The sequence below is a fragment of the Mya arenaria genome, chromosome 3 (genome assembly GCF_026914265.1).
Source record: "Mya arenaria isolate MELC-2E11 chromosome 3, ASM2691426v1".
Classification (NCBI taxonomy): domain Eukaryota; kingdom Metazoa; phylum Mollusca; class Bivalvia; order Myida; family Myidae; genus Mya; species Mya arenaria.
In genome coordinates this window covers 85,027,337-85,099,425 of record NC_069124.1, presented here as the reverse complement: position 1 = coordinate 85,099,425, position 72,089 = coordinate 85,027,337, and the positions used below count along the sequence as shown (strand labels likewise).

Genomic DNA, 72,089 nt, shown 5'->3' with positions numbered 1-72,089 from the left:
CGGCGCCTAACACTAACAACCGCCCTTAACACTGACTACGGCGCCTAACACTAACAACGGCGTCTAACACTGACAACGGCACCTAACACTAACAACAGTTCCTTACATTGACAACGGCGCCTAACACTGACAACGGCACCTTACACTGACAACGGCACCTCACACTGACATCGGCGCCTCACACTGACAACGGCGCCTCACATTGACAACGGCGCCTCACACTGACAATGGCGCCTCACACTGACAACGGCACCTTACACTGACAACGGCGCCTCACACTGACAATGGCACCTCACACTGACAACGGGGCCTCACACTGACAACGGCTACTTACACTAACAACGGCGCCTCACACTGACAACGGCGCCTCACACTGACAACGGCACCTAGCACAGACAACGGTTCCTTACATTGACAACGGCGCCTAACACTGACAACGGCGCCTAATTTACAACGGCCCTTAACACTGACAACGGCTTCTAAGACTCACAGGGGCCCCTAACATTGACAACGGCTCCTAGAACTGACAACGGCGCCTAACACTGACAACGGCACCTAGCACAGACATCGGTTCCTTACACTGACAACGGCGCCTAACACTGACAACGGCGCCTAACTTACAACGGCCCTTAACACTGACAACGGCTTCTAAAACTGACAACGGCGCCTCACACTGACAACGGCTCTTACACTGACAACGGCTCCTAACACTGACAACGGACCCTAACACTGACAACTCTTAGACTCACAGCGGCCCCTCACAATGACAACGGCTGCTTCCACTGACAACGGACCCTAACACTGACAACTCTTAGACTCACAGCGGCCCCTCACAATGACAACGGCTTCTAAAACTGACAACGGCGCCTCACACTGACAACGGCTCCTAACACTGACAACGGACCCTAACACTGACAACTCTTAGACTCACAGCGGCCCCTCACAATGACAACGGCTGCTACCACTGACAACGGACCCTAACACTGACAACTCTAAGACTCACAGCGGCCCGTCACAATGACAACGGCTTCTAAAACTGACAACGGCGCCTCACACTGACAACGGCGCCTAACACTGACAACGGCGCCTAACTTACAACGGCCCTTAACACTGACAACGGTTTCTAAAACTTACAACGGTGCCTCACACTGACAACGGCTCCTTACACTGACAACGGCTCCTAACACTGACAACGGACCCTAACACTGACAACTCTTATACTCACAGCGGCCCCTCACAATGACAACGGCTCGTAACACTGACAACGGACCCTAACACTGACAACTCTAAGACTCACAGCGGCCCGTCACAATGACAACGGCTTCTAAAACTGACAACGGCGCCTCACACTGACAACGGCTCCTAACACTGACAACGGCGCCTAACTTACAACGGCCCTTAACACTGACAACGGCTTCTAAAACTGACAACGGTGCCTCACGCTGACAACGGCTCCTTACACTGACAACGGCTCCTAACACTGACAACGGACCCTAACACTGACAACTCTTATACTCACAGCGGCCCCTCACGATGACAACGGCTGCTAACACTGACAACGGACCCTAATACTGACAACTCTTAGACTCACAGCGGCCCCTCACAATGACAACGGCTCGTAACACTGACAACGGACACTAACACTGACAACTCTTAGACTCACAGCGGCCCCTCACAATGACAACGGCTCGTTACACTGACAACGGACCCTAACACTGACAACTCTAAGACTCACAGCGGCCCGTCACAATGACAACGGCTTCTAAAACTGACAACGGCGCCTCACACTGACAACGGCGCCTAACACTGACAACGGCACCTAAAACTGACAACGGACCCTAACACTGACAACTCTTAGACTCACAGCGGCCCCTCACAATGACAACGGCTCGTAACACTGACAACGGACCCTAACACTGACAACTCTAAGACTCACAGCGGCCCGTCACAATGACAACGGCTTCTAAAACTGACAACGGCGCCTCACACTGACAACGGCGCCTAACACTGACAAAGGCACCTAAAACTGACAACGGACCCTAACACTGACAACTCTTAGACTCACAGCGGCCCCTCACAATCACAACGGCTGCTAACACTGACAACGGACCCTAACACTGATAACGGCACCTAACACTGACAACGGCTCGGTACACTGACAACGGACCCTTACACTGGCCACAACTCCTAAAACTGACAACGGACCCTAACACTGGCCACAGCTTCGAACACTGACAACGGGCCCTTACACTGACCACAGCTTCTAACACTGACAACGGACCCTTTCACTGATAACGACTCCTAACACCTGACAATAGCCTCTAACACTGGCCATAGCTTCTAACCAAACACTGACCATGGCTTTTAACAGACAGACAGACAGACAGACAGAAAGACAGACAGACAGTCAGACAGACAGACAGTTTATTTTGACTTGTACAGTGTACATCACCATCAACACATGTTTATTATGATCAATGTCAACGTGTATGCATAATAACAAACAATGTAATTACAAACGAGTATATATATATACATGTAATTACAAATTTAGTTCTAACATTAATACGTGTGGATCTTACTTTAAACGACTTTTTAACAAACAGTCTGATAATATCTGTTCTATCATTTGATTGCAATAGTTGTTATTATTTAAATACAGACGGTCTTGTATTATAGTATTTTTAAATATATTTCTTTCTAAAATTATGAAAAGATTGACACACAAAGACAAAGTGAAATTCATCTTCATTGGAATTACAACAAAGTACTGACAACGGCTTCTTTAGGCACACCGTAGACATACTGCTGGTTGCGTACATGATCTGTAAGAGATTTTCTTCACTTAATGATATTAATCAAATATCCTTGCTTTTCTTGCCAATGATCTAATTATTTTAATAGACAAATAATATTAATTCACACATTGTGAATATTATTTTATTAATACTGTATTAAGAGCTTTTTTGAATCCCAGAAACTTTAAATTGTAACCTCGGCGCATCTCAGAACAGTAATACTTGAATGTTTGTGTGTGGAGTTCATTGCGTAGGAGATTCGCTTCATACTGATGGAACCTCGGCCGTATTAACTAACGTCTTGAGTCTAAATTTGAGACTCGGGCTAAGACAATTGAAATCTTAATTGTTTCAAAATATATTTATTATAACATTTCTTTACAAAAGATGTCTGTTTGACTGTAGAAGATATTATTTGTAACAGAGATTTAACAATGTGTGCATCTTTGCCTATATAATACCATTTTACAACAAAATGAATGTTTTGCTTTTCTGAGTCTAATTACTCAAACTCAAGACGTAAATGAATGCGGACCCTGATCGTTGTTGCTTATAAAGGTGCAGTTGTGAAAGTGAGGTAGGTGCTATCAAATGGAAACTGTGGTCTAGGTAGGAGGAACAATTTCAAAATTCATTCTATTTTTAAGATAGAACTTGTTTTACCATACTGACAGAAACTCGACCCATTCACTTAATCGATGTACCAAGTCATAAGAATCATTATTCAAACTGAAACACAACCTGACATAGCTGGACATGCGGGCTTGTGTAACAATGTGTGCTGCATTGCCGTGCAATTATCAGGAGATGCTATCTTAACGATGTTTGCCATGTTGGGAGGTTTTTCCTGGAGACCCAATACCGGTTAGAGAAGCGATGTGACGCCGCACGGATCCAGAGACTGTGTTACTGTCCAACTAACATACACCGATCATTGCTCACCGTAATAGATATATGAGAATAATACATTTTCTTTGTAAGACGAGTTCTTTTTCTATATCCAGAATCTCTATAACCAGGAATATACCGGGACGTATCATTTGCTGTGTACGGATTTTGATATACCAGCTCTGTGACATGCGGAAGAAACTGTGATAGGTGAGTATGACGTAGAGGTTAAAATAGTTGACTGATGGTAGTTTTGTTTACTTACGCGAACAGCTAACTACAGTAATCATTTTAATTTATTAAGAGTGTAATGACGAGTTTTATGGTGATATCATCAAACATTATTTTCACTTATACAGAAGTTATCAGAAAGACGCTTAATTCAGCCTGGTTTCTTCATTCCTTTAGTAAATATATAAACCACACTTAAAAGGGTATATTATCTCAAATATTTATATACCGCACATCCGTACAGTAACTCTTTTTACATTTTTCTTCATATATCATAACAACACGTTATCTAAAGAGGTTTAAGAGTATACAGAGTATTTTTTTCATGTACTATCATCGAATATATTACTTTTTTATCATTCCTGTATATAAATGTAACACGCGTATATACTCATTTGACAATTGTTTACCGTTTTAATTCAAATGGATCTACTGGGACCAATAAAGCCTTGTTGCATATCATGGCATTTGGACTGTAGGGCCACCGGAACTACAGTTACATTCTGTGATGTGTTATGACACTGGGACCATATCACCACCGATACTACAGGGACATGTATAACTCGGTAACATTTTATTGAACTGGGACCATATGGTCACCAGAACTACAGGGATAACTACATGTATGTAGCGGTGTGTGGTGCCGGAGCCACATAGCCACCCAAACTACAGGGACAACTATGTAGCGATTTATGGCGCCAGGACCATATGTCCACTAGAACTACAGGGACAACTATGTAGCCATTTATGGCGCCAGGACCATATGTCCACTAGAACTACAGGGATAACTATGTAGCCATTTATGGCGCCAGTACCATATGTCCACTAGAACTACAGGGATAACTATGTAGCGATTTATGGCGCCAGGACCATATGTCCACTAGAACTACAGGGACAACTATGTAGCGATTTATGGCACCAGGACCATATGTCCACTAGAACTACAGGGATAACTATGTAGCGATTTATGGCACCAGGACCATATGTCCACTAGAACTACAGGGACAACTATGTATCGATTTATGGCGCCAGGACCATATGTCCACTAGAACTACAGGGATAACTATGTAGCGATTTATGGCGCCAGGACCATATGTCCACTAGAACTACAGGGATAACTATGTGGCGATTTATGGCGCCAGGACCATATGTCCACTAGAACTACAGGGATAACTATGTGGCGATTTATGGCGCCAGGACCATATGTCCACTAGAACTACAGGGATAACTGTGTGGCGATTTATGGCGCCAGGACCATATGTCCACTAGAACTACAGGGACAACTATGTAGCGATTTATGGCCTTGGGCAGTATGGCCACCGGAGCACATGAACATGTATGCCTCCGTAGCAGTTTATGCCCGTGGATAATATGACACTAGTACCATATGGTCATCGAAAAGACAGGGACACTCTGTGGTATTTTATGGCATTGGGATCATTTGACCACCGGAACTACAGGGACACTTTAAGGTATTGTATGGCATTGAGGCCAAATGACCACCGGAACTACAGGGAAACTCTAAGGCATTGTATGACATCGAGGCCAAATGACCACCGAAACTACAGAGTCACTTTAAGGTATTGTATGGCATTGAGGCCAAATGACCACCGGAACTACAGGGACTCTTTAAGGTATTGTATGGCATCGGGGCCAAATGATCACCTGAGAACTACAGGGACTCTTTTAGGTATTGTATGGCATTGAGGCCAAGTGACCACCGGCACTACAGGGGCATTATAAGGTATTGTATGGCATTGAGGCCAAATGACCACCGGAACTACAGGGACTCTTTTAGGTATTGTATGGCATTGCGACAAATGACCGCCGGAACTACAGGGACACTCTAAGGTATTTATAACATCGAGGTCAAATGACCATCGGAACTACAGGGACACTTTAAGGTATTGTATGGCATTGGGGCCAAATGACCACCTGAGAACTACAGTGACACTCTAAGGTATTGCACGGAATTGAGGCCAAATGACCACCGGCACTACAGGGGCATTTTAAGGTATTGTATGGCATTGGGAGCAAATGACACCGGAACTACAGGGACTCTTTAAGGTATTGTATGGCATTGCGGCAAATGACCACCGGAACCACAGGGACACTCTAAGGTAGTGTATGGCATTGAGGCCAAATGACCACCGGAACCACAGGGACACTCTAAGGTAGTGTATGGCATTGAGGCCAAATGACCTCCGGAACTACAGGGACTCTTTTAGGTATTGCATGGCATTGCGGCAAATGACGACCGGAACTACAGGGACACTCTAAGGTATTGTATGACATCGAGGCCAAATGACCACCGGAACTACAGGGACACTTTAAAGTATTGCACGGCATTGAGGCCAAATGACCACCGGCACTACAGGGGCATTTTAAGGTATTGTATGGCATTGGGGGCAAATGACACCGGAACTACAGGGACTCTTTAAGGTATTGTATGGCATTGCGGCAAATGACCACCGGAACTACAGAGTCACTTTAAGGTATTGTTTGGCATTGGGGCCATATGACCACCGGCATTACAGGGGCATTTTAAGGTATTGTATGGCTTTGGGGGTAAATGGCACCGGAACTATAGAGTCACTTTAAGGTATTGTACTGGTTGAGAAGCAGTTTCCGACGGAAAGTAGTTTACGACAAATCGCTTTTTCGCGTACCTTCCTTAGATCTTCATAAAGAAGGTACTGCAATTCAACTACTAGTATATGGTAACTAGGCAATCAAAAGTTGAATTTCTTACTGAGACACGTAAGAAACTTTTATTATTATTTAATGTTTAATGTTTATTTTTCATTTTGTACACAAACTTGCACGTGGGGGATCTGCACGCGCAGCGTATTGCGCATGCGTGTGAACCTAATTTGCATATCTATGAATAGCTACAAGGTTTTACTTAATTGACTTAAATACAAACGATGGTCATTGTGTACATATTTGTGAACACTGGTGTCATGTTTGTTTCGCATCCACATTCACTTAAATGTATACAAACACAAGTTTCCATCAGAAATGAATAAAAACAATCATTGATATTCAGTCTCTGCCTGATTTCGAGTATGATTTGAATGTCGTAAATTTTAAGGTTTAAATTTTTCGTAAATGCTGAAAAATTAAATAACATTTCTCTAATTACAGTCTTATATTTAGTTTATTAAATAAACGGATAATAAAAACACACAACAGGCACCTTACATATGCCCCGCATTCAAATGGTCGGAAACTGCTTCTCATCACTAGCTAATCAGAACAATGTACATTTTGTAACAACCCTATTAGATACACTATATGTGACGTCACACATGTAAGAAATATATCGACAATAGCAGCTTGAGCTATTGTTATATAAAATGTGAACAATTTTAGTAGATATTTATACACGTATAAATAATTCAATAAAAACGTTTAAAAACTGTCGGAAACTGCTTCTCAACCAGTATGGCATCGGGGCCAAAATGACCACCGGAATTACAGGGACACTTCCAAGGTATTGTATGGCATTGGGGATCATTTGAAAACCGGAACTACAGGGACACTTCAAGGTATTGTTAGGCATGGGGGCCATATGACCACCGGAACTACAGGACATATATAACTACGTGATCCCATATATGGTCACAAAACGGACAAAACGAACAAAACCGATACAGAACTGTCGGACGGACTTGCTGGAAGCAACTTCAAAACCTAGATCTGTCCTTAACTGTGCTTAAGTCAATCCTTGTGTGGCAGGATGGCTTGTTTGGTCACAGTAGATAAGGTATCAGCAGTTGTTTCGGAATGTCGATGAACAAAGTGCTCTTCATAGATGCATGATACCAGAATCATTATATGAGATATAAGAGTAGCTTTATTTCTCACATTCCCATTCTAACTGGAATTAGCTCGGTGTACGGAAATCATTCCAAAGGCAATAACCGAGGCCGTTGATTTCCCGAGGGTCGCTCCATAGTTGTTATATATAATATGAAACTGAACAATGACATGTTCCGCAGGCGAACTCTCATCTTGCACATCAAACATAAATTGCTTTAATCTTTCTAGAATCTCGAGACTCATCATTTTAAAACTTAATATGAACATAAAGGAATGTCTCATGTGTCAAATATAACTTGCAGAACTTATTAAAGCTTATTAAGATAAAAGTTTTGAATTTAAGAAATCTGAAGAAAGACACGACCGGGGGAGTGTTAGCACAGCATATTATATGGGTGGGGCAAAACGAGCTCATTTTATAATTGGCAGTGCTAACACAATCATCAATCATCAATCATAGATATGTGTATATAGTAAAATACGGTAAGTGTTAGAATGCAGTTATATGGTTAGTATTAGCATTATTTTACGGTGGTAGCACGATGGTCTTAGCACATCGGTCATTCATCTATATATTGGTGGTGTTTGAACGTCTATGATTATGATTATGGTGCTTACGCAACTTTATAGCGGTGGCGTAAGCGCATCTATATGTTGGTGGTGTTTAAACATCTATATAAGTGTGGTGTCTACACATCTATATAAGAGTGATGCTAGCACATCTATATTACGGTGATGCTAGCACATCTATATATAATGCTGCTGCTAACACATTTATATTACGGTGCTGCTAGCACATCTATATTACGGTGATGCTCGCACATCTATATAACGGTGATGCTAGCACATATATATAACGGTGCTGCTAGCACATCTAAATAACGGTGCTGCTAGCACATCTATATTACGGTGATGCTAGCACATCTATATAACGGTGCTGCTAGCACATCTATATAACGGTGCTGCTAGCACATCTATATAACGGTGCTGCTAGCACATTTATATCACGGTGATGCTAGCACATCTATATAACGGTGCTGCTAACACATCTATATTACGGTGATGCTAGCACATCTATATAACGGTGCTGCTTGCACATCTATATAATGCTGCTGCTAGCACATCTATATAACGGTGCTGCTAGCACATCTATATAATGCTGCTGCTGCACATCTATATAACGGTGCTGCTAGCACATCTATATAACGGTGCTGCTCGCACATCTATATAACGGTGCTGCTTGCACATCTATATAATGCTGCTGCTACCACATCTATATAACAGTGGTACTAGCACATCTATATAACGGCGATGCCAGCACATCTATTTAACGGTGTTTTGAGCACATCTTTATAAAAAAATGGTGCCTCTGTATAGCGGCGGTGCTAGCTCATTTAAAAAACGGTGATTCTAGCACACCTATATAGGGGTTGTGCTAGTACAACTTTATAAAGGTGGAGCTAGCACATTTATATAACGGTGGTTCTAGCACATCTACATATAGCGGTTGTGTTAGCACATTTATATAACAGTGACACATTTATATAACGGTGGTTCTAGTACACCAATATAGCGGTTGTGTTAGCACATATATATAACGGTGGTTCTAGCACACCATTATAGCGGTTGTGTTAGCACATTTATAAAACGGTGGTTCTAGCACACCAATATAGCGGTTGTGTTAGCACATTTATATAACTGTGGTTCTAGCACATCTATATAGCGGTTGTGTTAGCACATTTATATAACGGTGGTTCTAGCACACCAATATAGCGGTTGTGTTAGCACATTTATATAACGGTGGTTCTAGCACACCAATATAGCGGTTGTGTTAGCACATTTATATAACGGTGGTTCTAGCCCATCTATATAGCGGTTGTGTTAGCACATTTATATAACGGTGGTTCTAGAACACCAATATAGCGGTTGTGTTAGCACATTTATATAACAGTGGCACATTTATATAACGGTGGTTCTAGCACACCAATATAGCGGTTGTGTTAGCACATTTATATAACGGTGATTCTAGCACATCAATATAGCGGTTGTGTTAACACATTCATATAACGGTGGTTCTAGCACATCTACATATAGCGGTTGTGTTAGCACATTTATATAACAGTGGCACATTTATATAACGGTGGTTCTAGCACACCAATATAGCGGTTGTGTTAGCACATTTATATAACGGTGGTTCTAGCACACCAATATAGCGGTTGTGTTAGCACATTTATATAACGGTGGTTCTAGCACACCAATATAGCGGTTGTGTTAGCACATTTATTTAACAGTGGCACATTTATATAACGGTGATTCTAGCACTTTTATATAGCGGTTGTGTTAGCACATTTATATGACGGTGGTTCTAGCACATCTACATATAGCGGTTGTGTTAGCACATTTATATAACAGTGACACATTTATATAACGGCGGTTCTAGTACACAAATATAGCGGTTGTGTTAGCACATTTATATAACGGTGGTTCTAGCACACCAATATAGCGGTTGTGTTAGCACATTCATATAACGGTGGTTCTAGCACACCAATATAGCGGTTGTGTAGCACATTCATATAACGGTGGTTCTAGTACACCAATATAGCGGCTGTGTTATCACATTCATATAACGGTGGTTCTAGCACACCAATATAGCGGTTGTGTTAGCACATTTATATAACGTTGGTTCTAGCACACCAATATAGCGGTTGTGTTAGCACATTCATATAACGGTGGTTCTAGTACACCAATATAGCGGTTGTGTTAGCACATTCATATAACGGTGGTTCTAGCACACCAATATAGCGGTTGTGTTAGCACATTTATATAACAGTGGCACATTTATATAACGGTGGTTCTAGCACATCAATAGAGCGGTTGTGTTAGCACATTTATATAACGTTGGTTCTAGCACATCAATAGAGCGGTTGTGTTAGCACATTCATATAACGGTGGTTCTAGCACACCAATATAGCGGTTGTGTTAGCACATTTATATAACGGTGGTTCTAGCACATCAATAGAGCGGTTGTGTTAGCACATTTATATAACAGTGGTTCTAGCACACCAATATAGCGGTTGTGTTAGCACATTTATATAACGGTGGTTCTAGAACACCAATATAGCGGTTGTGTTAGCACATTTATATAACAGTGGCACATTTATATAACGGTGGTTCTAGCACACCAATATAGCGGTTGTGTTAGCACATTTATATAACGGTGATTCTAGCACATCAATATAGCGGTTGTGTTAACACATTCATATAACGGTGGTTCTAGCACATCTACATATAGCGGTTGTGTTAGCACATTTATATAACAGTGGCACATTTATATAACGGTGGTTCCAGCACATCAATATAGCGGTTGTGTTAGCGCATTTATATAACGGTGGTTCTAGCACATCTTAATATAGCGGTTGTGTTAGCACATTTATATAACAGAGGCACATTTATATAACGGTGGTTCTAGCACACCAATATAGCGGTTGTGTTAGCACATTTATATAACGGTGGTTCTAGCACACCAATATAGCGGTTGTGTTAGCACATTTATTTAACAGTGGCACATTTATATAACGGTGATTCTAGCACTTTTATATAGCGGTTGTGTTAGCACATTTATATGACGGTGGTTCTAGCACATCTACAAATAGCGCGTGTGTTAGCACATTTATATAACGGTGGTTCTAGCACACCAATATAGCGGTTGTGTTAGCACATTCATATAACGGTGGTTCAAGCACACCAATATAGCGGTTTTGTTAGCACATTTATATAACGGTGGTTCTAGCACACCAATATAGCGGTTGTGTTAGCACATTCATATAACGGTGGTTCAAGCACACCAATATAGTGGTTGTGTTAGCACATTCATATAACGGTGGTTCTAGCACACCAATATAGCGGTTGTGTTAGCACATTTATAAAACGGTGATTCTAGCACACCAATATAGCGGTTGTGTTAGCACATTCATATAACGGTGGTTCTAGCACATCTCCATATAGCGGTTGTGTTAGCACATTTATATAACAGTGGTTCTAGCACACCAATATAGCGGTTGTGTTAGCACATTCATATAACAGTGGCACATTTATATAACGATAATTCTAGCACATCTACATATAGCGGTTGTGTTAGCACATTCATATAACGGTGGTTCTAGCACATCGTCATATAGCGGTTGTGTTAGCACATTTATATAACAGTGGTTCTAGCACACCAATATAGCGTTTGTGTTAACACATTCATATAACGGTGGTTCTAACACACCAATATAGCGGTTGTGTTAGCACATTTATATACCGGTGGTTCTAGCACACCAATATAGCGGTTGTGTTAGCACATTTATATAACAGTGGCACATTCATATAACGGTGGTTCTAGCACATATATATAGCGGTTGTGTTAGCACATTTATATAACGGTGGTTCTAGCACACCAATATAGCGGTTGTGTTAGCACATTTATATGACGGTGGTTCTAGCACATCAATATAGCGGTTGTGTTAGCACATTCATATAACGGTGGTTCTAGCACACCAATATAGCGGTTGTGTTAGCACATTTATGTGACGGTGGTTCTAGCACATCAATATAGCGATTGTGTTAGCACGTTCATATAACGGTGATTCTAGCACATCTATATAGCGGTTGTCTTAGCACATTTATATAACGGTGATTCTAGCACATCTATATAGCGGTTGTGTTAGCACATTTATATAACGGTGATTCTAGCACATCTATATAGCAGTTGTGTTAGCACATTTATATAACGGTGAATTTAGCACATCTATATAGCGGTTGTGTTAGCACATTCATATAACGGTGATTCTAGCACATCTATATAGCGGTTGTGTTAGCACATTCATATAACGGTGATTCTAGCACATCTATATAGTGGTTGTGTTAGCACATTCATATAACGGTGATTCTAGCACATCAATATAGCGGTTGTGTTAGCACATTTATATAACGGTGATTCTATCACATCTTTTCAGCGGTTGTGTTAGCACATCACGTCTATATAATGGTAGTGTCGGCACATATATTTACTCGTAGGAGTTTTCATGTACACATATATAATGATCGTGTCTGTTCATCAGATGCTGGTTTAGCTAACCCAACTTCATTAAATATGTTCGGATTGACAAAAGCGTGATGGTTTTACATCACTATTCAGTTTACATACGGTATGGCATGGTAATATGACGAAGTTTAAATTATAGAAGTTTTTTTCTAATTTCAGGGAAACTCAGACATCTGAAGAAGAAAACCCGATCATAGGAGGAAAGCAGGAATTACCTTATTAGAGTTTCATACGATCATATATTCCAACTAATTGAGATCAGTGTCTGGAAATATTATACCCCCCTTTCCGGCATTGCCATTAAATCAAGAAAAGTTATTGAATACAAACATCGCCGGAAATTATACGAACTATAATAAAAGGAAATATGACAAAAACATGAACAGAGCTAAACATTTTCTTAAACTAACTATAGAAATAAAAGAAATACGAGAACATTTAAGAAAAGGGGATATGTTTTTAAACGGAGGCCACCTGTGGCAAGCCGCGTCCTTTGTAATCCACTAAAATTACCATTTCATGGAAAAGAGGCGTTGTGGGCTATCTTGGAAAATAGACCTCGTCGTTCTGTATCATTTATGTGTGAATTCAGTCTTAGTAAACGAAGGCATCACTCCTTGCTCAAAGCCGGATATAGAGCGTTTATAAAAGGCTCACTTCTACTGAAAATTGCACTCAGTGCAACCGACCTTATATAATAAAAGTGTGATTGTGCGTTGTTGACAAGTGTCTACGAGAAGTTGAGTCTCGTCTGAGATGTGGCAGTCCAGTGGCATCCGGAGTCTAGCCCGCGAGCTTATCCAATGACGGCTGCCGGAAATGAAGAGCCACACGTGGACATGGACGTTGTCGTTGCCAAGGTGCTCGCTATTGTCATCATCACCAGCCTCACCGTTCTCGCCGGATTGCTCCCTTGTCGCCTCATGAGGCATTGCCGCCGACCCATGCTCAAGCGCAGACGCATGTTTAACGACATGGTGTCCGGAGGGAAGTGCTTCTCTGGCGGTGTGTATCTTGGTGTTTGCTTTCTCCACCTGATTCCGGAAACGCGACATAAAGTAGACGCGGTCCTGGAGCATGTAGGGTCAAGGTCTCACTACCCGGTGGCCGAGTTACTCACAATGGCCGGATTCTTTGGTGTCATATTTGGGGAACATGTGATAAGGTGTTTGTATTACAAGTTTCAAGAGGATTCGTGTCTTCCAAGGTTTGACCACGACAGTTATAGCTTTGATCAAGATTACATACCGACGACTGAGGACCCGGCCTTTGAAGGGTGTGATTTAATTGAGTGTAGAAGTCTTCATTCTTTATCACAAACAAGTTACAGTAAGGATGACATACAAAATCAAATGAATTCTCCACAAACACTTCAAGACGAAAGCATTATAACGCCAGTGCCTAGAATTCATATCAATGGTTTAACTCCCATTAACCAAACTATAACATCATTTAACGAAGCAAATCTCAACAATGTAAATCGCTCTAACTCATTACCTAGCGAACACGGTGCCCCGATCCCTCCTCCAATCCATTCCGCCCCGTCATCTGTGGAGAGGCACGAGTGGTACGACCTGGAGCCGGTGCCTCCGTTGCCCATGCAAGACCTCGAGGTGCGGACGGTGGTGACGGAATTGAGCCGCCAGGATGAGCAAGGCCGCGGCCACATCCGGTCTGCCTTCCTACTGGCAGCTCTCTCCTTCCACGGCGTGTTCGAAGGCATGGCATTGGGGTTGCAGGCGGCCGTCAGTGATGCCTGGCTGATGTGTGTAGCAGTCCTTGTCCACCGCGCCATCCTCGCATTCGGTATGAGCCTACAGTATGCGCGGGAACAGGAAAAACCCTCCACTATCGTCTTCTCAATTAGCGCGTTCTCAATTATTTGTGTTGTTGGTATAATTATCGGGATTGCAATCTCAGCCGGGGCTCAGTTATATAATGATGTTGACGTCCCTAATGCAATATTGCAAAGTCTGGCCACTGGTACTATCTTCTGTATCGTTTTTCTAAACATTCTGTTTAAAGAGCTTGACGGAAATAAAGACGTTAAGAAGATTTCATGCACCTTTGTAGGATTTGCTTTTATGGCCGTGCTTCTTGCTGTGGCGAAATCATAACTTGTGTTTTACGAGCTATCTAATATCTGCGATTGTAATTGATATTTCATTATAATTGCGAGTGCATTATTTGATTGAGGAGCTGGATTTAATTACAGTATTGCGTGTGTGGGAACAGCGGGAACAGCGTTGTGTTGTTTGCTCCAATAAATGCTATGAAATCTATAATTTTAATCATTCACTTTATGTCGCATGTTTTCCCATTCCTGCTCGCAAAATGAAACCTGGAAACAATGTGGGCAGTATAATCTGTAAATGTAAACGTTGTGGTTACAGAATGATTAGGATAAATCCATATCGTTATAGCGAATAAAAAATGTGTTTATTGTTCTGCATTTCCATATAGATGTTCAAACATTAATTTTCACTCCTAGAAATAAACAGTCGGTTTGGCCGTTGGTGGTGGTGCGTAAGCTTATTTATACTCGCACTCGGGCCTTGCCTATTCGGTGAGTGCTCCGATAAGATTTCTAGTTGTTTTATGTTTTTGGAGCATAGTGCATAGACAGAATGCAACCCTGGTTAGAGCTACCCTGGTTCTTTAACGTGCACCAGTGTATAGTGCATGTGTAGCCATCCCATAACTTGATTTGATATTGTTGTGTCCGAAGACGCCGATTTATATGATACATCTAGATGACCACTGTAGTAACCTTAGTTTACATGTAAGGAAACCTATCACGGTCGGTTATATAATTTCTACGTATTATAACCAATACTTGTTTCTTATATTTCATTTCGGCATATGTTTTCAACAACGGAAACATGGGCGACATGCAGTAAGATAATAGACAAACAGTGAAATACAGACACAAAAAAACAACATGTAAGACGCAATAAACATTAACGAAATCAGGGGCGGATCCAGGATTTGGGGTTGGGGGGGGGGGGGCGTAACTTTTAATCACTCTAAAGGTTGCACTAGCAGATCCAGGGGTATACCTATAGTTCTAATATCATAACGAGGTTTCTATTAGGACGACTAAGTGGCTTATACAATTTGTATATTTTCGTTAAGCGGGAAAAACGAGGGAAGATACATGTATAATTGTGAACCCATGTTCAGATACTTTTACTATTCAACATATTCTAAGTGCATAGCTATCTATGTGTATCTATTCGCACAATGGATCTATCAGTAGCATGCGCCTAGGATATTTCCTGGCGTAGATGTTCACAATTTCCTCAATATCCAGTTTTATGTCCCTATGAATGAAGAGTAGCATGAGAGCGTTGAACCGGCTCTGGCCCATGGTACTCCTGTGCGGGTGCACTCTGTGTTGTGTACGAGTACATCTCAAAAGGCAATGTTGTATAAAGATACGCGAGCGAAGCGAGCGAAGAAAAAATAGGAAAATATAGTATATTTTATTGTTTCCATACCAAAGAACATGTAAGCTCCGGGAATTTTAGGGGGGGGGGCGTGCGCCGGGTGCGCCCCCCCTGGATCCGCTAGTGGAAATTATTTTAAAATAATATTTCCATAATACTTTATATGATATCTTAATTTATATAGATACATACCTTATATCGGCTTTATAATAAAGAAAGCGCATTAAGTTAATGTATCGCAAGACTTATTATCAAACATTGCAACTTTTAATGTGCAGAACATTCATATGCATATACATGTATATAGAAACATTATGTCAAATTCGAAACATGCACTCTGATAAAAATGAATGGGCAGATAAGTGTAAGTCGACAAAGGTCGACAATGAAGACATACGTTCATTGCAATTTTAACACAGTGTGTATGATACAAATGAAGTTTGTCTGGGTGAAAAAAAGCATGGATACATTGTAAAAAAATACATTTCAGTGTAATGGGTTTAACGATTAATTGTTTTCGGTTTCATGGGACGGACCAACCCTAAAAGTGACTGACGATTTCATATCCTTAACCCTTTTTCCTTCTGCCAGACTTCACATACTTCTCTCTCAAAATTGTATGCTTTCTTCTTCAATCACATGTTTTAGCTGACATGATCACACAGTGCTCAAGTTGAGGCATTGTTTTCACTCTGTGTCCGGCGTCCGAAGTCCGTCATGAAAATTTTTGGCTTCAAGTTACATCTTCTCAGAAACCATGCACTGGGCAGATTTGGATCAAACTTATTGTTCAAAGGCTTTCGGTCCATAGGAGTCACAGAGCTAAAAAAATAAAATGAAAGATAATATCCTCTTATCCTGAACCACTATATGGAGGTTATTTTTGCACAAAGCATTGTCTTTCTAGAGGTCCTTTTCAAGTTTGTTCAAGTGGTGACGCGTGTAGTATATAGGAACATTTTTAAAAATCTTAACATATTGTATAAAGCCATGCTCATTAATTCCTTCTCTACCAAGCTTGTTCAAATGGCTACCTTTGGGTCAAAACTGTTCCCGCAGCTGGGTCACTTGTTTTAAATAGTTTTATATAGGATAATCTGATTTTTTCCTCTCGAGAACCTCAGTGTCTGTAACAACTACAACGCTAACTACAGCAACAATTGTGATGTTCTCTTGCACTGTTACGTAGGGTGTGCATACAGTGCTTCAAAAGGGTGTGATTTGTAGTCTTTCATATGCTGGAAAACGCTTTTACGTGTATTCTAAAATAAAACAATTTCCATAGAAACATGCCATCATACCAGTTACAATCTATATGTAGCTACACCACTAGCTGCTCAGAGTGGACGTCACCATTACGTTCTAGTGCAAATGGAATGCTTGACCATATTGCTGTTTTAATAGAGCGCTCTAAACAAATGGCGATGGTTTTAGAATGAATATGATATCCAGGAACAATTTCACCCACTCTGTTGTTTTTTTATAATTCCTATCCCGAAACCGACGTATAAATAAAATGCCCAGTATTGAAAGATGAAAAGACTTTCTGGTTTAAGGAGACTGGGAGTATACTGAATTTGATAGTTTAGTTCCAGGAGGAGAACACTGCGTACATGCCAAGTCCTAACATTCATTCATTGTCTGCTCCCGTTCTTGTAAAAGTGTTGTGTGCCCCTTATTTTCGAGGTATCGTATTTTTTCCATTTTAAAATATCTTCTTTTCAAGTTCTTCATCAGTACAGTACAAATACGTTTCTTATGTAAATTTTGTTTAATTTTGCCAGGCCCTGTTATACATAATTGATTATCTCTTTCATGATGTCATATTTTTTCATTGTCTTTGTCCGGATTGCAGATGAGTCGTAAACAAACTCCAAGTGAATTTCTGAAGAAAATTATAGGAAGGCCAGTGGTGGTGAAGCTTAATTCTGGTGTGGATTACAGAGGTAATATAATTGGTGCTATTTTTTTTCTTAAGAATAAACATAACTTCCTTGACTTTTGAGCTAAATAACATTATAGTAATTGTCAGTCAAATTGGTTTGATAAACGACAACTTTAAGTCAAGTTACATTTTATAGGTCTTCAGTACTTTAGCTTTTGCATTTGGTAAATATTAATTCCAGCTTATCCTGAAAGGATTGTAGAGCAAATCTGTTAGTCTTCTTTTATTCCTGTCTCTTTACTTTTTATGAAGTGTCATTTTTCAATCCAATCCAAAAGACAGTTTCAAGTTTGTTGTCTCCTTTCTGTGTACAGGAGTGCTGGCATGTCTTGATGGGTACATGAATATTGCCCTTGAGCAGACAGAAGAGTATGTGAATGGACAGCTGAAAAACAAATATGGAGATGCCTTCATCCGTGGAAACAACGGTGAGATATGAACTATGTGTAGTGTTTGTTAAACTCAAGAGAATCTCCATTTTGTATATATATAACAGTATGGTTTTCCGGGTATAAAAGCAACGCAATTCAGATTCTGAAGACCTGTAATCTGTAAGATATATACATAAACAATGTAATCAAGACTATACATATTTAAATAGAAGATGGGATAAAGGTAGCTAAAGAACTTCTGCGAACACGTTATAACTTTTTGGATGTGTTCGCTGAAGAGAACGCCATATCCAAACCCTACCAGAATTCGTGACATTTTTATGTCACGCTGTCATTTCACTTGTATGCATTGTACAGACAAAATAACTGTATCCTCAGGTAAATGAAGTAAAATGTAGTTCATAAACACATTTTCAAAACCAAAAAACGCTTTAAAGATAGTTGATTTAGCATTTTAATAAATCCTATTACAAGCATTCCTTAACTAGGTCATAGTTGTGTTTAAATTTAATCACGTGACACCAAGATTTTCAGAAAATACCCATGTGAGCTACATTTGACCTCACAAATGTAGTGTTTATTTTGCTGTTATTTTTTCTATTTCGAATAATTAGTAAATAACTAATAACAAATGTGGAATAAATAAATTGTTTTTACTATCAAAAGGTATTTTCAGCCTTACTGAAATTGTTTTCAACTAAATGAACAATGTGAATCCGATGCTATAAATAGAACCCATCGACGTCATCATGGTCATGTGATTGCATTGCATCATCACACTCAATTGATTCTGGTTGACTTTACTATGGGGGTTACGCCATAACTTTAATGTGTTGTAAACATCAAAAAAATAAATATCAACATTAAAGTTATGGAATCCAGAACTAGGATAAAGGGTGCTAGTGGACTACATGTATCTGATACACAATATATATATATATAAATATATATATATATATGTGTGTGTGTGTGTGTTTACATTTTGTTCATTGGCGATGTTTGGTTTATATTGTTTTACAAACCCAATGGCTCTTTGGGTTTCTTATTTATATTTTCTGTTAAAATGTCTTAAGTTGTGCCTTAAAAATAATTAAAAAGATTAATTAAATAATTTTGTTTTCAATTAAGGTTCTGAACAATACTTACAGCACATCTTAAAAAAATGTACATATATATAATATATTACTTTAGTTTCTAGTTTAATCTAATATTGAAAATTTATAATATTATGGTTTTCTTTTTCAGTGCTGTACATTTCAACAACAAAAAGACGTGGATGACACTCGTTTCTGTACATATTCATCACCACCACCATACATGTATAGAACTGAGTTCTTCTGTGTACATGGGATTCATATCTAGTGTGTTTTTTACATTTTTTAAAAATACTTAAAATGTCATACAGTATACTTTTAATGTCTGACCAAGATACACACAGCAGTTCTGCATCAAGTGTATTTTCTAACAAACTTTTTTGAAATGGTTGTTCATATAAATATATTTTCATGATCAGAACTATACACATTTTTTGACTGTTGACACACAGTGTGGCATAATACCAAAATTATCATTTCCATTATAAGATGTGTTCATTGTGAAATGTCTCCTTTTTTATGATAAATCTTGCTTTTGTTAAGAAATAAATAATGATGGAGAAACATATTTGTTTTTGAAATAATACCCGAGTCCTCGACTTACATGTCCTACTGATGCCTTCATTGAATTTTGTCACAGATCATTGTGCTGTACATAAGATATCAATCTAGGGTTGTTAATGTTTGAAAAACAAATATGAGCTGTTCTGAGAAAACGTTTCTCTTTAATCAGGACTGTTTTATTATTCATATATATTTAAATTTGTATTGGATTATATGTGAAGTTGTTATATACACTATCTAAACCATATAAAAAAAACAACAACAAAGGAATATAAGCAAAGGGAGATGGTCAACATACACATTTTTAAAAGAAGTCAGTTGCATCCACTTAAATCACATGTTCATATTGGATTTGTGGTTTTGAGCTTTCAAATAAGGCTACATTTCCTTTTTATGCCCCCTTTTGAAAAAAGTGGGGTATATTGTTTTGCACATGTCGGTCGGTCTGTCGGTCGGTCGGTCGGAATACCAAATGGTTTCCGATCAATAACTTGAGAACGCTTTGACCGAGGGACCTCATACTTGGTATGTGTATTGGTCATCACCAGCAGATGAACCCTATTGATTTTGAGGTCAGTGGGTCAAAGGTCAAGGTCAGTGTGACCTTTACATGAAAAACGGTTTCCGATCAATAACTTGAGAACGCTTTGACCCAGGAACCTCATACTTGGTAGGTGTATTGGTCATGACCAGCAGATGAACCCTATTGATTTTGAGGTCAGTGGGTCAAAGGTCAAGGTCAGTGTGACCTTAACATGAAAAACGGTTTCCGATCAATAACTTGAGAACGCTTTGACCCAGGGACCTCATACTAGGTAGGCTTATTGGTCATGACCAGCAGATGAACCCTATTGATTTTGAGGTCAGTGGGTCAAAGGTCAAGGTCAGTGTGACTGTAAGCTGAAAAAAGGTTTTCTGATTGTCCATATTTTATTTAAGTGTCCAAATCCTACTAACAATTTGGCTCCCAAGGGGGCATAAATGTTTCACTAACATCTCTTGTCTATATTGATGTTTCAAAACCTCTCAATTCTATTGAAATAAGGTACAAAGTGTCATAAATCTGATGATATGAAAAACTGGAGGTATTTTTTTGACTTGGACCATATTGTTACTGAGAGTAAGTGTATGAAGTTATTTTTTTTGATATCTTCAATAGTTTATAAGTGATTAAGAGACACAAAAAGACATGTGTAATTTTAAAAGTTTCGAAGGGCCATAAATTAATATTGAAATTATAAAACTTGCCTCCAAAGAGCGCAGTGTAACTGTGAGTAAGTTTATGAAGTTTGAAGCGGATATCTTGTAAAGCTAGGGGGAAAGGATAAGTTTTAAAAAAAGTTACAAAGAGCTATAAGTCTTACAATATTAAAGTTGGGAGGGGGGATGTTTGAAGTTGACATCTTCAGTGGTTGTAATGTTATTATGAAAAATGTGGACAGACCGACCGCCAGACAGACAGGATTATTACTTAAGGGCACCCGCATTTTTGCAGGGCCCTATAATTATTTAAATAACTAGTTTCTCGGGCATTGCCAAATTTAGTGTTGTGTCACCTGTAGAGGCAACCTATAGTTATTACTTTTGTGTCGACAACCTTGTCATCAGAACATTGGGCGGACAATAACGTTTAATAAAAAGGTTTGGTTAGAGTTACATATTTTTTCAGAAACAGGTATGGTAGGTAGGCTATTTTTGTTAGGCGTTATGGAATAATTTTATTGTCATCATTGGGTAATGGTGTTACATTAATCTTCTATTTAAAGGTTATAAACAACATATTTAAACACAAACTTTTTTTACCAACGTACTATAAAAAGGGTCGGCGTCTAGTTCGTGAAATCGACGTGAAATCAAATGTTGGAGAAGGAAATCTACTACATGTAAGTACAAACATTAAACTTCAGACATGTGTTGAAAAAAAACATCTCCTAGTTAAAACTTAGTTTATTGTCCAAAGTCACATCAACATATTTTTGTGATGTTTTTCTTTGCATCAGAAGACAGCAGAGTAATCAGTTTGACATTTAAATTTTTCTTTCAAACATTGTTAGTTTGTGATACGAGCGTACACGTTTCACCGGTATCGCAGAAATTCAGTCCACTGTAACCGCAATCCGTGAAGTACACTTCATTGTTTACAAATGGCGTCCAAAGCGTTACCGGCGACATAAAAACGCATAGTTATTGTTGGTAATCGATAAATCGTGTACAATACTGTCTGCAAATATTTAACTGTCCATTTATCATATTTTTCTATATATGTTTTTGTTTGTAGTCGGATGTTTCATTAAAAGTTTGCAATATGATGATTTTTCAAGAGTGAAATGAAACTGAAAGTAAACGTTCTATGTCGAGCCATTTGTTTTTGCATTTGTCGGGGCTTGCAGTGGTAAATGCTTTATTTTTGTAGACTTGCACTTTTAAATACTGTATCATTAAAGATTTATATATTATCTTGAATATTTCCAGAGTTGTAGATAAGAGTATAAGACAAGGGAGGAAACTGGAAAATGCACTTGGTGTTTCAAGTTTAGACACGAACTTGTGAGGTCACAACTGAAATGGAGTAAGCTGAGCTTAGCTCAGTCATTTTCCTGTTGAAGCTAATTATAATTGATTTAAATACCAAGGTAGATTGGATTAATTTTTTTAGTTTGTTGATAACTATATATTAAAATTGTACATATTGTACTTATGTATCTATTGAAAAATCGTATAGCTTTGTTCTTTTAAATATAATTAGTATGTATGATGTCTTGGACATTTTCCAAATATAAATTTATTTGTAAACAAATGCAAGTTTTCTTTAGATGACACGTAATACTGGTTATGATTAAATAAGTTTGAGAAGTCAAAAAGATCAGTCGACTAGGATTGACTTTGTCTGATATAGTATTAATATAATAATGAAAGGACTTTTTCTGTCTTCATTTAAGTGTATATTTTAATTTCAGGTACATAACATTAGCTCTTTCAATTTAACATGGGGACATTATATGAATGCCTCAGAGAGGCCAAACTTGAAAGGTACTACCCCTCATTCCGTTCACATGGAATAACAAAGTCAGAAGCATTGACCAGATTGACTGTGAACGATTGCCCAGCTTTCGGAATAACTTCAGCGGAAGACAAAAGACGGCTGGTAGAACTTATCAGTATCGTAAAGGCTGTTCATAATACAGAGAGGGACAATTATCTCTCTGGCCCCTCAGCCATTAATAGATCAGTACAAAATGTGAAAAACAAGTCTGCTAGAAAAAGAAACAGAAGCCCAGCCCAGACCCCTTTGCAGGTAATATTTTATACTTTATTCTAAGCAGTTTGAGGTGTAATTGTTAAAAGTATTGTTAAATTAACTCTGGTACAGTTACTGTATTCTGGAAGCAATAATGCCAGTTAAATAACTTGTTTATAAATAATATTGCCTGCACTTGATCATTGTCCTTTTAAATGAAATTTTCAAACCTTTTGCTTGCAAATATATCTAAGTTTTAAGTACATTTTAGAATTGAATTTATTTTTAAGAAAGAATGATAGTGTGCAGAAACATTAAGTGTGAGCTTATTTTGTATTTTTACTATATTTATGTTAATAATAAACTTATATATGTATTATTTGAATTTTTTTTCAGGTAGCTGGGAAGTCATTTTCAGCCACAAATGATGTTCGTATTCGAGACCGGTCGCATACCTCGGCCAGCAGTCACCAGTTGTCAGCTGCTGGAGCCTCTGGCCTGCACTTCGACTCTGATGATGAGTCTACAGACTCCTCCACTGCTGAGTCAGAGGAGCACTCAGACTATGAGCCAGCTGTGAAACACAGCGTGACCACATCTGTTAGGGAACTTCCTGGTAAAGTGAGAAAAGTCCCTGTAGAAAAAGTCAAACATGGAGCTGGATATAATTATGGAGTCCCTGGTAAGTTGTACAGAAACATTAACATGTATAGTTTCGATGAATATGATAAAGATTTTTATATGCGGAAATGCATATGCCTTTTTCTTTTCTTTAAAAAGATGATAAACAACTTTTTATATTGAAATAACACAAATAAAATGTATATCCATAACACAGTGTTTGTACATAATTTAAAGATAAACAACTATATCATACGTTTTACCCTGATAATACTTGTACACAGGAGGAAGTAGTACAACTGCTCGTCCAAAGTCAAGGCCAGGTTCAAGCAGGCTGAATGTTGACCGTATTAAGGTTTGTGTTCGTAAGCGTCCCCTGAGCAAGCGGGAGGTACGGTCTGGGGAGGAGGACATGGTCCACGCTGGCAGCACAACCACCATTGTGGTCTCTGAGCCCAAACAGGCTGTGGATCTCACAGCCTACACCCTCAAAGTTGGTGCTTATTATAGACATTTAATAATGTGTTTTAAATTATGAAATGTTTCCCTAACCTAAGAAAGAACACATCAAATTAAAGACCATTATCAATGGATTTTATAACATGTCATATAATGCTGTACAATTACAAGACCTATATATGTGATCTATCCTATGTGGCATTATGTTTATTTCAGCATGAGTTCATATTTGATGAAGTGTTTGACGAGAAGTGCTCCAACGAGGATGTCTACATTAGGGCAGCCAGACCGCTTATAAGCTGTGTGTTTGATGGGTAGGTGTCCAGTCCTCATTCTGTAGGAGCTTGTGAGATTCAGGAGCTGTTTGTAGATATTGGCTGTTTTGATAATACATTATGTTTTGTAATAATGTTAGATGTATTAAATTCAAACCAGAATGGATAATAAGCATTATGGAACTGTTCCTTTAATTGCTGGTGTAATATTACAGAGGTAGTGCCACATGTTTTGCATACGGACAGACAGGAGCTGGGAAGACCCACACAATGATTGGTGGACGCGATGTGCCGGGCCTCTACCTGCTGGCGGCCCATGACATCTTCTCCATTGTTGAGAGCGGCCAGTATGGCACAGGTATCAAGGTCTGGGTCAGCTTCTTTGAAATCTATTGTGGACAGCTGTTTGACCTCCTCAACAAGAGAAACAGGTGAGGGTGTCAATCAGGATTACCATTATAACATTGTAATAAGTGGAAAACATCTGTGAATACTTTATTACTTTGTTGTCAAGAACTTTTACCAAAATTAATCCCAAATGTAAGTTAACACATTGTTTTATTTACTGTGAGAAACTATTAATTTTCTAAACTCATGTGTTTTTGCAGGTTGCATGCACGGGAAGATGGCTCTAATCATGTGTGTATAGCAGGTCTTACTGAGACAGAGGCCACAGATGAACAGTCTCTCATGCAGGTGAGCGCTACATTTATATACACTTTTATCATTTTTGGTTATTGCAAGATTTGTAGTCATGATATACATTTAGCTGCTGATGGAGTTTATACTTAATTATTTTGTAGTTTGTGTTTTAAGCTAAATTTAGAAACTGTAACTGACTCTGATTATTAAGTTTTCTCAAATGAGTATGCCTGCTTTGGCAAACAAATTGTACAAAGTAAAACAATTAATTTTGCATCAATGGAAACTGAACTTTGTCAATGCATCCTGTTTTTCCTAGGTGCTCGAGTATGGTAATTCTGTTCGCAGCAAGGGTACCAGTGGTGTGAACCCTGACTCATCACGCTCTCACGCCATCCTGCAAATGGAGATACGTGACTCTACTGATAGGAGACTTGGCAGGTATGAGGCTAAGCATCAAAATATAACAAAGTTAATATTAATGATAATTAACTTTGGAAAATTTAAGAACTAAAACATACTCCAAAATGAATTAAACCAAGAATTTTATGCAATTTAAGCTGTTTTTCATAATAATTGATCAAATTCAATTGTTTCTTCAGACAGGTACAATTGAATCTGTAAATCTTCTACATTTTGCGAGTGACTTTGGCCTTATAATCATTTATAATAATAAAGATTGCCAAAAATAATGTTGTTTTTTTTCAATATGTTGTAATTTTCTTCCTTATTACATTCTCAGGATTGTCTTTGGTGCATTATTTTCTTGATGATTTATGACAACTACCGTACTAATTTTTCCAAAGTCACCACAACTTTCTTCCCTACTTAATTTGAATGTATTCAATGTGTCTGTTTCAATAATGTACTTTTGTTATGACCTCATGTGTGTGATGTCAAATTTAGTATACAAAACGTGCAATATATGATCTTACTTGTAAACACATATCTTACACAATTTTAGAGATATCATCATGAAATGTTCTTAATTGCTCTCAGAAAGTCATCTAGCGATAATGCAATAAATAGTTCAGTTCAAAGTATATTGTACAAAAGGCCTTCAGCCCATACACAAACACAATAGCATACATATATCAAACAATCATGATAGATAGTGATAATGACATGTTATGATATCAAACTCAAATGTCCATAAAATATTTTCTTTCTTCAAATGCATAATAAATAAACATTGCTAAATTAATTCCAAGCATTTGTATTACACATTAAATCATAAAGTTTATCAAAAGTAGGGTTTTCTCGATAGTATTTTGCAATATAAACATTCCTCAAAACACTATATAAAGGACATATCAACAAAAAATGGAATTCATCTTCAATATAACATTCGCAGTATGGGCAAGTGCGTTCTTCTCTCTGTATCATCTGGCTCTCCATATTTGCAAATACTGATCTTTTAACCTATTAGTATAACAAATTAGTATACTGGAATAAAAACAACTTAACATTATTGACATGTTGGCTTTCCCAAATGTAGCCAAAGCTGTTACTATATACATTTTCTTTAACAGTAGTCACCCAATTACAAAAGCCAAATACTATCATAATATAAAATCATATTATAACATCATTTAGGGTATCTAGTTTTTGGCATATTAAGAAGACGAGTCCAGTATTTAATACAACGTTTAGATGAATATATATACATAGGAAAACGTCCCAAGTCACCTAGAACCACATCATTGCAAGCGTTTTGTTGAACATTCAAGAACCTCTTGCATCCCAACATATGTACATCTATATCAATGCAAACCATGTTTTGAAGTCCCCATAACTCTGAGCCATATAACATAATTGGCATGATTTTTGCATCAAATAATGTTCTTTATGGTACATAACTATAATTCTGAAACATATTAAAACATGCAAAAGTACTCATTTTGACTTAATTGACATATGTTCAGCCATTTTATACAGATATAATGTACTTGAGAAATAAACACCAACATAATCAAAACCCTTTACAACATCAAGTTTAAATTATTATTTGCATAATACCAATTTTCATGTCTTGATAATTGTCCACCATTCTTGAATACCATAACTTTCATTTTCTCTATATTAACAAAAAGCTTGCATTCATTCCAAAAATCCTGTAAAATATTTAACTGCCTTTGTAGGCCTACAACGGTGTCAGATACACATGCAATATCATCTGCGAACATAATTAAAAATATTTCAATTATATCAGGGAAAAGTTGTAAACCTCTTACATTGTTGTTTAAAAACAAGCTATGCAGTTCATTTATAAACAAGGCAAACAATATTGGACTTGAACTACAACCTTGACGTAATCCTATTGGACAATCAAAAACATTGGAGAGTCTTGTTTTGGTCTTAACAACACCTTTAACAGAGGCATATATTGACTTAATTGTTCTATACAAACTCCAGTAAGATCACATGTATGTCTGAAGGCCCCAAAACACACAGTGCAGCCCATTAAATAAAGTCCACTTATATTGATTTGCATACCCTACAAGCTTCGAAGCAATTTACTAGAACTTTAACATTTAAGGAAAAAATATCTTTCATCAAAGAAGTCTGTACAGATTAATGTTTACTGTTGTACACATTTCTGACAGAATTTCGTTTATTGACCTGGCTGGGAGTGAGCGAGCTTCAGACTCAGGGGATCCAGACAAACAGACGCGCATGGAGGGAGCAGAAATCAACCAGAGTCTTCTTGCAGTAAGGACTTCATTTTTGTTTTGGATTAATAGAGCATTAAATTTGAAGGAAAGGTGCAGAAACCATGGTATTTCTGCCATATGAGATGATAGTTGATCACTGTAAAACTATTAAGTAGTTAAAGCTTTATCACTCAAATCTATGTTTGTTATCATGTGAATGTATTGATTTTATATATGAGTGTCACTTTTAATTAAAAGTCAATTTTGTTCTAATATAGCGCAAACAGGGGAAATCAAACCTTGAAGATGTTAGAATTCTAAACAAAAATCTTAAATATGACACAATAATTTTATATAATCACTTGGTAATATTTTTTGTTCGCTGTAATTCTTGAATAATCTCTTTCTTTGACACTTGTTTAGAGTTACCACCCTTGGCCACAGAGCAGGTAGGAATGGTGTAGATGATAAAAAAATGCAACAGTTAAGATTACAGCAAACTATACCATTATAAACGATGATGGTTTTTTCAGCTGAAGGAATGTATCCGGTCAATTGACCAGGAGAGCCGTCACAAGCCATTCAGACAGAGCAAGCTGACACACATCCTCAAGGACTCGTTCATAGGGAATTCACGCACTTGCATGATTGCAAACATATCTCCAGGCAGCACGTCGTGTGAACACACTCTCAACACCCTCAGATACGCTGACAGGTAGGTTATACATACAATGATGTCAGGTTTGACATGCATGCATACTTGTTCAAATGGTTCAATGTTGGATATAAGGTTTTCACGGTACCAGAGTTTTGATATTTATATGATCGTATTATATATAAATTTATGAAAAACTCCTAACAAAAATAATTTTGAAATTTACATAGATCATCTTTTAGTAAAAATTAATCAGATTTAATAACAGACATTAAATTAATATTGAAGATTTGTGAGCTTGTTTGAAGGAAATAACTGTACAAAGTGTGAAATGTATAACCTGATGGTGCAGTATTGGTACTGTTCTCATCACTAGAAGTATATGATTTATCATCAGTGTATTGCAAAAGATAATTAAATAATGTCACTACCTTCTTGTTGCAGGGTAAAGGAATTGCGTCGTTCCAGCCAGGGCAGCCAGCAGGCATCCTCAACACGGGGAAGCACTAACGTGGCTATGTCCAACATCCTGATGAATATCCCAGCCTCAGCCCCCTCCATCTTCCAGCCCTCAAACATCCTCTGCTCCTCCACACCCATGAGACAGAGCACCAAGCAGTTCACTAACCGTAACTCAAATGCTGATCTCCACCTTGACCCCAGTGAAACCCCTTTAAGAGGCCCTGGGGCGCGAAGGAAGACAGCCACTGTTGCTGGGAGGAGTGAAACACGCGCATCCAGTTCTGGGGCTAGGGCAAGCTCTGCAAGTGCTGTGCCCAGTGCCTCTGTGTCAAAGTCAAGTAATAAAGCTCCAATAACAAGACATTTTGCTCCAAATCTTGTCTCCAAGCAAAACATGTCTTCAAACAGTGAGTCTGATCAGACAGACACAGACTCTTGTAACGTGACAGGACCTCAGAAACCCGTGGCTCAAACGAGTGCATTCCAGCAAATGAAAAACTTTGATGTGAAGTCATTTAGTACAAAGACTGATAATCATGGAAAGAAAATAATCACACCTAGTCGTAACATCCCTCCCGTGATAAAGTCCTCAGACACAGACAATGACTTTCCAACCACTGATTTCAACAATGAAGAAGAGATGAATGATTTAAACCGCACAGATGGGAAGAGTGCTGTAGCTGCCAGCACACCAGTGTTCCCTGTGGGAGTTGGTAGGAAACCGGCCCCAACACTCGGTCAGCCCAGCTACCAGGGGGAAGTCCAAAACACTCCCACCACTCAGCCCAGAATGTCGGCTGTTTCTGCCAGTGTCCCAGTATTAAGAAAGAAAGTGTACAATGATGGTTCAAATAATACTCCGGCAGGTTTACATGATGACAGTGGTGAAGTGACTCTTCAGGAATATGATGCAAATAAATCGAGACCATCTTATGGTAATCAAAAACAAAATGGTTTACAAAGAACTGATGATTCCATCAAAGCAAAAAATGCTGCCTCCGGATCAAAAACTAAAGATATAGAGAAACAGAAGTCTGAAGTCACACGACCTCAGATAAGGATACCATCATCTTTATCCGACACTATAGAAGATGACTTACTGTTTGATGCTCCGTCAATGGACCAGCGTAACTGGACACCGAGGACCCCTAGTGAGAACTCCGGAACTCAGCCCCGTATTCCCCAGGACCCATCTCTCCAGCCAGAAATCCCAGCCGTGCTTCCAGCCAAGAGCACTGAGCTCACAACGTTCTCCCAGTCCCCACGCTGGCACCTCAACAAAAACCAGAACCCTGTCACCCCTCCCCAGCCCCAGCAGGGATTCCGTCCTGATCCTGTCAGAACCATCCCCAAGACCAACAGTGAGAGAAATGATGGTAGTGTTAGGCCTTCAAGTGCAAAGGACAATAGTAGTGGGAAAACTCCTTTCCATGTGGTTCCAAAACAGAAAAGTAGTTACTTTCCTAACAGTTCTAATACTGCGGTTAGTAGTGGAAGGTCTGAGGCAAAACAGCAGCCATGCCTTAATATTCAGCAGGCAGAGGCTGGCAAGGAACCCATAAGTGCTAACTGGTTTGATACCCCAGCTGACTTTGAAACCCATTTGGCAAAATTTTCTGGTCAGAGACACTTTAACTCAAGTGATGTTAGTGATGCTGACAGTCTCTCACAGCATAGTGACAAGACTCCAGTAAGAAGTGAGAGGAGTAACCGAGTGACCACAGCTAGAGATGATGAGTACATGCACTTGCCTAGAAACTTGGACAAAAATCAGTCTAGCCACAGTGATAGTGGCATTGTATCTGTGGCCTCAGATAGTGCTCTACACAGCAGGGCCACTCAACACAGGCCCTTGACTAAACAAGAGAAAGAAACGACAAATTACCAAAACTCTGATTTTTCGCAGCCTGGTTACTTCAGTGACCAAGCTGGTAGAAATGTGTTCCAGTCTGTGAAATCACGTGTAGTACATTCTCCAGTGAACACACGACAGACAAACAACAGTTCTCCTGTGATAAAGGACTATGTGTCTCATTCTCCGGTGCCAGGTCAGGACAGTTATTGTAGAGACAAACGTGACCGAACTCTGTCAGACTCTGCTATTGATGCAGCGGCAGGTAATGGTGCATTGACAACAGAGAAACTGCAGGCAGGGGCATGCTTCTCCCCAATCCACCCCCAGCCTCTCACCACCAACAAGCAGACCAAGGCCACTGCCGTCCTCAGCAAGGACATTGTACATCCAACCCCAGTGAGCCGCCATTCCTCTGCCAGTGACAGGCCTGGGTCACAGAAAAGTGACAGTGATAGCAGTGAGACACTCGACCTCAAGTAGGAATTGTCTTCTCTCAAACATTGATTATTTTAAACTGATATAAATTTAACTTATTGTAAAGTTTGAAATAAGAATATTAAAGAAATTGTTAAAAATTATGTTGCCACAAAAAAAATTCTGATTTGATTTTAAACTCACCAGATTAATATTTAAAATTAATGTTCCTTCTTTCACTCAATCTCTCATGTATTGTATTTATTCATGTTTTGTAAAGTAAGAATCCTTGAACAGTAAGATTTTCCCACTTCAGATCTCAGCTGATCAGTTCCCACGAGGATCAACTGGCGACAGTGACCTCCCTTTGTAAACAGGAGATGAAACTGTTGCTGGGAGCCAAGGCTGGAAATAAGGTATGCAATACATGATGACATGTTATTTTTTATTGCAGACCTGTAACATTCTGCTGGACAACATACTTTCTTTAAATTCCTTATTATTGATATACCACTGCTTTCTATATTTAAAATTTAAAATACATTGTTATGAAACTAATCTTCATGAGTTACTTGTGTTATAAACGAAAAACACTAGGTTTACCAACTACATTGTCATTCCTGGTTAAGGAGTACGACTAGTGTTGTTTCCACTACATAATTATGCAAACAACATATCAATATTTATGTTAAAAGCAAACATGAAAGAGATATCTCGCTGTTTTATGTTTCAGTCATTTGGTGACTACATGGAGAAAGTTAGTGAGGTGTTAACTGAGAAGATGGCCGCCATTCAGCTGCTACAAGACCAGATCATGGCCTACCAGCTCAGCACACAAGATGCCAGTCTGTAGGAGCAAGATATCAGCTTGCAGGATACCAGTCTGTTGGGGCAAGATGTCAGCATCCAAGATGTCAGCCTGTAGGGGCGAGATATCATCATCCAGGATGCCAGCCTGTAAGGGCGAGATATCATCATCCAGGATGCCAGCCTGTAGGGGTGAGATGTCAGCATCCAGGATGCCAGCCTGTAGAGGTGAGATGTCAGCATCCAGGATGCCAGCTTTTAGAGGCATGATGTCAGCATCCAGGATGCCAGCCTGTAGGGGTGAGATGTCAGCATCCAGGATGCCAGCCTGTAGGGGTGAGATGTCAGCATCCAGGATGCCAGCCTGTAGAGGTGAGATGTCAGCATCCAGGATGCCAGCTTTTAGAGGCATGATGTCAGCATCCAGGATGCCAGCCTGTAGGGGTGAGATGTCAGCATCCAGGATGCAAGCCTTTAGAGGCATGATGTCAGCTTCCAGGATGCCAGCCTGTAGAGGCGAGATATTAGCATCCAGGATGCCAGCCTGTATGGGTGAGATGTCAGCATCCAGGATGCCAGCCTTTAGAGGCGAGATACCAGCATCCAGGATGCCAGCATTTCGAGGAGAGATATCAGCATCAAGGATTCCAGCCTGTAGAGGTGAGATGTCAGCATCCAGGATGCCAGCCTTTAGAGGCGAGATGTCAGCATCCAGGCAACATCCAGGATGCCAGCCATAAGAGGCAAGATATCAGCATCAAGGATGCCAGCCTGTAGGGGCGAGATGTCAACATCCAGAATGCCAGCCTTTAGAGGCGCGATGTCAGCATCCAGGATGCCAGCCTGTAGAGGTGAGATGTCCACATCCAGGATGCCACCCTTTAGAGGTGAGATGTCTGCATCCAGGATGCCAGCCTGTAGGGTGAGATGTCAACATCCAGGATGCCAGCCTGTAGAGGTGAGATGTCAGCATCCAGGATGCCAGCCTGTAGGAGCAAGATATCAGCTTGCAGGATACCAGTCTGTTGGGGCAAGATGTCAGTCTGTAGGGGCAAGATATCAGCATCCAGGATGCCAGCTTGAGGCGAGATGTCAGCATCCAGGACGCCAGTCTGTAGGGGAGAGATGTCAGCATCCAGGATGCCAGCCTTTAGAGGTGAGATGTCAGCATCCAGGATGCCAGTCTGTAGGGGAGAGATGTCAGCATCCAGGATGCCAGCCTTTAGAGGTGAGATGTCAGCATCCAGGATGCCAGCCTGAAGGGGCCAGATGTCACAGAAACAAGTTTAAAAATTTCAAAACATGTTGTTTTATCAAAATTCAAGTTATTTAAAAGATAATTTGGAGGCAAATGTGCAGATAACACATCTTTGTTACCGGCAGATGAATAAATGTGGTAAGGCTATCGTCCATTTATCACTATCAAACACCATGAACTATAATATATATTGCACGTGTATTTTGGACCTTGTGACTTTGTTTTAGGAGCATTTCAATTATACAAAAAACAATGATTGTATCCATTCCTCATTGGGTCATAACTGTGATAACATCCCATATATTTAAACATGATACTCATAAGTGTAAATATTTGGCACTATTTTATTGTTCATCATTTGGATCCGTCCTCCCATTGAGTGCACTTTCCCCCTGATCATCATTTGGATCCGTCCTCCCATTGAGTGCACTTTCCCCCTGGTATATTTTACACCACCATGGGCTGTTACAATGTAGAATTAATAATGCATTTCATATTTTTTATATTGTTCTAAGTATCTGGTTTATAATAATATGAAAATTAGATGCCTGGTGACTCCTTATTATTGTGATATCATTTAAAGGGACTAATGTGAATGGGAATAACATGTAAATATCATAACAATAAAGAGATTACAAACACCCTGGTTTGACCTCGAAACGTTGATTTCAGTTGAAATAAAAAACAACTAGCAACACTGCTATGCGATGAAAACCAAGTTTTTTTAACATCTGTACAGATATGCTTTGGGCATATTGAATAAGTGACTGATAAGAATACAGATGGAGAAGGGAAACTGAAAGGTTTATATGCTCCCTTAAGGTAAAACGAGAGTGTCCATTTTGACTTAAGACCATCAGTGTGACTTTGACCTTCAACATTCAGACATGAGTGTTGCTGGTGACACACTGCCCACCTGGAGACATACCCCAAACTTATAACCTAGAAAAAGAAAAACAGGTTAACAATACAAACTTCCATAACTTGATCTGTTATTAGCCAGTGAGCAAAACCTTCCGAATGGAACCAACATTTCATGGGGTCATCATGCATCAAAGTTTCACATATTGCCTATGTTCATTTGTTCATGAGATGCATTAATAATGACAGTTTTGTGCGTGTGTTTAGGCTATTTCAGGTTCTGTATATGTATTAATGTTTGAGATGGACCTGGCAATGTCATGCATTTAGAGAGAACTTGACCTTATTGCAATTGTACATTAAGAGCTTAATAGTCCAGATTGAATGTTCTGACAACTTTTTGAACCAGCCAAATTTTGCGAAAATGCTTGGAAACCAGTAATATAAGACTACTGACAAAAAATTAGATAGCAGATTTTTGTATTTAAGAAATGATGTTTTAACGGTTTAAGCCATAAAACATTTATTTTCGAATGGAAATATGAAAATCTGTGATCTGATCTTTTGTCAGCAATCTTTTATCATTGGTTTGCAGTTATTTACGCAAAAATTTACTCATTCCAAGACAAAAAATAAAAATGTTGTAAAAACGGTATATCTGTGAGATAATGCTTGTATTTTGCAATTTTGGGAGTTTTGAAATTTCAGAGATAGTGTTAGAACACATGCCTTGGATTCAGACACACTTTCATTATAATCTGTGCACAAAAGTGCGCTTATTAAAATTGTTCAATGCAAACACACATAATGTAGAAGCCGATCCATGCCATTGTTTTCATGGTTTTAATGAATTTTATCAAATATTTATTTATATATATATATATGTATTTATTTATACCTTTAGTTGCTGTTCTATGTTGAACAAATAAAAGTATTTCTTCTGGTACATTTGTTCTTTCTCTTATTGCTTTGTGATGTATCTGACAGTCTTAACGATTTATCTTTGTTAACATGAGAGGCTGTCTCAGGAGAAATAATGTTTCATTTGTGATTCATCCTTAAGAAGTTTAAGTGGATTGTAATTTCAGATGCTCACAATGAGAAGCCAGATGTAACTGACTTCCTGACAATAAATGAACAATAGTTGAGTCATATGTCTTACAGCCTGTTACACAGACCATTCAAATAGTGTTCATTTAATGTGTTTACAATCTTGTTGTTTAAAATTTAAAAAAGAATAGCAATTTCTACAGGCATAATGACTGTCTATGGTTTCTTTGGAAGATGATTCTTTGATTTTAAGTTTCTCAGAAAAAAAGATGTTTGGTCGGTAAATCATTTGCATTTTGAATAACTTGATAAGAAAAGTTAAAACAAAAGTTCAAGATATGTCATTGTAACAGTTTAATGCCAAAATAGTGCTTGCATTCAAAACAAAAAAGCATCAAGGAGTATACAAAATAATCTGAGGTTGAAAAAGCTATATAACAGATAAACTTAACATAAACACACAGCCGCATGTTAACAAAAGCACAACGGTCACATTAATTCTGTCTGCTTTTCGAGGTAAAATGAAGGGGTATAACATGTGCAATATTTTAGTCAGAATTATGGGACTGGATAGTCACTGTTACAGTTACCAATTTCATATAATTTCCATCAATGGTTCCCATGTTATGCCAAACAAGTGTTTGCTATATGGTGACAAGTTGGATGACAACTATGAATGATAACACCAAACCTTAGTGACAATACCTGGATGTTCATCTTAAAACAGACGAACCAAAACAAATATACCAACTGAAAGTACTGAGCACTTTCACAAGATACTAAGTACTGAGCACTTTCACAAGATACTAAGTACTGAGCACTTTCACAAGATACTAAGTGGAGTTTTGACATAAAATAATGAACTTTTGCTGAAAATTCCAACATACATTGTCCTTGATATTAGTAAGTACAATTATACTGTTTGCAAATAAACTTAGCATTCAAAGTTTTTGGAGCGTCGAATGATCCTGGCTTTTACTCCGCCCAAATACACCAAGTGAATTCTTAATCAAATGGAGCATTTTAAGCTTGTTAAAAAACTAATTTGGGGAAGGCTATACACCTGGAAACGGCCCATTGTACATTGGTTTCACATCGTCGGCAACCAGTACATTTTCCGTTACACTTCATAATGATATGAAGTAGTGTACCAGGTGTATCCTACAATGAACATCAGCCAGCCAAATAAATTTAACCCTTAAATAATGCTCTTAAGTGCTGAAAATCTGAAATCAGTTTTTGGTACAAATTGACTATGTCTCCTTTTCATTGTGCTTTTATTAACTAATTGGTGAGTATGCTTTGCAATGTTTATTTGCAAACAGTAGTTAAGCAATTTTTAGTTTTATTGATTTAAGAATTGTGTTTTATTATAAAAACTGTCACATATACAAGTCTTAAAGATTTAACAAAATTATAAAATTCTCATACATACATTATAACTTTAAACAAAGCTATTTATGTAGCTATATATACTATACACAGCTTGCTTGTTAATCATGCTATGAATAGGGTAAATTTATATAAAAAATATTTCTAACACTTCACGTACTATGGCTAAATGAAATTAAAGCCCTTAACAAGCTGAGTTTAAGGATAACGTTTTACATAGGTACAGCTTATATAATTGACAGGTGATGAAAAGAAATGTGATGGGTGTGTATTAAGTACATTCCTGAGTGGAACTCTAAAAAGTAAACATATATGGCATTGAATTATAGGCCTAGATGTTGTTCAACAATAAAAGTGGGTTTAGAATTGCCGGAGCACTAGAAGTATGTGTGATGGCTTTTAACAGTTGTTATTTGGAACTCAATCTTATCATTTTTTCCTGGATTCTAGTTTGCCCTACCAGTAGAAACCTGTATATCCTAGAGTTGCCTTTTATACCTTCTACATGCATATTATCTATAAAATGAAATCACATTTAACATTTACCAGCAAGTTTAAACTTAAATTAAATCTATAATGATTTCTTATTGTTTTTACTGCATGGCACGTTGAAATTACGGGAAAATCCAAATAATCAAGTTCCAAATACGGTCTTTTATTCATATTTCAGGAAAAAGTGGTATTCTACAATAAATCTATTGGAAAATGAATTTAGTTTCTTCACAAACATACATGTAATACACAAATGACCATGTATATGTGTAGCACCTAAATGAAAAAAAATGAAAATATGTTTGAAATATATATTTTGACATGTACAACATGAATATTATGCTCCATTTTCAATGCCTATGATGAGTGCTTCAGGGTTATTGCCAACAGTCATGACCTAAGGTTTACACTTTTTGTAACATGCCTCAATATTGTTGACAGAAATCACCAAACTTCTGCTAAGGATTCAAACACTAATAGGAGAATGTCTTAAAGTCTGTAAAGGCGTTTTTGGAACTACTGTTCTCAAAAACTGGTGTCACTACCCTTGGAGAAATATGAACAACTGACTGGAATAACACTGGCAGAATATACCATACCAATAATTTTGATCTATATCAAACAGACACAATATGCAGAAATATGACAGACAATTGATTGCAAAATTACTCTAATACTGATAGTTTTTCTCGTAAAAAAATAAGACAGGTAATGTTTACAGAACTCTACAAACAACACACTTAAAATATAATAGATACTGATCAAAGAATTACACTGATTTGCTTTGCGTAGAGTTTATAAACTATGAAGTACATTATATCGACAGTAAAATTCTTATAGCTAACAATTGATTTTTTAATACTTTCGTGAAATTATTGCTAAATCATTAACCCATAGTATTGTGATTTCCCATTAGGAATTATTTGCTGTCATCACAGGTCAACAAACAAGGATTGCTTAGATATATTTTTATATGTATGACACTTTAAATGTTACAAAACAATGATTTCCTGAAAGAATATGCCCTATGTAAAATGAACATGCAGGTTATCAACAATTTAACAAGAAACTGCATTGCCAATTTTAATGTTGTAGTTTAACATAGTGTGCTTGTTTATTTGTAATGTGCAGCTCTCTTCAGTTATACATTTCAAAGTGGACTGCACAAATTATTTCTCTTTTCCTTTTAATCTTTAACCTTTTAATGAAAAAGTGTTCTTTCTAAGTTACTTCACCGAATAAGACACCAAACATTTTACAGTTTCAAACAACTGCAAAAGAGCAAACTTTACAGTCGGATGTCCTTGATGTTGATTTCATCACCATCCAGAAATTCGTCCACATCCTTGAGCATGATGTAGTCCTTGAGGGCGTCTGGCACACGGTATGGCAGACTCAGGAGGCTCTCCGGCACGGGGCTCTGGGTGTTAAGCCTAAACGACTTCCGGGCAAGGTGACTCAAGGAAATAGGGTACAATTTTTGGATTTTGCACCAGCGGGATAGGAGATAAGGACACACCCTGTTGATGTAGTCCATCTGCTGCGGGGTCCAGTCCCAGCCTGCTGCTGAAGCATATAGAATCAACTTCTGGAACGTGGTCATCTTGTTCGTTCTACAGTGCCAGTACGAGTCCAGGTAATAGATCATAGAGTTCACAATGTCACACAGACGGCTGCCATTTGCATTTTTGAGGAGTTTGATTGTAAATTCTGAAATACAGATAAAAAAGGGATCCAGACTTTCAATGTAGACAGGCTGATGTCTGTGCAGCTTTTGTAGCATGATCTCATGTAACATGGTTGAGTTGGAGAATTCTTTGGCTAATAAAATGAGTCTGTAGATAAATTCTTCATCACAGTATTTTAATGCTGTTCTGATAATGTACATCATGGCATCCTTGCTGCTGGGCTCCGCGTCTACTTGCAGAAGGCACTCAATGATTTCCCAGCACACAGTCTGCCGTGGTTCAAGCCGGTTGTCAAATGCTGTCACTAATGCTACATCTAAAGGTGAGAAGTACTGAACATTAAGGCAATTTCTGTCAATATTTGACGTAAGCAGGAGAGTTTTCACCATTTCTATTTTGCTTAATTTCACTGCAAGTATTAATGCTGTTTCTCCTTTATCATTCAACTGAATGTTAATATCAATCTTCTTTTCATCACAGATTTTCTGAAGCTGTTCTATGTCATCTGAAAGGATGACATTTTCAAGTTCTGCTGTGTCACTAAGCCACTCATTGTAAGCACTATCAGCCTCCTCAGATTGCAAGGAGGCTGCGTCCTCATCGGTGTTCCCTGTACTTCCAACACTGGCAGTCTCAGATTCACCAAAGCTTAACAAACGATAGCGACCAACCTGAAATACATTTAAAAAAATATCTTTATACAAAATTTTGTAAATATGCATCTTTGTTCTCTTTACAATGATGACACAGTTGTCGAAATGAGCATTACATCCATTCTACACTGAAAATGGATATTTTCATGAGGTCACACTTCATTTTAATCCATTTATATAAAGACACTTTTCTTGCATTCAAAGGTTTTGACATCAAGCTTATAAAACAGCCTTTTAATATTTATGTATGGCCTCAATTGTTATTGTAGTTTGGAGAAAGGCCATGAAAGGACAAAACAAAGCTTTAGCGCTGTTGCTGCTCGTAGGAGGTACAGTGTACACCTATCCTACAGGGAATTTTGGGAGGTACATTCTACACCTATCATACAGGGGATTGTTGGAGGTACATTCTACACCTATCATACAGGGGACTGTATGAGGAACATTTTACACTGCATTCTACACCTATCATACAGGGGATTGTGGGAGGTACATTCTACACCTATTATACAGGGAATTGTGGGAGGTACATTCTACACCTATCATACAGGGGATTGTGGGAGGTACATTCTACACCTATCATATAGGGGATTGTGGGAGGTACATTCTACACCTATCATACAGGGGATTGTGGGAGGTACATTCTACACCTATCATACAGGGGATTGTGGGAGGTACATTCTACACCTATCATACAGGGGATTGTTGGAGGTACATTCTACACCTATCATACAGGGGATCGTATGAGGTACATTCTACACCGCATTCTACACCTATCATACAGGGGAATGTGGGAGGTACATTCTACACCTATCATACAGGGGAATGTGGGAGGTACATTCTACACCTATCATACAGGGGATTGTGGGAGGTACATTCTACACCTATCATACAGGGGATTGTGGGAGGTACATTCTACACCTATCATACAGGGGATTGTGGGAGGTACATTCTACACCTATCATACAGAGGATTGTGGGAGGTACATTCTACACCTATCATACAGGGGATTGTGGGAGGTACATTCTACACCTTTCATACAGGGGATTGTGGGAGGTACATTCTACACCTATCATACAGGGGATTGTGGGAGGTACATTCTACACCTATCATACAGGGGATTGTGGGAGGTACATTCTACACCTATCATACAGGGGATTGTGGGAGGTACATTTTACACCTATCATACAGGGGATTGTGGGAGGTACATTCTACACCTATCATACAGGGAATTGTGGGAGGTACATTCTACACCTATCATACAGGGAATTGTGGGAGGTACATTCTACACCTATCATACAGGGGATTGTGGGAGGTACATTGTACACCTATCATACAGGGGATTGTGGGAGGTACATTCTACACCTTTCATACAGGGGCTTGTGGGAGGTACATTCTACACCTATCATACAGGGGCTTGTGGGAGGTACATTCTACACCTATCATACAGGGGATTGTGGGAGGTACATTCTACACCTATCATACAGGGGATTGTGGGAGGAACAGTGTACACCTATCATACAGGGAATTGTTGGAGGTACATTCTACACCTATCATACAGGGAATTGTGGGAGGTACATTGTACGCTTATCCCACAGGGGATTGTGGGAGGTACATTCTACACCTTTCATACAGGGGATTGTGGGAGGTACATTCTACACCTATCATACAGGGGATTGTGAGAGGTACATTCTACACCTATCATACAGGGAATTGTGGGAGGTACATTCTACACCTATCATACAGGGAATTGTGGGAGGTACATTCTACACCTATCATACAGGGGATTGTGGGAGGTACATTGTACACCTATCATACAGGGGATTGTGGGAGGTACATTCTACACCTTTCATACAGGGGCTTGTGGGAGGTACATTCTACACCTATCATACAGGGGATTGTGGGAGGTACATTCTACACCTATCATACAGGGGATTGTGGGAGGTACATTCTACACCTATCATACAGGGGATTGTGGGAGGTACATTCTACACCTTTCATACAGGGGATTGTGGGAGGTACATTCTACACCTATCATACAGGGGATTGTGGGAGGTACATTCTACACCTATCATACAGGGGATTGTGGGAGGTACATTCTACACCTATCATACAGGGGATTGTGGGAGGTACATTTTACACCTATCATACAGGGGATTGTGGGAGGTACATTCTACACCTATCATACAGGGAATTGTGGGAGGTACATTCTACACCTATCATACAGGGAATTGTGGGAGGTACATTCTACACCTATCATACAGGGGATTGTGGGAGGTACATTGTACACCTATCATACAGGGGATTGTGGGAGGTACATTCTACACCTATCATACAGGGGATTGTGGGAGGTACATTCTACACCTATCATACAGGGGCTTGTGGGAGGTACATTCTACACCTATCATACAGGGGATTGTGGGAGGTACATTCTACACCTATCATACAGGGGATTGTGGGAGGAACAGTGTACACCTATCATACAGGGAATTGTTGGAGGTACATTCTACACCAATCATACAGGGAATTGTGGGAGGTACATTGTACGCTTATCCCACAGGGGATTGTGGGAGGTACATTCTACACCTTTCATACAGGGGATTGTGGGAGGTACATTCTACACCTATCATACAGGGGATTGTGGGAGGTACATTCTACACCTATCATACAGGGAATTGTGGGAGGTACATTCTACACCTATCATACAGGGGATTGTGGGAGGTACATTCTACACCTATCATACAGGGGATTGTGGGAGGTACATTGTACACCTATCATACAGGGGATTGTGGGAGGTACATTCTACACCTTTCATACAGGGGCTTGTGGGAGGTACATTCTACACCTATCATACAGGGGCTTGTGGGAGGTACATTCTACACCTATCATACAGGGGATTGTGGGAGGTACATTCTACACCTATCATACAGGGGATTGTGGGAGGAACAGTGTACACCTATCATACAGGGAATTGTTGGAGGTACATTCTACACCTATCATACAGGGAATTGTGGGAGGTACATTCTACACCTATCATACAGGGGATTGTGGGAGGTACATTCTACACCTATCATACAGGGAATTGTGGGAGGTACATTCTACACCTATCATACAGGGAATTGTGGGAGGTACATTCTACACCTATCATACAGGGGATTGTGGGAGGAACAGTGTACACCTATCATACAGGGGATTGTGGGAGGTACATTCTACACCTATCATACAGGGGCTTGTGGGAGGTACATTCTACACCTATCATACAGGGAATTGTGGGAGGAACAGTGTACACCTATCATACAGGGGATTGTGGGAGGTACATTCTACACCTATCATACAGGGGCTTGTGGGAGGTACATTGTACGCTTATCCCACAGGGGATTGTGGGAGGTACATTCTACACCTTTCATACAGGGGATTGTGGGAGGTACATTCTACACCTATCATACAGGGGATTGTGGGAGGTACATTCTACACCTATCATACAGGGGATAGTGGGAGGTACATTGTTCACCTTTCATACAGGGGTTTGTGGGAGGTACATTCTACACCTATCATACAGGGGATTGTGGGAGGTACATTGTACACCTATCATACAGGGGATTGTGGGAGGTACATTGTACACCTTTCATACAGGGGATTGTGGGAGGTACATTGTACACCTTTCATACAGGGGCTTGTGGGAGGTACATTCTACACCTTTCATACAGGGGCTTGTGGGAGGTACATTGTACACCTTTCATACAGGGGATTGTGGGAGGTACATTCTACACCTTTCATACAGGGGCTTGTGGGAGGTACATTCTACACCTTTCATACAGGGGATTGTGGGAGGTACATTCTACACCTTTCATACAGGGGATTTTGGGAGGAACATTGTATACCTATCCCACAGGGGATTGTGGGAGGTACATTCCACACCTATCATACAGGGGATTGTGGGAGGTACATTCTACACCTATCATACAGGGGATTGTGGGAGGTACATTCTACACCTATCATACAGGGGATTGTAAGAAAGTACATTGTACACCTTTCATTCAGGGGATTGTGGGAGGTACATTTTACACCTATCATACAGGGGATTGTGGGAGGTACATTCTACACCTATCATACAGGGGATTGTAGGAGGTACATTGTACACCTTTCATACAGGGGATTGTGGGAGGTACATTCTACACCTTTCATACAGGGGCTTGTGGGAGGTACATTGTACACCTTTCATACAGGGGATTGTGGGAGGTACATTGTACACCTTTCATACAGGGGATTGTGGGAGGTACATTCTACACCTATCATATAAGGGCTTGTGGGAGGTACATTGTATGCCTATCCCACAGGGGATTGTGGGAGGTACATTCTACACCTTTCATACAGGGGATTGTGGGAGGTACATTATACACCTATCATACAGGGGATTGTGGGAGGTACATTCTACACCTATCATACAGGGGATTGTGGGAGGTACATTCTACACCTTTCATACAGGGGTTTGTGGGAGGTACATTCTACACCTATCATACAGGGGAATGTGGGAGGTACATTCTACACCTATCATACAGGGGATTGTGCGAGGTACATTGTACACCTTTCATACAGGGAATTGTGGGAGGTACATTCTACACCTATCATACAGGGGATTGTGGGAGGTACATTCTACACCTATCATACAGGGGATTGTGGGAGGTACATTCTACACCTTTCATACAGGGGTTTGTGGGAGGTACATTCTACACCTATCATACAGGGGATTGTGGGAGGTACATTCTACACCTATCATACAGGGGATTGTGGGAGGTACATTGTACACCTTTCATACAGGGGATTGTGGGGGGGGGGTACATTCTACACCTTTCATACAGGGGCTTGTGGGAGGTACATTCTACACCTTTCATACAGGGGCTTGTGGGAGGTACATTCTACACCTATCATTCAGGGGATTGTGGGAGGAACATTCTACACCTATCATTCAGGGAATTGTGGGAGGTACATTCTACACCTATCATACAGGGGATTGTGGGAGGTACATTCTACACCTTTCATACAGGGAATTGTGGGAGGTACATTCTATTGTACACCTATCATACAGGGGATTGTTGTTGTGCCTTAATTCATCACACTCTGCATGCTTTTTATCCCCCGCCTTGAAAAGGCGAGGGGATATAATAATGGTAGGGGCAATTCTGTGCGTGCATGTGTGTGTGCGTGCGTGTGTGTGTGCGTTCGTCCGTCCCACATTCATTTCTTTGCATCTCCTCTTACATTTCTCATGCGATTTCTACCAAACTTTCACAGATTGATGATCATTAAGTGAAACAGCGCATATTGTCGGGCTTTCCCGATTCGACCATTTTTGAAAGAGTTATTGCCCTTTGCTTATTTTACATTTAAGATTGGTTTCTTTGCAACTCCTCTTACGTTTTTCATGCAATTTCTACCAAACTTTCACAGATTGATGACTATATAGTGACGCAGCGCATATTCTCGGGCATTCGTGATTCGACCATTTTTGAAAGAGTTATTGCCCTATCATTATTTTACATTTAAAATTGGTTTCTTCACAACTCCTCTTACATTTATGATTATAGTGACGCAGCGCATATTGTCAGGCTTTTACAATTTGACCTTTTTTGAAAGAGTTATTGCCCTTTCTTAATTTTACGCATTTGGTATGTTCCTGAGAAACTACCCTTACCATTGATTGGCTTTCGTTACAAAAAATGCCCCCATGAGGCGGGGCATATAGCTGTCTGTGACCACTCTTGTTCATATAAATTTCAATTCAGGGGCATTCTGATGTTTAAATATCTCAATCAAACATGCTTAAGATAAATTGCACTAGTTTAAAGAAGTTATAAGAAAGGCTTGAAAACATCTATATCCTCCGTACTAATGGAGTATCGGATGGGCATTTATATCACCTTTTAACATAAACACATCTTTGGCACACAAAGTTTAGTCATTTGCATTATTATATAGGAATCATCTTTTATAAAAGTATTGCCAATTCTTTATAACACAACAGATATGTAACATGTATTTTGTAAATGTAGACTACCCAAATGTATGGCACCAACCAAAGCAAGTTGTCAAATGTGTCAAATACAAGGTAAGAGCAGGGATACATCTACTAGCATTTACCAGAACTGATCAATGATAGACAGCACGTAATAGTACCAGATACATAACAGCGGCAGTTTCAAAGAGGAAACTATTGTCGCTTATATGCACTTATAAATGTGTCTTCTTGACTGATATTTACATTTCTCTTCATGTACCATACATTGCATTCTTCTTAAGTGCACTAGTTACTTTATTTTTGTTAGGATGCGACAACTGATTGAAACAGGAAATAAAACATTCCACAGAAGTGCAGTGTTTGTTTTCATTATGAGCTATTTTTTAAAACATTTTGTACATGACCCAGTTGCAATAGTTCAGCTTTTTACTAAGAACTAATTATTCTTCAGATTTTTTTCATACGTTTGATGTACCTGTGTCTGCCATTACATATCTGTTCATGATTTATATTCCGTTTCAATATCACAAAGAATGTGATATAGACCTAGCTATATACCTTAACATGTACAAAGGATTACAACAATGTAAACAAAGACTGATTTATGAACAAATTGATTTATTGTTATACCAACATACAAAGAAATATCTAATTTCTTAGACCAAAAACAAATGTCTTTTTTAAGGATCCTAAAATGGAAACATACAAGAACTCTTTTCAAGTTTTGATTATTTCTTTCCCTAAATATTTTCTTCAGTACCATAATTTATATATACATGTAATTAAAAGAAACATGCTTACTCACACATATATTGGATATATATAAGAATTAGAAACAACGATTGACCTTTGAAAAAATATCAATAAATTTAAGAATAGATTAAATATGAAATCCTCATAAGGTAACATACATGTACATGTATCTGTCACTTATGTAACATCAGTCTCTTTTTTATATTAAGACTTTAAAAAAATGATGATAAAGAGGATAATTGTTTGTACCCAGAGTGTAAGATCGTAATATATTTCACCAAGTGAGCACCAAAATTTACCTTTCACAAGTGGCTTAACCATGAGTGAAATATTCACTTCTAGTGTTCATGAGGTGAAATATATTGCTATCTTACACTGAAACAAACAATTTTTCTTTTCTTTATATCCCTAAAATTGCAATTAAAAGTAATTTAATTACACTTTTAAAATAACAACGCCAATTTGTATTCACACATAACATCATTTTGGAAATGAAGTTGTTGAAATTTTGTCCCAGCCCTGTACGCATTGACTTTTGATTTTAGCGGGCCAAAATTTCAAAACAATGAAAAATATCAAATTGATATTTTCACTGTTAGAAACAGTGAAATATTAATTCTATTTCACTGATCTCTATAAACCACCCGAAGGCAATATAATAAAGCATAATTAGTAATCATTTTTTTCATAGATCACTATTTAAACAGATTTCTTTGATATTAAAATAACAAATTAAACATTTGGTAATACATTTGCTTTTTACAATGTCAAGAACCAGTTGTCCTTTGGCCTAAAAATTGTCCAAAGAAAATACATCCCAACTTGCTCCTCTATCTGTATAAGGAAACAATAAGCCCATGAACCCTGCACTAATAAATGTAAAATATTCTCCAGGCTTTCTAAAATTCTGTATTTTATATAGCAAGGCTTGTTTTGTTTTTTTGCCAAGCACTTGTAAGAGTATTATATTTAGACTTGTTATTCCATTTAAAGTTAATTGAATGAATACAGGTACAGCATTAATCTAAAAGTTACTATATCAAAAAAGATTGATTCTTGTCATTGTGCTATATGAACTGGAGCATGCATGTTCATCTAGCAATTTATAATCACACAACAGATGGTACTAGAGGGTTATACAACTGTATGACCAACACTTTTTGCACAGCTGTATAAATATTGTTCATATTTGGGCTATTTCAAAAAAATGGTAAGAAAAGTTGAAAAATGGTCTAAATTTAAATCATAATTAAATACAAGGCTGTATGCCTAGTTTTGATGAACAATCTTTGTAGTGTGCAAAATAGGTTTTGAATGGAGAAAACAACTCATATTAACATTTTTATCAAACTTTTAATAAACTAAGCATGGAATAAAAACACCAAATACATGAACACCTTTAATGTCATTTTTTCTTGAAATAACCTGAGTTAACATGTCTCCCAATTATTATTTTAGTAGCTCTAATGTCAGCATACATTAATAGATTGTTGAATTTACTCAGTCGCTCCAATTTTCTGAAAAAATTGATTTGTTGTACTTTTTTTACCAATGAAATGTGATATTCAAAGGCATTTTTTTTTTTTTCTATTCAAATTGTGCAATTAAATTAAAAAAAAAATACATGTTCATAGAATTTAAACAACAACAAGTAACATTCACAGAAACATCATATGAGGCATTATGATTTCACTTCACAGAAGAAAAATAAAAACAGGAACAATATTTTAAGAAATTGTTACACTCCTGACATATGTAGATTACAACCATTAAATAGATTTCACTTAAAATTTCTCAGTATAAATCAAAGGAAATGCAATTACAAAGTATTTGATAGCCAGTGAAACATTATAAAACAAATTTAGCATTGACAAATTGGGATTTTACATAATCTGAGAAAGGTTTTTCAAAAACATACAAAAGTGTTACTGTTACTTAATTCTTGCTCAACTTGTAAAAAATTGCAAAACTCAATTGAAATAACAGTTAAGTGCTTCAACAGTAACACTTTGATTTCATTTAACTAATGGTATTCAGTGTAAGTAACTTAATACAAGTGTTCCGAATTGTTACACTCCTGACAAAATATTTTAAGTTCAAGTTACTATGTATCAACTTTCAATTTTAACCCCAAACTGAGACATAAGTGTTGGCAGTGATGGTTTTCTTAGTATATCATTCTTGGGATGGCCATGATATATCATCTGCATTTGATCAGGTGTACATCCCATTGAAGGTAGCTCACTGCATAAATCTGATCTAAATATCTGAGCGGTCATCCACTTTTAAGACATATTTTTTTTGTTAATTAGAAAGTCTTATTTTACAACACGTACATAAAATATCTGTCCTTTCATATCTGATGAATAATTTACCCGGTAATAATATAAATTTATTGCACATCTAGTGTTGAATATTTATTTTACCTTTGCTACGTAAAGAGATTTACATTAAAATAGTGGCACTAACGTGACACTTGATATATATTGTGGCCACAACTTAGTAAATTGTGTCACCAACTTTGTAACTTGAGGCCACAACCTAGTATCTTATATGAGGCCCCAACTTAAACCGTGGCAACAATTTAGTAACTTGTGACCACAACTAAGTAACAACTATTAATTACTATGTTGAGGCCACGATTTAATAAGTCATGGCCACAACAAAGTTACTAAGCTGTGCCCTCATTTTTTTTAGTTACTAAGTTGTGGCCACAATATCAATAAAGTGATGTCACCTCTGTGTCACTGTAGAGACTTCTTTCTGCATTAACTGTCAAATTATCATCCACAAAATGATCCGGTACAAATTGAAAGAAATGGCTCATACAGATTATGAATATTAGTCCGCACCCCAATTCTTACAGTCCCAGGTATAGTGTCAAAAGGACATTATCATACTGATATGTCAGACAGCTCTCTATGGTCAGTGAATTTGCCTTGGCTGCCTTTTTCGATTCATTTATCTGCTGTTCTAGACTTCAGTTTTGGACTTAGTAATTGGCATTTAGGTTACCTGGTACATGACTTCCATTTATATGCAAGGTGTCTTTTTTGTTGGGCATTATTCTGGAATTGCTTTCAAGAGAAGAACTGTACAGCTTATCTTCCCAAACTGCTTTATATGCTATGGTTTTGACAGTGTACTTTCAATTGAGTATCTTTCCTCTTCATGTTTCTATTAAGACATGACTTTCTTCTGGCCTAACTATTTTTCTTGTTTGCAGATGCCAACTTACTTTTGACATTTTTGTTCTCATACTTTTGGATGGCTTACTTTGCTTACTTCAAGGGTTTCCTCCACAACTTCATGGTCATCTTTGTCAACCGCTTTGATCGTCTGTGAGCAGTTGCCTTATTCAATAAAAGCTTTATTGTTTTGGCCCAAGCTCTGGGGTTTTCTAAAAGATTCTTCATAACACAGCTATTTTTCTGAGTTTTGCTTGCTTCTCATGTTTCCTGTGTTTTCTTATTCCTTGTTCATTTTTTAAAACTAATTTTGAACATCATCATTTTTAAGATTTTCTCTGTATTTCTTAATTCTTTCCTCTGATGTAGTTCTAGTGACTTTCTTCCTTGTATTTAAACTTTTCTTGTTTCTTTGTGCCCCTTTGAAACCTGGAAGGCTTACAATTAATTTGCCCCTATTTTCTATGATATTTCATCTGTAAAAAAATAGTATTCACACTCATAACCAATATTTGGTCAGGAGTGTTAACATTGAAGGACATGTCAACAGTTATGCTGAAAATTAAAGTCACATAGTTTTAAATTAATTAAATTATAGAACAGGGTCATCAGTTTGCCTCATTGTAGCAAAAAATACCATTTGTTGATTGTCTGTCACTGTATGATTTTTCTATTAGTTGCATAGTAATTAAGTTGCTTAAAATTCAAACATTTTTGATAACATTTATAGGCATTAATGGTTTAAACCTACCTTATTTACATCATATTGACAAAATGTATACTTCACTTCTCATTTGAAATCTTAACATATATATGTACAAATATACTGCAATACTTCTAAAAATGATGATATAATAATATGCCAAAAATTTGCAAAAAAATGTTACACTCCTGAGTATCTACATGCTCAGTAACCAATCACTATCTTCAGAGATGATCATTTCTTATTATCACTCCATGACATACGCTTCCAGGAAACACCCTTATTAGTACATTTTTTAACTGTTCCCACACACTGTGTTTCATTTTATATCAAATGTTACACTCCTGACATTTTTAGGTCAGCATATTTCTAGAAAGCTAAACAACAGCAAGAGTAATAACACACAAAAGATATTGTACCCATGTAATAATGATATATTATCCTGAACTTTAAATAAATAAATTGTAAGTTATATGATAATTCATCCGAGCTATACTTTAAAAAGAGCTTTTTTTAAGAAAAAAAAAATGTGGAAAAAATTAAAACACACATTATCAGTATCAGTAATATTTCATGCATAAATATTAGAATATTGCTTAAATTTTTATATCACCTTGAGGTCAACATATGTGTTTTTTTTGGTAAATATAGTTATTACATTGTCATTCGCCAATGTTGTTTACAGTAATGCTTTAAATTGAGTGTATTTTGTAAAGTGTCACGTTTTTTTGTTACACTCCTGACAATATTGGCATGTTTTTTTTGCATAACTTTTTTTCCGCTGAAGCTAATTTAGTCAAACTTCCCAGACTTTTAGATGACACAGAAATACAAGATATGGGACAGAAGAAATGATGATTATTTGAAAATTATTCATTTTATTTACGAAATACTCAAATTAGCCATTGTTTTTGAAATAGCCCATTTATGGTAGTATTTGTTTCTAGATAAAATAGTTCAAATAGTGTTCTTATTTATGAACATAATAAATCATATGTGTACCTGGTGTTGAAGGCTGCGGCGGCGTCCCTGCACACATGTGGATGGCAGCAGATTGCCGCCTAGCCCACTTTGCTGGCTCCCCATCACATCCTTACTCAAACTTTATGGCTTCATTCATCTCCTTATCTGTAAGTGAAGTATTTTCTTAATCATCTAATATTCTTATGTCTTTAATACAGGCTTGAATCATAGCAAATCTCACTTGAGTTCAAGGTACATGTTAGTAAAAATTGGAATACTTTTTTTCAAAAGTGCTCCTGCTATCAGCCCAGAAAAAGGCATAGATGTGGTAGGACCAGTGCTTTTTGGTGCTTGGATGCAAAGTGCATTACAAATCATAAACAAAATCAAGCGTTTGCTTATACCGGTAAATACAAATTTTTTGATGAGCAATAAACTATCTGAAAATTATTTTTTCCATCACTGAACATTGTTTCTTTAATTTAAACTATAAACTGTGAAAAAAATAATTTGGCACACTGTTATCAAGAAAAAAAACTGGAAAGATTCTATAAATAATGAAATATATACTGGCAACAAATCATACCAAGTTTAGTCACAATATTTCAACCCTAACCAAAGATATTCAATTTTAAATCATTTTTCTATATTTAGTAAAAGGGCCCCAAACACAATCCATGAAAGGTCTCCATTAATTCTTCTTATAATATATCAAGTTTGGTCACAATATGTCAAACCCTACTAAAGATATTCAGTTTCAACTGTTTTTCATAACAGTAACCTTGTCCCTAAGGGCTCCAAACAGTATCCCAGTATAGGTCTCCATAATCTCTTCCTATATACCAAGATTGGTCACAATATGTCAACACTAACTAAAGAGTAAAAGTAATTCAGTTTCAAAGGTGAATTTAACGCTGCCCACCTGACAACCCGCTTGCCCGCCCTAACAACAATGTCGGCAGTCTCATAACATGTGAAAACCTTAAAAAGTATTGTATGTATAATTATTATTTAGACTTTTGCTTCAACCCAGAAGAATACAAGTAACTGAATTAAATTTGTGCTATTGAATCTACATTCTGTGGTACATATAATACAAACAAGAGATGTCACAGAAACATGACAAATGCACCTGGATGGCCTTGTTGGACAGATAGCCATGAGTATCTTGACCTGTCTGTATAGATAGCCTTCAGTATCTAACATATTTTTATGGTGACCTATTGCGAGACAATACAAGTGCCAGTGGCACTGTGCCACTAAGCCCACTATATACATATCCATTACCCGGTTACACGTTTCCGCTCCATTTTGAAATTTGTATTCGTATTTCAGAGACAAAGGTCAATTTGCAATGACCTTGAGGCTAATCTTTCAACACAGGCCTCACCAACATGGGTCCCTCGTTGGGCGCCAAATGTAACAGACTACACAAAGTGCTATGTGCACCTGTTGGGGTTTGAACCAATGACCTCTCGCTCTGTAGGCAGACACGCTACCGCATTGCTTTAATATATATATATGTGTTACATCATTTGTGCAAGGTTTTGACATGAAACATAGCAAATGTTACCAGTGACAATATCCATATGTCCGAAAAGCTCATAACATAATAATTTATGAGCGTTAGTTCAATTTGTGACCCTTGATAAACCTATACAACAACTAAGGACCATTTGAAATTGAATGTGCCATCGTTTCGATGATTTACTTCCTTACATTGAACCTTTCTACATACCGGTTGTTTTGAAAATGTGAAACAAATCGTGTTGGCATGATTTCTGGCCTACATGCAAACAGTATGTATCATCATTTAAAGAAACAAAAAAAAAAACGAACAAGTGAAACTCGTTGTGGTATGCCAGATCATAAGAGTAACACTGTTCAATCTCAGTGCTGTGGAACTCACTACCAGAAAACTACAGAACATGTTCAAACTTTAATCAATTTAAATCTCTTATGGCTTCTTGGAATGGTCAAAACTGTAGATGCATTGCCTGTAATTCCTTATCAAATTAAATTATTGTTTTCTCTTTTTCTAACTTAACTTGCATGTCAACTTGTGCTTATTATTTTTGATTTGTGCTTGCTTGTGACAAAGTTGTTGCATCTTTGTAGTCAATATTTCTGCTTTTGTTCCATGCATGTAAACTTGTTTAGGACATCATAACATCCATTCTTTTGCTTTTGAATGTATTGCAGGATCACGCATTTAACTAGTTGTATTCAATCTGCAAATCAATATATACCTACCAAACCCGCAGACAGGAGTGACGAAGCGATATGTGGTGTACAGAACTGTCAAAACATCTGTCAAGTCGATGGTATGGTATTAAATTCGGTGCGGGGTGATACAGGAATCCAGTGGATTTCACGTGAAATCCACTCAAAACGTGAAATCCACTCAGAACTCAGTTATTTTAATTAATAATTTTTTTTTTTATATACATATTAGAAAGTGCCTCATGAAGGGTTTATATTTCAAATTTTATTGAAATTGGTCAAAAAATAAAGAAGTTAGAGCAATTTTTCATTTTTTTCCAAAAATAGATCGGAAATCGAGGTGAAATCCAGATTCCGATAAGTGAAATCCACTCATAACTCAGTTATTTTAATAAATAATTTTCTGTTTTTGTATATTTATTAGAAAGTGCCTCATCAAGGGTTTATATTTCAAATTTTATTGAAATTGGTCAAAAAATAAAGAAGTTAGAGCAATTTTTTCAATTTTTTTTCAAAAATAGATCGGAAATCGAGGTGAAATCCAGTTTTCGAGAAGTGAAATCCACTCATAACTCATTAATTTTAATAAATAATTTTCTGTTTTTGTATATTTATTAGAGAGTGCCTCATAAAGGGTTTATATTTCAAATTTTATTGAAATTGGTCAAAAAATGAAGAAGTAAGAGCAATTTTTCGAAAATAGATCGGAAATCGAGGTGAAATCCAGTTTACGAGAAGTGAAATCCACTCTTAACTCAGTTTTATTAATTAGTAATTTTTATTTTTTTGTATACATTTTGGAAAGTGCCTAATGAAGGGTTTATATTTTAAATTTTATTGAAATATATCATGAAATGAAGAAGTTAGAGCAATTTTTCGGAAATCGAAGTGAAATCCACATTTTGACAAGTGAAATCCACTTTTTCAGACGTGAAATCCACTCACAACTCATTTATTTTTAACAAATTAATTTTTCTGTAGAACAGATAATTGAAAGGGCTTCATAATGGGTTTATATTTCAAATTTTATCCAAATTGATCCAAAAATAAGAAAGTTGTAGACCTATTTTGAAAAAAGATCGGAAATCGAAGTGAAATCCACATTTTGACAAGTGAAATCCACTTTTTGAGACGTGAAATCCACGGTAAACGGACATTTGCCCCCCCGGACATTTGCCCCCCCGGATGTTTGCCCCCCCGGATGTTTGCCCCCCTTTTGGACCATGGCGGACATTTGCCCCCCCGCCGTTTTCGAGGGGGCGGACATTTGCCCCCCCTCAATGTTCGAGGGGGCGGACATTTGCCCCCCCTCCGGTTATATAAGTAATATTCTAGACAAACCTATACCAAAATTGCTTATTAACCAACATAACTCCAATTTGTGTATTTTGCATGTCTTCAATCAAATAAAAGCCACGACATAAGAGAAGGGAGACTACTCGATAATGCGATAACTTTAATAATCTTACAAACTATCAACACCAAACATGTGTTTGTATTAAAGTGCGATCCAACACTACAATTAAAGCAATCCCGATCACGCTAATTACCTATGTGTGCATGATATCAAAGAAGTGTTAATTAATGAGAAACAATTAAAGCAATCTCGATCGCGCTATTTACCTCTGTTTGCATGATATCAAAGAAGAGTTAATTAATGAGAAACAATTAAAGCAATCTCGATCGCGCTATTTACCTCTGTTTGCATGATATCAAAGAAGAGATAATTAACGAGAAAAATGTGACGTACTTTTGCTCAAAATACAAACTAAGAACACGGGACTCATATAATGGACGTATTTCCTATCACAAATTACAACTCACAATTCACTTCCACGAAGCAACATGGAATTCATTACGAGTAGTAGAGGCGCACCAAAGCTTTGCTTTGATAGTTTTACGTACACGAAGAAGAAAAGCAGCAAGACCACCATCACCTGGGAGTGCTCACAGAGACGCACCTTGGAATGCAAAGGAGCAGTTATCCGTAATTAGTGACAAACATACAAACTGGTGTAAATCGGTTGGCAGTTTGCACGTAAATTGAACAAATAGTTAAAGAAAAAAATGTTCATTTTTTTTATAAATTAATATATTTTTAATGTCTTGGTATAAACTTATAAAACCGGGGGGGGGGCAAATGTCCGCCCCCTTGAAAACGGCGGGGGGGGCAAATGTCCGCCCCCTCGAAAACGGCGGGGGGGGCAAATGTCCGCGATGGTCCAAAAGGGGGGCAAACATCCGGGGGGGGCAAACATCCGGGGGGGGCAAATGTCCTAGTTTCGAAATCCACTCATAACTCATTTATTGTTAACAAATTATTTTTTTGTTGAACAAATAATTGAAAAGGCTACATAATGGGTTTATATTTCAAATTTTATTCAAATTGATCCAAAAATAAGAAAGTTGAAGTTATATTGTGAGGGCGTTTTGTTGTGTATGCATAATTGTTTATTTTTTTTCATGATAAACACAATATCCATACACATCCAGGCCATACAACGTGGAGGCGCCCTCAATCATGGCCCTTTTTTACTTTCGAATTTTGAAAATATTAAAAATTTAATAAATAATCCGAGAATTGTTTTGTATTATTTGTTTATGCCAGACATTTATTTATGGTTATTTATACATGTACATTGGTTGATATACATGTACATAATCATAAAAAATAAATAAAAAAAAACAAACAAACAAATACAACAGAACAAAGTTACACCAAGTGAAATCATATGTTTAACTTGGTTTACAATGATGAGAGATAATGAAAAGGTATGTTCACAACAGTTAAGGAAAATAATTACACAAAATAAACAATAGCAAAATATGAAAAAAATATACACAGGTAAACAGAAAGGGGAAACTTCAAAGACAAATTTCTAAGCAAAAAAAGTTTCAACGCACAGAGAAAACGCATCAATAATCTTGTTCGAAAAAGTGTACAATGCATTGAAATGAAGGACATAAGATTTCATAAGGACTATCACAGTGACATGGTGCACTACAAAAACAAAGGACACATTAAATACTTTCACGCCATCAGGAAACATATTACGTAATTTCACAGATTAATACGAGCTAAAAGCAATTATTGTGATGTTAGTTATAAATATGCTTATTGTTGTAGTTCCATTTAAATTTTAAATATAAACCGATGATAATGCCTTTTCAATTATTTGTTCAACAAAAAAAAAAAATTGTTAAAAATAAATGAGTTATGAGTGGATTTCACGTCTGGAAAAGTGGATTTCACTTGTCAAAATGTGGATTTCACTACGCTTTCAGATCAATTTTAAATATATTTATCAAACTTCTTCATTTTTGGACCAATTCCATTTAAATTTTAAATATAAACCGATGATAATGCCTTTTCAATTATTTGTTCAACAAAAAAAATAATTTGTTAACAATAAATGAGTTATGAGTGGATTTCACGTCTCAAAAAGTGGATTTCACTTGTCAAAATGTGGATTTCACTTCGATTTCCGATCTTTTTTCAAAATAGGTCTACAACTTTCTTATTTTTGGATCAATTTGAATAAAATTTGAAATATAAACCCATTATGAAGCCCTTTCAATTATCTGTTCTACAGAAAAATTAATTTGTTAAAAATAAATGAGTTGTGAGTGGATTTCACGTCTGAAAAAGTGGATTTCACTTGTCAAAATGTGGATTTCACTTCGATTTCCGAAAAATTGCTCTAACTTCTTCATTTCATGATATATTTCAATAAAATTTGAAATATAAACCCTTCATTAGGCACTTTCCAAAATGTATACAAAAAAATAAAAATTACTAATTAATAAAACTGAGTTAAGAGTGGATTTCACTTCTCGAAAACTGGATTTCACCTCGATTTCCGATCTATTTTCGAAAAATTGCTCTTACTTCTTCATTTTTTGACCAATTTCAATAAAATTTGAAATATAAACCCTTTATGAGGCACTCTCTAATAAATATACAAAAACAGAAAATTATTTATTAAAATTAATGAGTTATGAGTGGATTTCACTTCTCGAAAACTGGATTTCACCTCGATTTCCGATCTATTTTTGAAAAAAAAATTGAAAAATTGCTCTAACTTCTTTATTTTTTGACCAATTTCAATAAGATTTGAAATATAAACCCTTGATGAGGCACTTTCTAATAAATATACAAAAACAGAAAATTATTTATTAAAATAACTGAGTTATGAGTGGATTTCACTTATCGGAATCTGGATTTCACCTCGATTTCCGATCTATTTTTGGAAAAAAATGAAAAATTGCTCTAACTTCTTTATTTTTTGACCAATTTCAATAAAATTTGAAATATAAACCCTTCATGAGGCACTTTCTAATATGTATATAAAAAAAATAAATTATTAATTAAAATAACTGAGTTCTGAGTGGATTTCACGTTTTGAGTGGATTTCACGTGAAATCCACTGGATTCCTGTATCACCCCGCACCCTATTAAATTGATCTTTATTCCATCGCTATCGACCTACTTTCGGTTCAGAAAATTGTCGGTGCTAGCGTTCAATGTAACTGTGGTAAAAGATCCCAATGGCCAACTCCGGCAAATTTAATGTTTTACTTGGTTTAACTGGAAGTGTTGCAAGTATAAAGGCTTCTCAGATTGTATCTTCATTAATTGACGAAAAGGTGGGTTAAAACAAGTGCTGACATTTAAATGTAAAATAAATGATCGTAATCTTCTACAATATAAGACATGTCATATAACTCTATCTATCTATATTAAGGCGTCACAATACTGAGGCAATTGTACTCGTATTTGGTATGTTACATGTCTACATCCCTTTCCACAACGAGACCCAGCTCACAACGAGTCTCAGTTTACATAGATGTACGTACATGTACCTCTGCTCAGCCAGATTCATTCCCTGGAGTCATTGTTAACAAAACTCAGTCAATGTCCACAACGAGACTCTGGCCCTTTCCATTATATTAGACTTACTTATTGGCCAAGACCAAGTCACTTTCAACAACAAAATTTGTTTTGAAATCAAGATTATTGGGATTCTATTCACAATAAGACTCGGTCCCTGTTCCCAACTAGTCTCATTATCCGAACACAGCGAGGCTTCCACAAGAATGACTCAGTCTCTGTCCACAAGAATGACTCTGTCCATAAAGATGACTCAGTCCCTGTCCACAAGAATGAATCACTAGTCAGTCTCTGTCAACAAGAATGACTCATTCCGTGACCACAAGAATGACTCAGTCTCTGTCCACAAGAATGACCCAGTCCCTGACCACTAAAATGACCCAGTCTCTGTCCACAAGAATGACTCAGTCTCTGTCCACAAGAATGACTCAGCCTCTGTCCACACAAATGACCCAGTCTCTACCCACAAGAGTGACCAAGTCTCTGTCCACAAGAATGACTCAGTCTCTGTCCACAAGAATGACCCAGTCTCTGTACACAAGAATGACTCAGTCCCTGTCCACAAGAATGACTCGGTCCCTGTCCAGAAGAATGACTCAGTCTCTGTCCACAAGAATGACTCAGTCCCTGTCCACAAGAATGACTCAGTCTCTGTCCACAAGAATGACTCAGTCTCAGTCCACAATAATGACTCAGTCTCTGTCCTCAAGAATGACTCAGTCTTTGTCCTCAAGAATGATTCAGTCTCTGTCCACAAGAATGACTTGAAGTCTCTGTCGACAAGAGTGACTCAGTCACTGTCCCCAAGAATGATTCAGTCTCTGTCCACAAGAATGACTCAATCTCTGTCCCCAAGAATGACCCAGCCTCTGTCCACAAGAATAACTCAGTCTCTGTCCACAAGAGTGACCAAGTCTCTGTCCACAAGAATGACTCAGTCACTGTCCCCAAGAATGATTCAGTCTCTGTCCACAAGAATGACTCAATCTCTGTCCCCAAGAATGACCCAGCCTCTGTCCACAAGAATAACTCAGTCTCTGTCCACAAGAGTGACCAAGTCTCTGTCCACAAGAATGACTCAGTCACTGTCCACAAGAATGACTCAGTCTCTGTTTACAAGAGTGACCCAGTCCCTGTGCTCAAGAATGACTCAGTCACTGTCCACAAGAATGACTCAGTCTCTGTCCCCAGTAATGACCCAGTCTCTATACACAAGAATGACTCAGTCCCTGTCCACAAGAATGACTCAGTCCCTGTCCACAAGAATGACTCAGTCCCTGTCGACAAGAGTGACTCAGTCTCTGTCCACAAGAATGACTCAGATCCTATCCACAAGAATGACTCAGTCTCTGTCCACAAGAATGACTCGATCTCTGTCCACAAGAATGACTCAGTCCCTATCAACAACAATGACTCAGTCCCTGACCACTAGAATGACTCAGATCCTATCCACAAGAATGACTCAGTCTCTGTCCACAAGAATGACTCAGTCCCTATCCACAACAATGACTCAGTCCCTGTCCACAATAATGACTCAGTCGCTGTCCACAAGAATGACTCAGTCTCTGTCCACAAGAATCACTCAGTCTCAGTCCACAAGAATCACTCAGTCCATGACCACAATAATGACTCAATCTCTGTCCACAAGAATGACTCAGTCCACAAGAATGACCCAGTCTCAGTCCACAAGAATGACTCAGTCTATGTCCACAAGAATGACCCAGTCCCTGTCGACAAGAGTGACTCAGTCTCTGTCCACAAGAATGACTCAGTCCCTATCCACAAGAATGACTCAGTCTCTGTCCACAAGAATGACTCAGTCTCTGTCCACAAGAATGACTCAGTCCCTATCAACAACAATGACTCAGTCCCTGACCACAAGAATGACTCAGTCTCTGTCCACAAGAATGACTCAGTCTCTGTCCACAACAATGACTCAGTCCCTATCCACAACAATGACTCAGTCACTGACCACAATAATGACTCAGTCTCTGTCCAAAAGAATGACTCAGTCTCTGTCCACAAGAATGACTCAGTCTCAGTCCACAAGAATGACTCAGTCCCTGACCACAAGAATGACTCAATCTCTGTCCACAAGAATGACTTAATCTCTGTCCACAAGAATGACTCATTCTATGTCCACAAGAATGACCCAGTCTCAGTCCACAAGAATGAATCCATCTCTGTCCACAAGAATGGCTCAATCCCTGTCCACAAGAATGACCCAGTCTCAGTCCACAAGAATGACTCAGTCTCTGTCCACAAGAATGACTCAGTCCCTGTCCACAAGAATGACTCAGTCTCTGTCCACAAGAATGACTCAGTCTCTGTTCACAAGAGTGACTCAGTTTATGTTCTCAAGTATAACTTAGTCTCCGTTCTCAAAAATGACTCAGTCTCTGTATTCAAGAATGACTTAGTATCTCTCAACAAGATTGAATAAGTCCCTTTTCACAGGAATGTTTTGCTGTTATTCTAATATTCAATTGAAATTAAAAATAATGCTATGCTAATGTATTTATTCATGAACCGCAACACGCTTTGCATTTTAATGTTTTAAAGGGGCGCAAAATAGGATTATGCAATATTTTTTTTAATTTAAGTGCATTACTCTGTTAAACTTATCTTACTAAGTGATCAAAACAGAAATAAAAACATATGATTTGTGTAAAGATGACGGAACATAAGCGATATTTTGGCGCCTTTTCAAATGCAGAATTTGTGGCCACAAAATTATTAAACACATAACATAGATGCTTTTTTGTTTGATCATTAATGTCAATTCAGTTAACCATGATAATGCAATAAAATGATTTTTGGGCATCAACCTGTATTGTACCCCTTCAATCATTTGATTTTTAATCCCACGCCACGGAGTGGGGAGGGGATTATAGGAATGCACTTCGTCCGTCTGCCAGTCTGTCTGTCTGTCTGTCCATCCGTCTGGCCGTAAAATTTCGTGTCCGGGCTATAACTTTCTTATGCATTGATGGATTACCATATTACTTGGTACAAATGTTGTCCTCATGGAGACGATGTGCAGTGACCTTGACCCGGGTCCATACCTTATAGGTCAAGGTCACACAAGACATTTAAAGGCCAGAGTAAACATGCTCGTTTCCGCGCTATAACTTACTTATGCATTAATGGATTACCATATTACTTGGTACAAATGTTGTCCTCATGGAGACGATGTGCAGTGATCTTGACCCGGATCCATACCTCAAAGGTCAAGGTCACACAAGACATTTAAAGATCAGAGTACACATGCTCGTGTCCGCGCTATAACTTACTTATGCATTGATGGATTACCATATTACTGGGTACAAATGTTGTCCTTATTGAGACGATGTGCAGTGACCTTGACCCGGGTCCATACCTCAAAGGTCAAGGTCATACCATATTACTGGGTACAAATGTTGTCCTTATTGAGACGATGTGTAGTGACCTTGACCCGGGTCCATACCTCAAAGGTCAAGGTCACACGATACATTTAAAGGTCAGAGTACACATGCTCGTGTCCGCGCTATAACTTACTTATGCATGGATGGATTACCATATTACTTGGTACAAATGTTGTCCTCATTAAGACGATGTGCAGTGACCTTGACTCGGGTCCATACCTCAAAGGTCAAGGTCACATGAGACACTTAAAGGTCAGAGTACACATGCCCGTGTCCGCGCTATAACTTACTTATGCATTGATGGATTACCATATTACTTTATCGAAAATACTTAAGGCTTGCTATTTCATCGATGTTATAAATCAAGGACTCATTTTCCTTCTTTTATTTTAGCCAAAAAAAACTTGACATTGATCTGACCTACACTACACACAATATGAATAACTTTAACAAATATCCTTTTATAATATGTTCATATATCCAAGAATGTTTAGGTTACTGATCAAACAACTTGTATTTCCTATATTCCCACTCTTGACCAGTGGTTGTGTTCAATTTCGGTCAGATTCAACGTACCAGTAAGGTTGTGAGAAAAACAAAATATACTAAAAAACAACGGCGGGGGATATAGCCGTCCATCGGACTGCCTTGTCATTTTTTAAATCGGTAACTATGTTCAATGTATGGACAGAAGCAGCACTATTGTTATTGGCGTCTTTAATAAACTCATTAACGTGAAATTGTCAAATTTAATAAATGTGTGCATTTCCCCTTCAGTTCAACGTGAAGGTTGTCGTCTCGGAGAATGCGAAGCACTTCCTGGACATACCGACATTTCCCGTGCCGGTCATTGACGACGCGGAAGAGTGGAAGGTGAGGCGGTGTCTGTGGATATTTTGATTGAAGTTTAAAGCAAACTCTTTTCTTTTACGGGCAATACTTATATTATTTTTTCCACATAATGTTTGTGCTTCAATGTTTGTTTTATTCGGATTATGCGTAATAGACCAATATACGTCAATTACAAATGATTTCTACATATCAACACTTACAGGGCTGGAGCAAGCGAGGGGACCCTGTGCTGCACATCGAGCTACGTCGCTGGGCGGACATGATGCTTATAGCACCCTTAGACGCCAACACCATGGCTAAAATCGCGACAGGAATATGTGATAACCTTCTCGTAAATATGCTATTGATTGTTCTTAAATCAATTTTATTCTTTGGTCGTGTAATAACATATTCATGACAAAGTGTATAATATTTAATATATATATGTATAGATAAAAAGATATGTATATACAAATACTAATGATGCGGTGTTTGTGCGTTGTAGACATGCGTTGTTCGGGCGTGGGAAATGTCCAAGCCGCTACTGTTGGCGCCTGCCATGAACACGTGTATGTGGGAACATCCGGTCACGCGGGAACAGCTGGTTCGCCTGAGGGGCTTGGGCTACATCTACATCCCTGTGGTGGAGAAGACACTTGTCTGTGGCGACTCAGGTACGTGCTGCCTGTCAAATGCACCCATTTAGGGTATATCATTGAAACTCATATACAGTAATATTATATGTGTGTTGTTCATAACTGTGTAATCATTTTTAAACAGGTTTTCACATAGTGAAACCTTGTTATTAGAATGGCGAACGTCGTTGTTCGGGCGGGCGAGCGGGCGGGCGGCCGGGCGGCGTCAAACTCACCTTTGAAACTGAATAACTTTAGTAAGGGATGACATATCTTGACCAAACTTGGTCTATAGGAAGAGTTTATGGAGACCTTTCATGGGATTGCGTTTGGGGTCCCGAGGGTCAAGGTCAAGGTCACTGTAACTAAAAATAGAAAAACGGTTGAAACTGAATAACTTTAGTTAGGGATGACATATCTTGACTAAACTTGGTCAATAGGAAGAGTTTATGGAGACATTTCATGGGATTGCGTTTGGTGTCCCTAGGGTCAAGGTCAAGGTCACTGTTACTAAAAATAGAAAAACGGTTGAAACTGAATAACTTTAGTTAAGGATGACATATCTTGACTAAACTTGGTCTATAGGAAAGGTTTATGGATACCTTGCATGGGATTGCGTTTGGGGTCCCTAGGGTCAAGGTCACTTTTACTAAAAATAGAAAAACGGTTGAAACTGAATAACTTTAGTTAGGGTTGACATATCTTGACCAAACTTGATCAATAGGAAGAGTTTATTAACATTGCGTTTGGGGTCCCTAGGGTCAAGGTCAAGGTCACTGTTACTAAAAACAGAAAACAGTTGAAACTGAATAACTTTAGGTAGGGATGACATATCTTGACTAAACTTGGTCTATATGAAGAGTTTATGGAGACCTTTCTTGGGATTGTGTTTGGGGTCCCTAGGTTCAAGGTCAAGGTGACTGTTACTAAAAATAGAAAAACAGTTGAAACTGAATAACTTTAGTTAGGGGTGACATATCTTGACTAAACTTGGTCTATTGGAAGAGTTTGTGGAGACCTTTCATGGGATTGCGTTTGGGGTCGGTTAAGGTCAAGGTCACTGTTAATAAAAATAGAAAAAAACAGTTGAAACTGAATAACTTTAGTTAGGGATTTCATTTCTTGACTAAACTTGGTCAATAGGAAGAGTTTATGGAGACCTTTAATTGGATTGCGTTTGGGGTCCCTAGGGTCAAGGTCAAGGTCACTGTTTCTAAAAATAGAAAAACGGTTGAAACTGAATAACTTTAGTTAAGGATGACATATCTTGACAAAACTTGGTCTGTAGGAAGGGTTTATTGAGACCTTTCATGGGATTGCGTTTGGGGTCCCTAGGGTCAAGGTCACTGTAACTTAAAATAGAAAAACGGTTGAAACTGAATAACTTTAGTTAGGGATGACATATCTTGACCAAACTTGGTCAATAGGAAGAGTTTATGGATATCTTTCATGGGATTTTGTTTGGGGTCCCTAGGGTCAAGGTCACTGTAACTAAAAATAGAAAAACAGTTGAAACTGAATAACTTTAGTAAGGGGTGACTTATCTTGACTAAACTTGGTCTATAGGAAGAGTTAATGGAGATTTTTTATGGGATTGTGTTTGGGGTCCCTTGGTTCAAGGTCAAGGTGACTGTTACTAAAAATAGAAAAACAGTTGAAACTGAATAACTTAAGGGTTGACATATCTTGACCAAACTTGGTCTATAGAAAGAGTTTATGGATACCTATCATGGGATTGCGTTTGGGATCTCTAGATTCAAGGTCAAGGTCACAGTTACTAAAAATAAAAAAAAGGTTGAAACTGAATAAATTAAGTTAGGGTTGACATATCCTGACCCAACTTGGTCTATAGGAAGAGTTTATGGATACCTTTCAATGGATTGCATTTGGGGTCCCTAGGGTCAAGGTCACTGTTACTAAAACTAGAAAAACAGACACAGGCTGAAGTTCTTTTGTCAATCATTAAAAACCTGGTTTCGTTACATTGCGGCGTTTCTTGTTATTTTATAGCTACGTCTAGCTTAAACTTTACCTTTTACGAAATTTGTCTTGACGGTGTTCTTAGAAAGCAGTATTTTCAAATTTAAGGGCAAGGTGCAATGGCTGAAGTTCCGACAATCATACAAACTGTTTGTGACGTCAGAGAGCGCCTCACTGCAAACGCCGGTGACATTATTGAAATAAAAAATGACGACAGAAAAAGGAAACATGACGATAAAGGTGTTGATTGTGCTTCTTGACCATTTTTTGAAACACAGACTGCAAAATCAATTAAAGTTGCACGTTTGCATGCATTGACACACACAGACGATAAGTAAGTCTGCAGTGTTTCACACAACAGGCAAAACCATGTTGTGTCGCCTGCGTAGATAAATAAAAGTATCGAAGCTGCTGAAGTGTCGATGTTCGAGAAAATTGCTTGCAACCTAAAGGAATAATGGAATAAATGTTGTGAGGTTAGAATAAACTAGGTGGCAATCAGAAAGCGAGACGTAGCTTTACAGCGCCTTTAATACACTAAATTATAATTGTTTACAAGTTAGATAGCTGCCCAACTATCCATGGAATTATTTCCGTCAGAATCGAACTACCCATGTGCTAACCCAATAGAAAGAAAAATTGAAATACATGTCAACATTAAAATACGTATATCTATGTATATCAATGCAAGAGAAATATGAAACACTGCAAGCAAGCTAGCACGTACTGTACAGTCTATAACGACACCTGAATATAACGACATTTTCCTCATACCTTTAATGTTGTTTACAATGTCTATACCGACAAAAAATTGGAAGTATGTGATATATTAAGTGCCACTTTTTACATAGTTATTTTGCAAACACTCTGGTGCTGTTGCCAGATTTATATATATGAACTGTACCAAATAAATTCAGCACGGAATATTTATATATTTATGATTTAAAGAACATTCTGAAAATCCACAACACTGTTATGTTTCAAGTTTCTCCATGCGACCAATTCGCATTGATAACATTAACAATGTGTAGAAGATCCCATGAGTATATAACATTTTTATTTGCTATGTATCTAAATGACTTGGAAGAAACTTTAATCATGAAAGGCCATGATGGCATTGATATTGGTATGTTTAAACTATATCTCATTTTATATGCAGATGATATATGTATTTTTTCTGAAACGGAAAAGGGACTACAAACTGGTCTATCCATACTTGAAGAATATTGTAATACATGGAAGCTAAAAGTAAATGTCAGTAAAACAAAAATCATGATATTTAAAAAAGGAGGGCGGAGATTAGGTAACATTATGTTTACTTATAACAATGAAGAAATTGAAATTGTTTATAAATTTAATTATTTGGGAATTGTGTTCACCACAGGTGGATCTTTTAATACGGCCTTTGAAAGTATAGCCGGTCAAGCCATGAAAGCAATTTACACGATGAAATCGTATCTTGTTAAATTCCCATACATTTCTGTAAGTCACAGATTAGATTTATTTGATAAACTTATCGACCCAGTGATATGTTATGGTAGTGAAATCTGGGAATATTCAAATGCACCAGTCTTAGAGAGATTATACCTTAGATTTTATAAGCAATTACATGTACTTGGAGTTAAATTGCAGACGCAAAATGTCTTTGTCTATGGTGAATTGGGCAAGATGCCATGTAAAAATAGAACTATGTACAATGTCATAAGATACTGGACTAAGATTATATGTACATCAGATATTAAGTATGCTAAACTTGAATATGATGTTAAATGACCTAGATATATATCCAAATAAGCCATCTTGGGCAAAGCATGTTAGACTTGGTTATTCCAGACTGTAGGAAATGTAAGTTTGTTTTTTATCATGTTAAACAAAGAATAAGTGATCAATATAAGCAAAAATGGAATGCAGATATAGAAAGTTCAAGTAGAGCATTAACGTATAGACTGTTTGCTGATTTTAAATTTCAACCATATTTAGATATTGTTAGCATTGAAAAGTATAGAATCTCACTAACTAAATTACGTGTTTCGTCACATTGACTTTGTAAACCTTGAAAAATAGTCATGTTATATAGTAGAGTAGAGTAAATTATTTTATATACGTTTATGGTAACATAGTTTGGTTTATTGGGAAAACATATACAGTAGGCATAAGCCCATAAGTACTGTATACAAATACAATGGTTAGTACATTCATATGGTTGGCGATGAGTAGTGTGTACATGTAGTAAGATACAGCGAAAGGAGAGTAACTTGCAATACAATAAATAAATATTTCAGGCATTACTCAATGTTTAAGTTTTAGGAAGGCACACACACACACACACACACACACGCACACGCACACACGCACACACACATATATATATACTAGTTGTAAAAAAGTAAATTTCTTGCAGCAAATGCTTTATGACAAAATGTTGCTATTTTTTCAAAACAACACAACTTTCTGATTGTAATACATCTTTGAACTTTATAACATTAGCGTTGGTACGGTAATATCTGTTTATTAGTGTTTGTCTTAGTTCTATGAAACATTCACATTCGAAAATAAAGTGAAATTCGTCTTTTAAAGAGTTACAAAATAAACAGACTCTTTCATTAACTGGAATAGGTGTAGGTTTGTTCCATATTTACACTAAATACAAATTATGACCATTGATTTACTCTTTTCTTATTGCTTTTGACATGCATTTTTTTTATATTTTTAACCAAACTGAAACCTGGTTATTAGAATGGTGTACGCCGTTGTTTCGGGTGGGCCGGCCATGAGGGCAGCGTCAAACTTATGGTATAGAATAAGTTTAGTTAGTTTGAAAAATGGTGATCAAACTTTGTGTATAGGGAGATATTATGGTGACCTTTCATTCCATTGCGTGCTGGGTTCATTGGGTCAAGGTCATGGTCACTGTTACTATAAAAGAAAAATGGTTGGTACTGAATAAATTTGGTTAGGGTTGACATATTGCAACCAAACTTGGTATATATAGGACGTGTTTATGGATGCTTAACATTGGGTTGCATTCGGTGCCACTAGGATGAAGGTCAAGGACACTGAAGAGTGCAAGAAAAAAAATAAGTAACATTAAAACCGATGTGAAGTAGGCGGCAGTTGTCAACTTGATCAGGCGGTGGGCAAGCTCCAAATTTGAGGATTGGGGGCTCGGCCGCGATTTTGCATATTTTCCAAAAACCGCTAGCGCGGTTTATGGATATGCAAATTCGTGGCTGAGCGTTCATATTGCATGAACGCACAAAAATATGAATCGAAAACATAGATTACTAAGGATTTTAATACATACGGCATTCGTCCCTTATTAACTTCGCATATGAGAATCACGAACAACAGTTTATTTCACTATCTACACATTTATAGCTACTTTTGGTAACAATTGCCTTCACAACGATAAGGGCCTTGCATTGATGACAAGCCTTGCTGCATTTGCACAAACCCCTGCATGCCTTGCGACACTTTCAGTGTATCAGTACAACATACTTCTCTAGAACTTCAATTGTGCTGACAAGCATATTTGGAGGGGCAGCAGGGAGTAACGAGAATGCACCATCCGGAGAAATACATCCCACGTTTCCATGTTGTCTTCTTGCCGATCCCTGCAATGACGGACGTTGCGTCACTTCCCCAGAACGCATGCATTAGATCGATGATGGTTCTTGTGGTAGGCCCAAAGAAGTTGTAATAGTATGTGATGTCAATTACCTATGGTCCCTCCCTATACCAAATGATATTAAGACTTCATGTGTCATTGGAATGCTTGCTAGTTTGGACAGAATGGTCACGACTATATCAGAGTCGCATGTCTTAAGCATGACCAGAGTGATGTTCAACTCTGGTGCGCCTTTGCTTGCATGGTTAAATCTGCAAATCTGCACTATATCTCATCTCCTGGGTGCTGAAAGCCGGTTGTCCACGTATGTGCTGAAGACTTGTTTTTTATCTGGAAGGTCTCTGTCTGAAGCCTCTTCTGCCAACAACAGGTGGAACAATTCTGTCCTGCTCTCATTAATAACACGAAGACAACTTTTACAGTTATTTGGCATATTTGGTGTAAGCTCCACCCTCCTCCATATCCAATTGGGTGTAAACATCCAGCACGATAGTCAATCCTATCGGCATGTTCCATCTGTTGGTCAATGTATGCCATGAATACTGTTTTAGAATAGTCTTCAAGTGTTGGTGAGTTTTCTTGGAGGCAGAATTTTAACTATTACTGCACCACCCAGTACCCTCAGTAACTTGTGGGTTTGCATCTACTAGTCACACCAAAGCTGCAATATCTACAAGTAAGCCTGCCTTTTTCCAGATCTTAGTGCCCCACCTTTCAAGAGAGCTGGATGCTATGGATGGTTTTTGTGTTTGCAAAACTTTTCCAAAAATTTCCTTCCCTAGATTGGTGTTGTGGTTGCTGTAATATTTATTAAACGACATTTATACATAGAAAGAAAACGACTGGAATTTGTATTTTTGCGAATACAAGTAAGAATACTTCGCCGTCCCAGTCATCCTGGACAATCTGATTATGCAGAAATAGCGTCCCCCCCCCCCCAAGACGGGGAAAGTTCTGCAAGACCTCTGAATGATATTGTTGATTGTTAAATAAGCCAGTTGTATTGTGAAGACACGCAAGAAAATACCTTCATTTTAAGGTAATGAAATTGCAGATAGGCAATCATTAAAGCTGCACTCTCACAGATTTACCATTTTTACAACTTTTTCATTTTTTTCATGGAAAGAGCAAATGTTTGCGTAATTATCTGCAAACCAATGATAAAAGATTGCTGACAAAAGATCGATCGCAGATTTTCATAATTCCGTTCGAAAATTAATGTTTTATGGCTTAAACCGTTACTAACCGTTTAAGAAAAATGGATAAAACATCATTTTTTTAACTTAAATATAAAAATTTTGGATCTATTTTTTTGTCATTAAGAATTTCAACTTTCGCGCGTGTTTAAATGTCCGCCAACTGCCACTGACGTATTCTGAGTCAGTAAGATGACCTGAAAAAAACTTCTTTAACAATTTATTTAACAATTTATATATTTATTAAGCTGCAAAATAAATGCAAGTAACTACATTAAACTAGTATATAATTATTAGTAGTAGTATGTACAGTTTAAACATAGTTTGAACGTGATATATATATTTTCTAAATGTTAAAATCATCGATTTTATTTTCGACTTGCTTCCATTACATAAAGATCTGACACACAGTATTTTAGATCTATTTTAAAATAAAAATCAATCAGTCCTGTGTACAGCGTGTGATGCAAAGTAAATACATATTTTTTTTTATATATTTTATATTTAGATTTTAGAAGTATACGTGTAAATGCATATGGAACTGCACATGTTTACTTTCCTGGTAAGCTAATAAATATTTGATTAATTTAGCACTAGAGAAAGTGATATGAAAGTCGTTGTAGCGAATAATTGACTGTTAGCAATCATTATAAAATGATTGTTTGATTTAAAAGCAAACAAACCAAAAAACTGTTCGGTGAACTTTAAGTGAGCTTTACTCCCAATGATGCATGGTAATCCTATGGTGCGCGAATAAGGTCATAGTAAATGTTGTATAACTTCGACTCAGCTGTAGTAAGTCAAAAGTCAACTTTCCATGTAAATTCAACTCTAGTCCATATAAACAGCCGCTTCAGAGTCTTTGACGATTTTTTTTTAATTTGGCGACTCTACGCGTCCATATCCCACTTGTTGTTTTCCTAGCCAAGAATGACAGATCCCAGCGCTAAGTATATTGAGCGGAAAGATAACGGGCACAGGTCTGCTAGATGGTTTCAAAATGGCGATCGATGCTTTATTGACAGAAGTCGATCTAAATTAAACTAATTATGTGTGTTTCATAACACACTTAAGTGTATTAAGTAAAAGGTATTGGCTAAAATAATAAAAGTGTAACTTTTGTGTTTAAATTTAACAGTGAAGTGTTCAGTATTGTGGAGTAACAGTTGAAGAATATATTTTACATTGGTACGGCTCAGTTGACTTGTGGCGTTTAGGGAACAAAATGAATATCCAAATGTTAAAAAAGTTCCCTAAACGCACATTATTGTGGCTAATTCAACCCATATGTTGCTTTATGAATACGGCAACTGCTCACCATAAAGAAACATAATTAAGAAGGTCCATTCACCTTCGGGGGCTGACTGGCCGGTCCTTATAATGCCATATGACCCGAAGTTGTGTGTTATATTTCTTATATTATACCGAACCACGAAATAATTGTATGCCTTTGATGTGTTAAAATATTGATTAAATCTCATAATGTTTACTTGCGAAAAAATGTAGTTGTGAAAATTACAAGCAGCACTCACCAGTTTTATGACGTCAGCGGTCCATATTGTATGACGTCAGCGCTCCATATTATTATTTGCCGAGGTCCGGACCGGCCAAAACATGATATGGACCGCTGACGTATTTTTATTAAAATACATTGATATACGGACCGATCAACTTTATATACACAAAGAAGTAAGGTATACTATTTATCATTGTTTATTTGGTAATTCAAAATACATGAAAATCGAACATATTTACACTATAGTTCCATAAGTATTTGACTATATGAGCACAAATTCGCAGAGTAATTGTATACAAACAACAATAGACATGTGGCCGATTGTTCAGAATTTCGTTAAATATGAAAACGCTGTTAACAGAGTTCATATAATATTATATTTTAAGGGAATACATTTTGTAACATGCTGTTTGG

General features: G+C 37.7%; 5 protein-coding genes across 7 annotated transcripts; 4 read left to right on the top strand and 1 right to left on the bottom strand.

The window, feature by feature from the left end:
• Positions 1-13,449: 13,449 nt before the first annotated feature.
• On the top strand, positions 13,450-15,177 carry LOC128229233 (uncharacterized). The gene has a single exon (XM_052941000.1). It carries the CDS (start codon positions 13,632-13,634, stop codon positions 14,943-14,945), a length of 1,314 nt encoding a protein of 437 aa, XP_052796960.1. The 5' UTR covers positions 13,450-13,631; the 3' UTR covers positions 14,946-15,177.
• A 2,648-nt stretch (positions 15,178-17,825) lies between these two features.
• Positions 17,826-20,272, top strand: LOC128228827 (U6 snRNA-associated Sm-like protein LSm6). Its single transcript, XM_052940337.1, has 4 exons — positions 17,826-17,963; positions 18,133-18,223; positions 18,537-18,650; positions 19,860-20,272. Exons 2-4 carry the CDS (start codon positions 18,133-18,135, stop codon positions 19,892-19,894), a joined length of 240 nt encoding a protein of 79 aa, XP_052796297.1. The 5' UTR covers positions 17,826-17,963; the 3' UTR covers positions 19,895-20,272.
• A 2,146-nt stretch (positions 20,273-22,418) lies between these two features.
• On the top strand, positions 22,419-32,409 carry LOC128225569 (uncharacterized). Of its 3 annotated transcripts, none has more exons than XM_052935438.1 (14): positions 22,419-22,465; positions 22,745-22,905; positions 23,230-23,567; positions 23,907-24,192; positions 24,416-24,624; positions 24,807-24,904; positions 25,081-25,296; positions 25,474-25,561; positions 25,827-25,948; positions 28,114-28,219; positions 28,695-28,876; positions 29,261-31,609; positions 31,864-31,963; positions 32,281-32,409. In XM_052935438.1, exons 3-14 carry the CDS (start codon positions 23,259-23,261, stop codon positions 32,398-32,400), a joined length of 4,185 nt encoding a protein of 1,394 aa, XP_052791398.1. In that variant the 5' UTR covers positions 22,419-22,465; positions 22,745-22,905; positions 23,230-23,258; the 3' UTR covers positions 32,401-32,409. The 3 variants fall into 3 exon arrangements, with proteins under 3 accessions (XP_052791398.1, XP_052791399.1, XP_052791400.1); XM_052935439.1 differs by having other exon boundaries at positions 22,432-22,465; positions 22,745-22,841; XM_052935440.1 differs by lacking the exons at positions 22,419-22,465; positions 22,745-22,905 and adding an exon at positions 22,639-22,664.
• Positions 32,410-35,862: 3,453 nt separating this feature from the next.
• Positions 35,863-53,719, bottom strand: LOC128229109 (uncharacterized). The gene is made up of 3 exons (XM_052940790.1): positions 53,625-53,719; positions 51,411-51,536; positions 35,863-39,766 (listed from the first exon to the last, which is right to left on the bottom strand). Exons 2-3 carry the CDS (start codon positions 51,492-51,494, stop codon positions 38,696-38,698), a joined length of 1,155 nt encoding a protein of 384 aa, XP_052796750.1. The 5' UTR covers positions 51,495-51,536; positions 53,625-53,719; the 3' UTR covers positions 35,863-38,695.
• Positions 53,720-58,107: 4,388 nt separating this feature from the next.
• On the top strand, positions 58,108-66,952 carry LOC128228365 (phosphopantothenoylcysteine decarboxylase-like). The gene is made up of 5 exons (XM_052939651.1): positions 58,108-58,241; positions 62,667-62,762; positions 62,944-63,072; positions 63,226-63,394; positions 65,444-66,952. Exons 1-5 carry the CDS (start codon positions 58,143-58,145, stop codon positions 65,593-65,595), a joined length of 645 nt encoding a protein of 214 aa, XP_052795611.1. The 5' UTR covers positions 58,108-58,142; the 3' UTR covers positions 65,596-66,952.
• The last annotated feature ends 5,137 nt before the right edge of the window (positions 66,953-72,089 follow it).

Bases quoted from the DNA above. Each gene is read 5' to 3' on its own strand.
- LOC128229233 (XM_052941000.1), top strand. From the start codon at position 13,632: ATGACGGCTGCCGGAAATGAAGAGCCACACGTGGACATGGACGTTGTC.
- LOC128228827 (XM_052940337.1), top strand. From the start codon at position 18,133: ATGAGTCGTAAACAAACTCCAAGTGAATTTCTGAAGAAAATTATAGGA. The intron at 18,224-18,536 runs GTAATATAATTG...TTCTGTGTACAG, and splicing joins TTCTGGTGTGGATTACAGAG to GAGTGCTGGCATGTCTTGAT. The intron at 18,651-19,859 runs GTGAGATATGAA...TTTCTTTTTCAG, and splicing joins CTTCATCCGTGGAAACAACG to TGCTGTACATTTCAACAACA.
- LOC128225569 (XM_052935438.1), top strand. From the start codon at position 23,259: ATGGGGACATTATATGAATGCCTCAGAGAGGCCAAACTTGAAAGGTAC. The intron at 28,877-29,260 runs GTAGGTTATACA...TTCTTGTTGCAG, and splicing joins ACCCTCAGATACGCTGACAG to GGTAAAGGAATTGCGTCGTT. The intron at 31,964-32,280 runs GTATGCAATACA...TTTATGTTTCAG, and splicing joins GAGCCAAGGCTGGAAATAAG to TCATTTGGTGACTACATGGA.
- LOC128229109 (XM_052940790.1), bottom strand. From the start codon at position 51,494: ATGGGGAGCCAGCAAAGTGGGCTAGGCGGCAATCTGCTGCCATCCACA. The intron at 39,767-51,410 runs GTACACATATGA...AATGTATTTCAG, and splicing joins GCCGCAGCCTTCAACACCAG to GTTGGTCGCTATCGTTTGTT.
- LOC128228365 (XM_052939651.1), top strand. From the start codon at position 58,143: ATGGCCAACTCCGGCAAATTTAATGTTTTACTTGGTTTAACTGGAAGT. The intron at 62,763-62,943 runs GTGAGGCGGTGT...CAACACTTACAG, and splicing joins ACGACGCGGAAGAGTGGAAG to GGCTGGAGCAAGCGAGGGGA. The intron at 63,395-65,443 runs GTACGTGCTGCC...TTCAAATTTAAG, and splicing joins ACTTGTCTGTGGCGACTCAG to GGCAAGGTGCAATGGCTGAA.